Source organism: Lactuca serriola, chromosome 5 (assembly GCF_051521515.1).
Source record: "Lactuca serriola cultivar US96UC23 chromosome 5, Lser_US96UC23_V15, whole genome shotgun sequence".
NCBI classification, from domain to species: Eukaryota; Viridiplantae; Streptophyta; class Magnoliopsida; order Asterales; family Asteraceae; genus Lactuca; species Lactuca serriola.
In genome coordinates, this window is record NC_136412.1 from 300,313,303 (window position 1) to 300,385,391 (window position 72,089).

The following is a 72,089-nucleotide window of genomic DNA, read 5'->3' on the forward strand; positions in this document are numbered from 1 at the left end:
TATGTGCTTCATATGTCATTGTATGGTATGTGGTAGATTGGGGGAGCTCACTAAGCTTTGTGCTTACGGTTTTTAAGTTTTGGTTTCAGGTACTCAGTTTTCAAAAGAGGAGCTCGGGAAGATTGCAGTGCATACACCATAGTTAGTTAGCCTGGGAATGTTTGACTCTGATAAGAAGATTATGTTTTGAATTAATACTCGAAAAATTATGTTATGACTTATGATAAAGTTTTTATAAATATGATTTTAGTAATGTTTTTAAAGAAATTTTTAGTCGTGATTTTTGGGTCGTTACAAGTTGGTATCAGAGCCCTGGTTTGAGGGATTCGGACATACTTGAGAGTGTGTCTGGACTCAAACTAAGGAAGAGGGAAAAAGGTTTTCAAAAGAAAAACATTTTCGAAAGGAATTTTTGGTAAAAAGGAGTTGAGAAAAGAAAAGAGTCTTAGAAGAAGCGAAAGGAATGTTTTAGAAAGAAAATAACTTGAAAAGAGAAAAAAGGTGTGGTGCATGCAATCAGCCGAGCTTAAGTAAGTACACCCAAATTACCCATACAAGTTTATGATTATCAGTTTCAGTTTTAGTTTCAGCTCCATTTTCAGTAGAACAGCATGCTAGTATAGGACTAAGGATCTAGGAGGATGCCTTATGTGCCTGCCTTATGTGTTTCAACTTAATAAAAAAAATTGCATGCTAGTATTGAGTAGATAGTAGTAGGATAGCTTGTGTAGGTTATGCCTGATAGTATGAGCTTAGCATTGTATGCTAGTATAGGTCCTTGTTATGAGGATAGAGTTGCTTGAGTAGTTTTTCTGCGTCTGAATGTTGCTTGCTTTGTGCTTTGTGGGACTCTGAGTGATCGGAGTTAGCCATTAGGTGAATACTTGTGAACAGGGTTGAATAATCTCAGAGTGCTAGATTTGGCCCTATTGCGCAACTCTGGTATGAGTCTAACCGTTGTAGGGACGAGTCTTTTATTCGAAGGATTATCCGAGCCTCATTGCATGTGATGGTATTCAGGTGGTGAATAATTGGCATTACAAGGAGGCCTTCAGCAGCTGAGGACTGGTTTAGGTGGAGTCAAAGGTTCCCTAGGGCAAGCCTAGGAAGGTAGTAGCAGAGATCAGTAACAGGAAAGTGACTTGGTGGAGTTGAGGTAACTCTTGAGGAAAGTACGGATAGATGTGGAAGGTAGTATGGGCCCATACTACTGAAAGCAAAGGATCTGTACTCGAATCAAGAGGGGCCGAGACAACACCAGGGAACTTTTAGAGTGTGTGAGAGATCCCTCAGCAGCGGTGTGTAAATTGATCAGGAATTGTTATATTTTCTGCATGATGACATTGCGCGAGTTACCAGTTAGCAGTTCAGGTATCGGGGAGGGATCTGGCTCGGGCTCTGGAGCCGGGCAGCTTGATCATCAGATAAGGGATTTCATTTCCATAGAGATCATGCGCAACATCATTGATCAGACTCCTATGATTTTCGGCTCGGTTAGAGAGGCGATTGTGGAGCTTATGGACAGTCATCTCGAGGCCTTTAAGGCCGGGATAGTTTCAGGACAGATTGGGGCTCATCTAGATCCCGATTCTTATGGAGTTCAGGGATCCATCAGGGAGGGAGATCCCATTGCTAGTTTTTGCCATCAGGGGATAGGAGTGAGTGGGGCATCCTGTCTCCAAGAGAGACCTCTGCATGATTAGATAGTTGAGGAGGTTTCGCGAGCCATTCGCGAGGATCTGCCCAACATGGTCGTGAGGATCACTGATAGGTTGATTGCGAAGCCCCAGGATCAGACAGCTGTTGTTCAGTCGACGGGCGGTGTCGACGAGGTAACGCAGGAGCGAGAAACGGGCAGGGAATCAGAAAGGAAGAGGAAAACAGATGAGACTCAGGTAGCCACAGGTTCGGGCAAGAGGCCTAAGGGGTCGGTTTTGAGATCGAGGGACTATCAGAGCCGCAGTTGATGCAGGAAGTGCGATAGAACGCACATGGGTGTGTGCAGGCGTAGAAGTGGTGGCGATGCTGGATGTTTCAAGTGCGGCCGGACGGGCCATTTTAGCAGAGATTGTGCTGTTACCATCGCCCAGGAACTTGACCCGATATGTTTCCATTGCAGTCGGAGGGGCCACAAGAAGGCCCACTGTCCGAGTTTGTATACAACAGAGCAGGCGATAGCTCCTGCCCTTGTGACTTCAAGTACCACCAGCGATTGCTGGGGCCGGGCAAGGGCGCCCACGGCTCGGAGCCGAGTTTTCCGGTTGATTTCAACAAGGATTCGAGCAGCGTTGAGTGATGGAGGTATGTATCTTTTACCTCCCTATCAATTATTATTCATGATATTATTGTTATGTTGCTGCATTGATGTCAATAAGCATATGTGTTGGGGTATTATATTACCTGCTTGTGACGGAGTTTTATGCCATTTGCATACCTTGGAATTAGAATGGTGAATTGGAGGTCGTCCCCTCTAGATCAGGTTACTTCAGATGCGGTGACTGTAGCATGTACGTGTAAGATTCAGTAGTGCCTCACTACTTTTGAAAGGTGTCATTCGAGATTGATTGGTTAAATCCTTAGTAGTGACAATTTAGAGCTTCTAGTGGGGTAGCCAGCGGATAGTAGGGAAGTGGGTTGGGGATGTGCACCCCAAACGCAGGTTCTCGGAATGTAGTCCCTAAATCAATTATAGTTAAGGATTGAAGGGTGCTCAGTTAGATAGCAAGAATGGTTCGGATCTGGTAAGAGTTAGTTGGAGCGCCGACAGAGGTAAACGTTGGCGGTCAGCAGATCGCCCTTTAATGGAAGGAAGGTTGGGGAATCCATTCGACCAGTGATCCGTAAGCAGTTAGCCGAACCCAAGTGGGGGAGAACCCTCCGAGTATACAAGGATAAGAGCACGTAAACCCAGAATGAGTACGTGGCCTCTGAGAAGAAAAGATAGTAGCACAGTGATTGATGGATTGAGGAGTTCGGGATTGGGAGTTTGAGGAACTTTACAACAGTTAGTTCATGTAATCGTGATGGTTAGTAGCTGGTTGGGAATCCAGGATTGGAGGACCGCCTGAAGGACTTTAGTGAGTCGGAATGAGGATCTTGAGAACGTGCTTTCGTGTTAGTAGCCAGTAGCAGAGACAGAATGCAGGGTTGTGTAGATTCAAGAGTTGGGAGTTTGGAAACTTCCCAACAATAGTTTCATGTAGCCGGATTAGTAGACGGTTGGTTTGGGAACCAAGCCGAAGAATTCCTCGACGACACGCTAAGTATATCAAGGATATAAGATGTCGAGGTTGATGCAGTATTCGATGACTAAGGGCTGGTTTTGAGAAATCAGGATAAGGAATCCCTAGCAGGACTAGGGATAGTCAGGATGTCCTCAGATAGTAGTAGTAGTGTTGTAAGTCTACGAGGGTAGCCGTAGCATTCACTAGCAGTCAGATAGTAGTAGTAGTGTTGTAAGTCTGCGGGGGTAGCCGTAGTATTCACTAGCAGTCAGATAGTAGTAGTAGTGTTGTAAGTCTGCGAGGGTAGCCGTAGCATTCACTAGCAATCAGATAGTAGTAGTAGTGTTGTAAGTCTGTGGGGGTAGCCATAGCATTCACTAGCAATCAGATAGTAGTAGTAGTGTTGTAAGTCAGCAGGGGTAGCCGTAGCATTCACTAGCAGTCAAATAGTAGTATAGTGTTGTAAGTCTGCGAGGGTAGCTGTAGCATCCACTAGCAGTCAGCTAGTAGTATAGTGTTATAAGTCTACGGATGTAGCCGTAGCATTCGTCAAGTTAGTAGATAGCATGAGCGCGTTGTTTAGGCGCGGGGGAAACAGTAGTACCCACCAGTTCGGGTGCAACAGTGAAGATATGGGAATCCAAGGGTTAGATTTCAGATTTCCCAGATGGTTCAGTTATGGTTAAGCCGGCGAATCGACAGTCGGATCATCACCACAATTATGAGATCAGGGTAGCAGTGGACCGTTTGGGTTTGTGTATGTTAAGGGCTACCGTTAGTCTGGAAGCCATCATGTTGTTAGTCGTGGAATTGATGATGTCAGGATATGACGTTTGGACTTGATCGGTGGATCGGGAGGTTGTTAGAGCCACAGTGACAGGATAACTAGTGGAAACTAGTTCCAGAGAAAGATTTCGTTCAGAAGTCGTGGGAGCGACTAACTGAGGAGTCCTTTGACTCCACAGTTGAGTCGGAACTCGGTGTTGCAGATAACCGACGAATGATTGGAGACCAGGAAGGTCTTAAGCTATTTTGGGAAACAGTCATATAGGCATGATCAGTGTTCATGCAGTTCAGTGTTTCAGGCAGTTCAGAGTTTCAGGCATGTTCAGTGTTTCATGCAGTTCAGTGTTTCAGACAGTTCAGTGTTTCAGGCAGTTCGGTGTATCAGGCAGTTCAGTGTTCAGATAATTTCAGAGTTATGGACAGAATTGGTATTTGTGTTAGGATTCAAGTGAGGACAGTATAATTGGTTGATTTGGAAATGGCAAGTCCCTCTCAGCAGGATCAATTGAGCCCTCTTCCAAGTATAAGTGATATGCAAGGGTGGTTAGGCAGGTAGCCTTTCTTTTAGGAAGGGAGACTTAAGTTTTTGGAAGTTGAGTAGTCAGATGAGAGATAAGCAGGCTGGTTCCAGCAGCATCGATTCAGTATGGGTGGTAGAACGGATAGAACAGTTATAGATAGTCGAAGTATCTTCAGAAGTCGCTAGAAGCGACTAGGAGATTGCGATGGAGTGTAGTGACCGGTGGGAGTCCGGTAACCCAGATATCGGCGGATTAGTTGGACCAGGGTAGTCTCAGTGCATCCGGTAGGCGGATGAGGGGCAATGGGATTTTCAATCGGAGGAAGTAACGCTAAGGGAATTATGGAAAAGAGAAGAATTTAGTATGTACCAGTAGTAACAACCAGCACTGTGAGTGGCTGGAGTGATGGATAAAAAGGGTTAAAGTCACTAGGGAGGGTGTTGAGGCGTATTGCAGGTCAGTTGACCATAGAGAACTTCGAGGACGAAGTTTAGTTCAAGTGGGGGAGAGTTGTAACATCCAAAATTAGAAAGGTCAAGAAAGGAAAGGAAAAACCCTAAGTTAAAGAGGGTTGACTCGGCGAGTCTAGGGAGGAACTCGGCGAGTCGGAGCGGGATCCGGGTGTAAAGTAAGTGACCGACTTGGCGAGTCAGCAAGTGGACTTGGCGAGTCTGGTATGGGTTGGGAAACCCTAATTTCAGCACTTGGTACCCTATTTAAGCATCTTATTCTCTTCCCTAGGGCTCATTTGCGGCCCCTATAGTCCAAAACCCGAAACCCTAAGCCTCCATTGTTGCTCATTCAAGCTTCCAAGCCATTTTTGGGTGATTTGAAGGAAGAAGAAAGAGGGAAATCAAGGAAGCTTCAAGGATTGGTCTTAGATCTGGAGTTTGTGGAACCTTTCTGAATTATTGAAGGTACTAAGTCGTTTCCTTCATTTAGATCTATTCTAGTTGTGAGATTTGGGACTTTTTGGACAAGTTTATGAACCATTTCGAGTTAGAAGCTCAGATCTGAAGTTGCTACTTCAGATCTAAGTGTATCTTGGCCTAGATAATCATAAAGCTTCAGTTAATGGGTCGATTGTTAAGCCCCTTTTGTCTTAAACCCTAGTTCAAGGTGTATTTAGCCTAGATCTCCTTAGCTACACATAAAGTTTGCCACTTTACGTAAGGAATAGGCTTTAGAAGAGTGGATCTACAGTTTGGAGTCCATGCATGACTCAAAAGCCTCTGAATATATGAAGGGCTGAATAGACTCGGCGAGTCCTTCGAGTGGACTCGGCGAGTCCTTTGAGTGGACTCGGCGAGTAGTATGAAGATGGAGATGAACTTGACGAGTTGGATGAACAACTCGGCGAGTCTGTTGAAGATTGCCTTGGACTCGACGAGTTTGTTCTTGAACTCGGCGAGTCAAGTCGCGAAACCCCAAACCCTTCGAATTAACACTCAGATCAGTGTGTTGGGTGGGGACTCAGTGAGTTGGTCAGGACAGGACTCGGAAATCGGTAGACTCGGCGAGTCAGGGGCTGACTCGGCGAGTCGAGCTGCGAATGAATGGATTCTGAGCGTATGAACTCGGCGAGTCAGTAGGCAGACTCGACGAGTAGGGTTGACCAGGACTTTGACTTGACTAGAGTTGACTCAGTTGACTTTTAGAGGACTATCAGACTAAGTGTCATATTGATATTGGTAGCTCGGAGAGCTAGAGGAGCAACGACTCAAAAGATTGTCGGTTAGCAGCCAAGGGGTTATCGGCAGAGCTCAGCAGTTCAGGTGAGTTTCCTTCTAGTAGGAACGGTTCTACAGCCACAATGCCGGCCTGTTTAGTTAGCAGTAGTTTTGGACTTCAGTCCGATGCAGTAGTTCAGTATGCTTGGTGTCTTTCTGATACAGACATGGTATGAGTTATGTGTACCGGGCTATGGTCCGATGCAGTATGCAGTATATGTGTTCATGTTATATGCTATGATTATGTTATGTTATGTTCAGTTAGTTCCGGACCTTGGTCCGATGCAGTAGTTAGGGTGCTTGATGTCTTTGTGATTCAAGCATGTTTTGTGTTATGTGTTTTGGACTCTGTCTCGATGCACTATGCAGTCTATGTGTGTTCATGCTAGTTGATATGTTTATGTTATGCTTTGTTTAGTTAGTCCGGACTTCGGTCCGATGTAGGGGACAAGGTCCCAGTCAGTTTCCGGACCTCGGTCCGATGCAGGGGGCAAGGCCCCAGTTAGTCCGGACTTCGGTCCGATGCAGGGGACAAGGTCCCAGTCAGTTCCCGGACATCAATCCGATGCAGGGGGCAAGGCCCCAGTTAGTCCGGACCTCGGTCCGATGCAGTGGGCAAGGCCCAGTATGTGCTTCATTTGTTATTGTATGGTATGTGGTAGATTGCAAGAGCTCAATGGATTTTAAGTTTTGGTTTCGGGTACTCAGTTTTCAAAAAAGGAGCTCGGGAAGATTGCAGTGCACACACCATAGTCAGTTAGCCTAGGAATGTTTGACTCTGATAAGAAAATTATGTTTTGAATTAATACTCAAAAAATTATGTTGTGGCTTATGATACAGTTTTTATAAATATGATTTTAGTAATGTTTTTAAAGAAATTTTTAGTCATGATTTTTGGGTCGTTACATCAAGTACTACAAAATCCACGGGGAATACAAATTTGTCCACTTTTATGAGAAGATCTTCACAAACACCTCTTGGACGAATGATTGTTTTGTCCGCTAGATGGATCTTCATATTAATCGGCTATGGCTCCGGTAAATTCAACTTCTTGAAGAAAGTAAAAGGCATTAGGTTAATACTTGCACCCGAATCGGTCAATGCTTGAGTAGCAAGTATATCTCCAAATTGACAAGGGATCGAGATGCTTCCCGGACCATCCTTCTTTTCTGGTAGTTCATTTAATACTAATTCCGCGACTTTAGCCATATCTTTTCTAGCAGCAAAGAGACCCTTAAGCAAGTTTAAATATTTAGGTGTTTGAAGCATTGTTTCAGCAAATGGGATGTTGAATTGAAGGGATTTAACATGTTCCATGAAAGTTCTGTACACTTTAACCCTTTCATCAGGCATGGCTCGAATTGGAAATGGCAAAGGCGCCCTGTACGGTTTGAAGGAAACAACAGTTTTGTCATCAGACCATGGACTCGTTGAGTCCATTAGAGGGACTCGGCGAGTCGTGTCAGGTTTAGCTGCACTCGACTCTTCTATCTTTTCTGCATGCACCTTAGTTGAGACTGAAACGACCCAAAAATACGACCCAAAAATTTTCATTTTTCAATATAATCAAAACCATAATATGAGTATCATAACATAAAACATACGCGATTGTATCCCAATCATAATAAAATACTATGCGGAAAACTGTATCATACTATATCAAATCCAAAACAACTAAAACTATCCCCAGGATAAAAGCTAAGCTGTGGTGTGTGCGATGATGTCACCCCGAGCTCTTCCCTTTGCTTGCGGAAGTACCTGAAACCAAAACTGAAACTGTAAGCACGAAGCTTAGTGAGCTCCCCCAAAATACCACATACCATACAATAACATATAACACATATTGGGCCTTGCCCACTGCATCGGGCCGAAGCCCGGAAACTGCATCGGACCGAAGTCCGGAACTGACTGGGACCTTGTCCCCTGCATCGGACCAAAGTCCGGAACTAACTGCATCGGACCGAAGTCCGGAACTAACTGGGACCTTGTCCCCTGCATCGGACCGAAGTCCGGAACTAACTGCATCGGACCGAAGTCCGGAACTAACTGCATCGGATCGAAGTCCGGAACTAACTGGGACCTTGTCCCCTGCATCGGACCGGAGTCCGGAACTAACTGACTGAACGTATCATAGCATATCAACTAGCACGAACACATATATTGCATACTGCATCGAGCCGTAGCCCGGAACACATAACACGTAACACATAAAACATAGCCCATAAATCCTGTCTGAGCCACGAAGGCATCAAACATACTAGCTGCTACATCGGACCGTAGTCCGGAAACTACTGCTAACTGGACGGGCCGACATTGTGGCCTTAGACCCGTCCCTACTTGAAGGAAACTCACCTCGTAAGCTGGCTGCTGAGTGTGTGGCTCGGGAAGCTAACGGCTACTGCTCCTGAATCTCCTCGGCTACAAGTCCATAAGCACACTCAATCAAATACTAAACACTGCACTTGGGGTAAAATGACTCTTTTACCCTTGGTCAAAGTCAACTCTCTTTGGGCTGACTCGCCGAGTTGGGCCACCCAACTCGCCGAGTCCTACTCTCACTTCTCAGTTCTACACGCTGCTACTCGTCGAGTGTGGCATCGACTCGACGAGTACCCTCTTGATCCAAGAACTCAGACAATCTTCATCCGACTCGCCGAGCCGTATGAACAAACTCGACGAGTTGTTCATGATCCTAAGAAGATTGCCTTGGACTCGCCGAGTTGTATGAACAACTCGCCGAGTCCCTCCATCACTGAGTCTACCCTCAACTCGCTGAGTCCACTCTCTAACTCACTGGATTCACTCGACACTGACCAAAATGAAGGACTCGGAAACTCGCGACCTAACTCGCCGAGTCGTTCTTCCCGACTCGCCGAGTTGCCGCCATGCAACTGATTTTTACTCGATTTTGTTTGAATCCAACACATACAATTGATAGATCTGAGCCCAATAAGCTGATTTACCACGTAAAGTTTCCAACTTTACGTGCACAACCTCATGAATAAGGGAAATAAGGCTAAAAGATGCATAAAATGGGTAGATCTATGATTAATATGCAAAGTAACTCCAAAAAGACAGTAGATCTGGGCTCTACAACACCCCATCATTCAGATCTAAAGATATCTCGACTTATTAAGGCATTCATGCAAACATAAGGCTTGGAACAAGCATCAACTAGCTCTTAGGAGAGCCCTAATGGAAGTTTAAAGCATATAACAAGAGGGAACTCCGAAAATACCTCAAATAACTCAGATTTGCCCTTGGATCTTTGCACTACAACTCTTCTCCTTGCTTCTTTCTTCTTCTCCTTCTTCACACCTTCACAAAATGGCACCAAAAACACTTATAAGCTCTCAAAGGAGGATCAGGGTTTTCTCACTGTGTTCTCAGGGTGAGGGAGGCGAGAAGGGGTTATAAGGTGGTTTAAATAGTGGGCAACCCGGGGATTTAGGGTTTCACCCAGACGGATGGACTCGCCGAGTCTAGGATATGGACTCGCCGAGTCCCCGGCTCACGCGTGCTCGCAGCCGCGACCCTACTCGGCGAGTCAGGCTATGAACTCGCCGATTCCCTCTTGCAAAACTTACAACAATTACCAATGAATTAACATACCGGGAACAGGTCGTTACAATTCTCCCCCACTTGTCTCAGACTTCGTCCTCGAAGTCTGCTACGGCTGGATCTGTAAATAACTCTGGGTAGTGCTCTCTCATCTCCTCCTCAGCCTCCCACGTCCACTCAGACCCCTTCCGGTTATGCCACTGCACCTTTACTAACTGAATCACCTTGTTCCTCAAGGTCTTGGTCTTCCGGTCCAGAATCGCGACCGGTCTCTCAATATAATTCAGGCTACTATCAACCTGAATATCCTCTAGGGGAACGACTACTGATTCATCCACCAAACACTTCCTCAACTGAGACACATGGAAAGTGTTGTGGATCTGACTAAGCTCTTCAGGAAGATCTAACCGATAAGCAACCCGACCCACCCGGGCCAAAACCCTGAAAGGACCAATAAATCTGGGGCCCAACTTGCCCCTCTTCCGGAACCTGATGACACCCTTCCAAGGTGAGACTTTCAGAAGGACCATATCCCCCACCTGGAACTCCAAGTCCGAACGCCTCCTATCGGCGTAGCTCTTCTGCCGACTCTGAGCAGTCTGCAGTCTACTACGGACCTGCTGGATCAACTCAGTCGTCTTGAGCACCACCTCCGTGCTCCCGGTGACCCGCTGACCGACCTCGCCCCAACAAATCGGGGTCCTACCCTTCCTCCCATACAGCATCTCAAAGGGAGGTCGGTCAATGCTCGCATGGTAACTGTTGTTATACGAGAATTCCGCTAACGGAAGATACGTATCCCAACTGCCACCGAAATCTAGGACACATGCCCTAAGCATATCCTCGAGAGTCTGAATCGTCCTCTCGCTCTGCCCGTCTGTCTGAGGGTGGAAAGCGGTGCTGAAATGGAGACGAGTACCCATCTCGTCGTGGAACCGCTTCCAGAACCTGGATGTGAAACGGACATCTCGGTCAGACACCACAGATACCGGCACTCCATGACGTGCCACAATCTCTCGCACATAGATATCGGCCAACTTCTCCGCTGATATACTCTCCTGGATCGGGATAAAATGGGCACTCTTCGTCAACCGATCCACTACTACCCATATCGAGTCCACTCCACGTGCGGTCCTGGGAAGTTTGGTGACAAAATCCATGGTGATATCCTCCCATTTCCACACGGGAATGTCTAACGGCTGCATCTTGCCGTGAGGTCTTTGGTGCTCCGCTTTGACCTTCCGGCAGGTCAAACATCTCTCAACATACCAAGCGACGTCTCGCTTCATGCAGGGCCACCAATAATCAGGTCGAAGATCTCGATACATCTTCGTCGCTCCTGGGTGGATAGAAAATCGAGACTTATGAGCCTCGTCCATCAATACCTGCCGTACCCCACCCCAGTACGGTACCCATACCCTACCATGAAGCGTCAACAAACCCCGACTGTCGTAATCAAATGAAGCTACTCGGCCCACTATCCTCTCACACTTCTGCCTCTCCTCCTTGAGGCCCTCCATCTGAGCCTCCTTGATCTGCTCCAACAGTGGAGTGATCACTGTCATCCTCATACACAGATCCCTGATAGGGGCCGCCGACACCTTGCGGCTTAGGGCGTCGGCCACCACGTTGGCCTTCCCTGGATGATAAAAGGATCTCACAGTCATAGTCCTTCAGCACGTCCAACCACCTCCTCTGCCTCATGTTCAAACTCGGCTGATCCATAAGATATCGCAAACTCTTGTGATCCGTGTATATAGTACAGCGGACCCCATAAAGGTAATGTCTCAAAATCTTGAGGGCAAATACAACTGCCCCCAGCTCCAAGTCATGGGTAGGATAATTAGCCTCGTGAGGCTTCAACTGTCTCGAGGCATAAGCTATCACATGGCCTCGCTGCATCAGAACTGCTCCCAAACCTGTGATCGAGGCATCACAATAGACTACAAAGTCCTCTACTCCCTCTGGCAAGGTCAGGATTGGAGCCTCGCACAATCTCTGCCTGAGGGTCTCGAATGCTGTCTGCTGCTCCGGACCCCAACGAAATACCACTGACTTCTTGGCCAGTCGGGTGAGCGGCACTGCTATCTTGGAGAAATCCTGAATAAATCTCCGATAATACCCTGCCAACCCTAGGAAGCTCCGAATCTCAGATGGAGACTTCGGGACCTCCCACTGCATCACGGCCTCTATCTTGGCCGAATCTACCAGAATACCCTTCTGGTTGACGAGGTGACCAAGGAACTGCACCTTGCGCAACCAGAACTCACATTTGGAGAACTTTGCGAAAAGTCTCTCCCTCCTCAAAACCTCCAGCACCTCCCGCAGGTGCTCCTCGTGCTGCTCCTGCGTCTTGGAATATACCAAGATGTCATCTATGAATACTATCACTGACCGATCCAGCATCGGCCTACACACGCGGTTCATGAGATCCATGAACGCGGCTGGAGCATTGGTGAGCCCAAATGGCATCACCACAAACTCGTAATGACCATACCTGGTCCTGAAAGCAGTCTTCTGTACATCCTCATCTCTAACCCGCATCTGATGATATCCGGAGCGTAGATCGATCTTGGAGAACCAAGACGCTCCCTGAAGCTGATCAAACAAATCATCTATCCTCGGGAGTGGGTAACGGTTCTTCACCGTTACCTTATTCAACTCCCGATAATCTATACACATACGATGCGACCCATCCTTCTTCCTCACAAACAGGATCGGCGCTCCCCAAGGCGAACTGCTCGGCCGAATGAAACCTTTGTCTAACAGCTCCTGCAGCTGTGTAGACAACTCCTGCATCTCAGGGGGAGCTAGTCGATACGGTGCCTTGGCTATCGGAGCCGCACCAGGAATGAGGTCGATCCTGAACTCAACCTGTCTCTCAGGAGGTATCCCCGGCAAATCCTCGGGAAACACGTCCGGGTAGTCTCGAACAATAGGAACCTCATCAACTGTCGACTTGCCCTTCTCCCGGGCATCCAAAACGTAAGCTACAAAACCGGCGCAACCCTGCTGAACATAGCGCCTCGCCCTTGCGGCGGAACAAAAGGTCGGTCCTCGCTGTGGCCTCTCGCCCTGAATCACCAACTCTCCCCCTCTGGGAGTGCGAACCCTCACTAGCTGAAGCTCACAATCAATCACCGCCCCATTGGGGCTTAGCCAATCCATACCCACAATAACCTTATTCCCTCGCAGGGGAATAGGTACCAGATCCACTGAAAACTGCTCATCAAATAACTGAAGAGAACACCCTCTGTGCACTCTGCCGACCCTCACGGTCCTATCATCTGCTATCTCAACCTCTAATGGACAATCCAGCTCCCCTGGAGCTCTACTGAATCTCTTGCTAAGCGCAAGTGATACGAATGATCGGGTAGCCCCCGAATCGAATAATACCAAAGCAGAAATGTCGCTCACAGAGAACGACCCCGTCACCACATCAGGAGTCGCTCGCGCCTCCTCTGCTGTCATCTGAAACGCCCTACTCTTCGCCACTGGCGCATCAGCTCGGCCCTGCCGGCCATCTGTAATCCTCAAGGTAGCAGGGGCAGGTGCAACCACCTTCCCTGCTGCAGCTACGCTCGGACACTGGGACTTTTTATGTCCCCTCTGATTGCACTGAAAGCAAATCAGATCTGATGCTGCGACGGCAGTAGCAGGGGCCGTGCAATCCCTACTCAAATGCCCAATCCGACCGCACTTGTAGTAGCCAGAACTCCCTGCCTTGCACGCTCCCTCGTGCAATCTCCCACACTTGCCACATCGACCGTGGCTCTGCTGACTCCTAGATCTGTGGTCTGAAACCTTGGGCTTTTTGCCCGAACCACCTGAACCCGAAACCGCCTCCGGTTTCCTCTTCTTCTCCATCTTGAGATCAATCTCCCTCTCCCGAGCCCTAGCAATCATATCTTCCAGCGTTTTACAGCTGGACCGGCTCACAAACTGGCGGATATCGCTCCGCAACATCTCATGATAACGGGCCTTCTTCATTTCCTCATCAGCTACATACTGAGGAACGAGAAGAGCCCTCTCCCTGAACTTGGCGGTGATCTCCGCCACTGTCTCTGTAGTCTGGGTGAGGTCCTGAAATTCCCTAGCTAGCTGTTGCACCTCAATGACCGGTGCAAACTCCGCCCTGAACCTGGTAGAGAAATCAGCCCAGGTCATGGCGTCCAATGCTGCATCATCCCCAATGGCATGTCCGACCTCCTCCCACCAATCTCGTGCCCTGTCCTTCAGAAGACAGGACGCCAATCTGACCTTGTCCCCCTCGGGACATCTGCTAGTGCGGAAAGCGTTGGCCACATCCGCCAACCATCTGCTGCTCGCTATGGGGTCTCGCGCCCCATGATAGTCCGGTGCTCCACATGCCCTAAACTCCCTGAAAGTAAGGGTGCGCGACCCCATCATGGCCGCCACCTCGGCACGGAAGGTGCCCAATCTCTCATCCATCAGCTCTAGAATCCCCTCCTTGATCGAACCGAAGATCACAGGAGTCTGCTCTATAATGATGCGCGTAATCTCCGAAGAAAGAAACTCTCGGGTCTGCTCATCCATGCGCTCATCCCCCGAACCTGAACCTGATCCCTCCCCGGCACCTCCGCTGCCGGCTGCTGGTCTCGAACGCAGAACCACCATTCTGAAACACATCACAACTACATCAGAAAACAGAAATATCTTGAGGGATCATTGATACTACAACTAGCTTCCTGGTCTTGTCTCAGCCTTTCTTGATTCGAGTACGGATCCTCTACTTCCAGTAGTACGGGCCCATACTACCTTCCACATCTATCCGTACTTTCTTCAAGAACTGCCCTGACTCCCCAGGTCACTTCTACTACTACTGATCTCTGCTACCCTCATCCTAGGCTTGCCCCAGGGAAACCTCAGACTCAACTCAACTAGTCCTCAGCTGCTGCAGGTCTCCTTATAATGCTAATTAACCATCACCTGAACACCATCACATGTGACGAAGATCAGATAATCCTTCAAGTAAAAGACCCGTCCCTATAACGGTTGGATTCAAACAAGAGCTGCGCAATAGGGCCAGTTCCAGCACTCTGGGATTATTCAACCCTGATCACATGTGGTGTAACGTGTTCACCTAATGGCTAACTTCCATCACTCAGAACTCCCACAAAGCACGAAGCAAGCAGCATTCGGAATAAGGAAACATACTCAGGCAAAACTATTCTCAAAACGAGGAACTGATCTAGCATACAGTGCTAAACTAATACTATCAGGCATAACCTAAACAGGCTATCCTACTGCTGTCTACTCAATACTAGCATGCAATACTCATAAAGATGTAACACATAAAGCAGGCACATAAGGCATCCTCCTAGATCCTTAGTCTTATACTAGCATGCTGTTCTACTGAAACTGAAACTGAACAAATAACTTGTATGGGTAATTTGGGAGTACTTACTTGAGCTCGGCTGATCGCATGCACCACACCCTTATCTTGTTTAAAAATTCCTTTCTTCCTAAGTGCTTTCAAAATTCTTTTAGAAAACATTTTCCTTTTAAAAAAAAATCTTTTTATTTCCCCTTAGTTTGAGTTCAGATACACCCGAAAGTGTATCCGAATCCCTCAAACCAGGGCTCTGATACCAACTTGAAACGACCCAAAAATACGACCCAAAAATTTTCATTTTTCAATATAATCAAAACCATAATATGAGTATCATAACATAAAACATACGCGATTGTATCCCAATCATAATAAAATACTGTGCGGAAAACTGTATCATACTATATCAAATCCAAAACAACTAAAACTATCCCCAGGATAAAAGCTAAGCTCTGGTGTGTGCGATGCTGTCACCCCGAGCTCTTCCCTTTGCTTGCGGAAGTACCTGAAACCAAAACTGAAACTGTAAGCACGAAGCTTAGTGAGCTCCCCCAAAATACCACATACATATAACACATATTGGGCCTTGCCCACTGCATCGGGCCGAAGCCCGGAAACTGCATCGGACCGAAGTCCGGAACTGACTGGGACCTTGTCCCCTGCATCGGACCAAAGTCCAGAACTAACTGCATCGGACCGAAGTCCGGAACTAACTGGGACCTTGTCCCCTGCATCGGACCGAAGTCCGGAACTAACTGCATCGGACCGAAGTCCGGAACTAACTGCATCGGATCGAAGTCCGGAACTAACTGGGACCTTGTCCCCTGCATCGGACCGGAGTCCGGAACTAACTGACTGAACGTATCATAGCATATCAACTAACATGAACACATATACTGCATACTGCATCGAGCCGTAGCCCGGAACACATAACACGTAACACATAAAACATAGCCCATAAATCCTGTCTGAGCCACGAAGGCATCAAACATACTAGCTGCTACATCGGACCGTAGTCCGGAAACTACTGCTAACTGGACGGGCCGACATTGTGGCCTTAGACCCGTCCCTACTTGAAGGAAACTCACCTCGTAAGCTGGCTGCTGAGTGTGTGGCTCGGGAAGCTAACGGCTACTGCTCCTGAATCTCCTCGGCTACAAGTCCATAAGCACACTCAATCAAATACTAAACACTGCACTTGGGGTAAAATGACTCTTTTACCCTTGGTCAAAGTCAACTCTCTTTGGGCTGACTCGCCGAGTTGGGCCACCCAACTCGCCGAGTCCTACTCTCACTTCTCAGTTCTACACGCTGCTACTCGTCGAGTGTGGCATCGACTCGACGAGTACCCTCTTGATCCAAGAACTCAGACAATCTTCATCCGACTCGCCGAGCCGTATGAACAAACTCGACGAGTTGTTCATGATCCTAAGAAGATTGCCTTGGACTCACCGAGTTGTATGAACAACTCGCCGAGTCCCTCCATCACTGAGTCTACCCTCAACTCGTTGAGTCCACTCTCTAACTCACTGGATTCACTCGACACTGACCAAAATGAAGGACTCGGAAACTCGCGACCCAACTCGCCGAGTCGTTCTTCCCGACTCGCCGAGTTGCCGCCATGCAACTGATTTTTACTCGATTTTGTTTGAATCCAACACATACAATTGATAGATCTGAGCCCAATAAGCTGATTTACCACGTAAAGTTTCCAACTTTACGTGCACAACCTCATGAATAAGGGAAATAAGGCTAAAAGATGCATAAAATGGGTAGATCTATGATTAATATGCAAAGTAACTCCAAAAAGACAGTAGATCTGGGCTCTACAACACCCCATCATTCAGATCTAAAGATATCTCGACTTATTAAGGCATTCATGCAAACATAAGGCTTGGAACAAGCATCAACTAGCTCTTAGGAGAGCCCTAATGGAAGTTTAAAGCATATAACAAGAGGGAACTCCGAAAATACCTCAAATAACTCAGATTTGCCCTTGGATCTTTGCACTACAACTCTTCTCCTTGCTTCTTTCTTCTTCTCCTTCTTCACACCTTCACAAAATGGCACCAAAACACTTATAAGCTCTCAAAGGAGGATCAGGGTTTTCTCATTGTGTTCTCAGGGTGAGGGAGGCGAGAATGGGGTTATAAGGTGGTTTAAATAGTGGGCAACCCGGGGATTTAGGGTTTCACCCAGACGGATGGACTCGCCGAGTCCAGGATATGGACTCGCCGAGTCCCCGGCTCACGCGTGCTCGCAGCCGCGACCCTACTCGGCGAGTCAGGCTATGAACTCGCCGAGTCCCTCTTGCAAAACTTACAACAATTACCAATGAATTAACATACCAGGAACGGGTCGTTACAGAGACCTTCTATGCAGGGGTCAGAGGAGTGAAAATTTCCCCCTAACTAGATGTTATAACATTCACATTCTCCATTCTCGGATTATTCTCGGTTTTACTTGGAAGTTCACCCGGTCTTCTCTCCTTCACTTGGTGTGCCAGTTGCCCAAGCTGTTTTCAATGTTGAGAATAGATGCTTGCTGATTCCTAAGTATTGTTCTGGTCTCTTATGTTGCAGCATCATGATCATTGTGTCTTTTCTCGGACGCGGCTATAAATCTCGTGAACATCTCTTCTAAATCAGCTCTTTTTTCCACAACCGGTTCTTCCTTTTGATAGAAGCCCCTCTCTTTTTGCTTGTATTTCTCTTCATTTGCCTTTTTGTATTCTTCATACGGGAGCCATTCCTTCTTGGGTTTCCGCCAAGTTTCATCGTATCTGTCACCACTTGAATAGAAAACTTGCGCCTTTTTGTTTCCATTCTCATCCAAGTCAAACTCTTTAGTTAGGTGAGGTCCCCTACAATTTTCACATCCCACCTGGATAGCATGGATTGTTTGATCCATCTTCGTCATTCTTCTATCTAAACTGTCTAGTTTAGCCATCATTGCCGCCATGCCATCGTTGACCGTGTTCACTACCCCCTACTTACTTCATTTCGTGGGTTGTGGTATTCTCTAGAATGTTTAGAGACCTCTTCAATTAATTCTTTTATCATCAGGGGTGGCTTCTTTGTGAGCGGGCCTTGCGAGTCAAGTAATTGCCTTGTTGTGACATTGACTCCGTCATAGAAGATTGAGACTTCTTGTTGGCTGTTAAGGTCATGGTGTGGGCAATTTCTTAACAAACTTTTGTACCTCTCCCACACCTCATAAAGGGACTCTCCGGGTTATTGTTCAAAGTTAGCAATGGCCTTCTTCAACTTGGCTATTTTAGAAGGTGGGCAAAAGTGGTCAATAAATTCTTCTTTCATCTTAGCCCATGTGGTGATGGACCCGGGAGGGACTGACTTGAGTTAATCTTTTGCAAAACCCTTGAATGTGACTGGAAGCATACGAAGCAGCTGGGTCTCGTGAGGCACATTTGGAACATTGAAGTAATCAGCTACGTCATTGACTTCATCCAAGTGTTTATAGGCGTCTTCGTGATCTTTTCTATAGAAGGGAATCTCCTTTAGTTGAGCGAGTATGTGGCCCTTTAGTTCGAAAGTAGCAGTAGCGGGAATTGCGGGTTGCACAAGTCTCGGCCCGGTATCGTCACGCATCTTCTTCTTCCATTCCCCCATGGGGACTTCATCGATGTTAGCCATGATAATGGCTAATTCGTCGTCGAAGTCGGATTCGTGCCCGAAAATGGGGTCTTCTTCTCCTTCGGTTTCGTACTCGGTGTCCTCTTTGATCGAGTCTTCTATTGCTATAGAGGCGCTGGAAGTTCCTGATTTGCTGCTCTTCTTCTTGTTGAAAACAGACTTTAGATTCTTCAACAGTGAGTTCTTTGAAGAAATAGATTCTCCAACGGATTTTCCTTTATTCTTCCTTAGGGCAGACTTTGGGTCTTCTAGTGGAGGGACCAAAGGTGTATCAGATCCTCGAGTCATGAAACAACTGCAAATAAAACAAGAAAACGCATAAAAAGAACAAAAATAAAATAAAAACTAAAACTGTGAACAACAATGGACTCGCCGAGTTGCTCCGAGTGCACTCAGCGAGTTCAAGGCAAAAACAAAAAAGTTCCTAATTAAAACAAAAATTTATCAAAACCTATCCTAATTACTAAATTACCTAAGAATTAACTTTGTGTAAGATAAATCTCACACAAAGGATCGATATAAATAGAATTTAGTGCTAATTTAAAACCGTTCCCCGACAACGGCGCCAAAAACTTGATGTATGTAAAACCAACTAGTTTTAATCATACTTTTAATTATAAAATAAACACACAAAGGCAGTGGACCTATCAATTGTGGTAAAGCTAAATAAGTAGGGTATCGAACACAGGGAACAGATAATTAAAACTAAAAACTAATTTTATCTAAAATTAATTAATAAAAAGGGGTTTTCTCTAGTTTTACAAGACTAGAAACTTACTAATTAATACTTAGACTAATTAGCTAAAAACTAGATAAGCAAAGATTCAACTAAATTCAATTACGAAGGGAACTTCTGTTTAGTTCAACTCAATTGATCCTATGGTTGATATTATGGCAATAGTGCAATGGATTGATTTTTCTATTGGCTACCGATTCAAGTGATTAGATTCACGTTTGCTGCACTAATCCTTAGAGAACAAACTAACTCAAACAGTGGCCAGTTGTCTAATTTAATTCAATTCACTAGGTTATTTATTCGAGTTAATTTAGACTTGTAATGGTTAACTAATTTGGTCCTTTAATTAACCTCTTGTTGATGGTCATCACACAAGCTCACACATGAATTTACCTATTTTTCTATTAATTCTAGTTTCACAGTCGCTAATCCTAGTCATATAATAAAGTGGTCACATAAATTATATGAGGTAACAATTAAGAGATGTTCATGCAACTTAATTATCTTCCTATTAATAGAAAAATAGTTATCATTCACACATAAGGTTCTTTAACAAGCTAGAATTAACAAAATCACCAATTTAAATCAATCCTACCATAGATCAAACCATAGTCTCAATATTGTCTCCCCAAACAGAAGTTAAAAGGTTTTAGTTCATGATTGAGGTAATTGACTGCACAAAAACGAATTCTAAAAGTCTAAACATGATGAAAAAAATAGATTGAAGTAAGAATGATGTGAATTTGCCTCAAATCTCCTTCGGAATTGGGTTTAGGGTTGTATCTTTGTTCTCCAGATCTCTCTTGACTCTCGCAACTTGCTTCTCCCCAAGGGTTCCAGAATTATTTGTGTCGATCTGAAAAGTTGTTTTTATAGATTCGCTCCGACTCGCCGAGTCCATGACTGACTCGTCGAGTCTATCACTTAATTCCTGTGCACGGTAAGTCAGAGAGTCCTTATCTTCTCGATTCTTCGATGCGACTCACCAAGTACCTTGTGTTTTTAGCATTTTTCTTCTTTGTTCAACTCCCGAGCTCCCAACCGCTTCTCCTGCTTCCTTTTGCTTCCGAGCTTCGCTTTTGGACTGAAAACATAATTCAAACACTTTTAAGTATCTTTTGTCCATGATATGCAATAAATTAGCTAATAAATAATAAAAATCTATACTTAATATAAGGCTAAATATGCAAATATCACATGCTGCTCTGGACCCCAACTAAAAGTCACACCCTTCTGAGTCAACCTGGTGAGAGGAACGACAATCTTGGAGAAGTCCATGATAAATCTCCGATAGTAGCCGGCCAATCCCAGAAAACTCATGATGTCGATGGGGGATCTCGACACCTCCCATCTCATCATAGCCTCAATCTTGGCTAGATCGACCAATATCCCATTCTGGTTGACGAGATGTCCTAAGAACTTGACCTCTCGTAACCAGAAATTGCACTTGGAGAATTTGGCGTAAAGCCTCTCCGATCTCAATACTATGAGAATCTCTCTCAGGTGCTCCTCATGCTGCTCTCTAGATCTCGAATACACCAGAATGTCATCGATGAGCACAATCACCGATCTATCCAACATCGGTCTGCATACTCTGTTCATGAGATCCATGAACGCTGTCGGTGCATTGGTGAGCCCAAAAGGCATCACCACGAACTCGTAATGCCTATAACGAGTCCTAAACGCCGTCTTCGGGATATCCTCATCCCGCACCCTCATCTGATGATATCCTGACGTCAAGTCAATCTTGGAGAACCAAGATACACCTTGCAACTGATCGAACAGATCATCAATCCTCGGAAGCGGATAACGGTTCTTGACCGTCAACTTGTTCAACTCCCGGTAATCAATGCACATACGGTGTGAACCATCCTTTTTCCTGACAAACAGGATCGGTGCTCCCCACGGTGAGCTACTCGGCCTGATAAACCCTTTCCCCAACAGCTCCTGAAGCTGTGAGGATAACTCCTACATCTCCGGTAGCGCAAGGCGATAGGGTGCCTTGGCAATAGGTGCTGATCCCGGAACCAAATCAATATGGAACTCCACCTGCCTCTCCGGAGGCACACCCGACAACTCCTCAGGGAAAACATCCGAGAACTCGTGCACTATCGGGACCTCCTCGACAGAACTTGGTCTCACCGAAACATCTCGCGTATCCGCCACATACGCCAGATAACCCATGCAACCCTGCTGTAAGCTCTGCCTCGCGCGAGCTGCCAGACAGAATGCTGACCCAGATCGGGTACCCTCACCAAACACCATAAGTACTCCCCCACTAGGGTCTCGTATGGTCATCATTTGGCACTCGCAGTCGATAACGGCTCCGAATTGGCTCAACCAGTCCATGCCCACGATGATACAGACATCCCCCATCACATTTGGTACCAGATCTATCGGAAACTCAACACCGAAAATTTTGAGTACACATCCTCGAATCACATCAGTAGCATATACCGCTCGCTCGTCGGCTATAGAAACTCGCAGAGGTCGACTCAACGCCTCTCGTCGGATACCAATGTGTTGACTAAACGCTAATGACACGAAAGATCGACTTGCACCCGAGTCAAATAACACCAAAGTAGGTACATAATTCATAAGAAAGGTACCTAAGCATACCAAAATATAAGCACAAAATCTCAAACTCAGCAAAAAAGGAATAAAGAATACATACCAGCCATGACATCGGGTGTTGCACGGACCTCCCCCGCTGTCAACTGGAAGGCTATACCGCAAGCCTTTGGCCCCTCGGCCTTCACTGGCCGACTCTTGGTAGCTCGTACGGCAGCAGGGGCAGATCCCTGAGGTGCTCCCTGTGCCAACCCCCGCAGCTGGGGACACTCGGCCTTCCGATGGCCGGTCTTGTTGTAGTAAAAGCAGACTGCAAATCCCTTGGGGCAATCCTTAGCCATGTGCCCATCCTTGCCACACTTGTAGCAAGACCCTGCTCGACAAGTCCCCTCATGACTCTTGCCGCACTTACCACAAGTATGGCCCCTTTGGTTCCATGGTCTTAAATCGGCGGGCTTTGCCCGCTTGGCTGCCGGTTGGGACTGTGCCGGTCGCCGATCCCTCCCCTGAGACTCCGCCTCCTCCCTGACCTGAGTCTCGAGCTCAATCTCTCTCTTCCGAGCATTTGCCTGGGGCTCGACAAATGTCCGGTACGTCAAGTTCGCCACGAACTCATGAATGTCTCTCCTCAGTATACTCAGATGTCGACTCATTCGTGCCTGCTCAATAGACACATGCTCAGGGCAAAAGATCGCCCTCTCGTGAAACATCCTGGTGATCATAGTAACAGACTCTGTTCCCTGCTTGAGGGACAAGAACTCCTGAGCCAACTGTTCCCTTTCCACCGGGGGAACATACTCATCACGAAACATGGAGGTGAACCTCTCCCAGGTCACCGCGGTAAGCTTTGCAGAAGTGAAATGCGCCGTCGCAAACTTCCACCAATCCTTCGCTCCTAAGCGAAGCTGGTTCAGTGCGAACCGTACCCTCAGATGCTCCGGACATGAACACGTATAGAAGCATCCCTCAATGTCAGAAATCCACCTCATCGCGGCTATCGGATCCTGTGTCCCATCAAACTTTGGTGGCTTCGTGTTGCTGAACTCTCGGTACAACAACGAGTCACCTACTTGTGGCCTCGTGGTAGCGAAAGCTGCAGTGGCTACAGCAACGACAACCTCCGACAGAGCAGCATATCGCTCATCAAACGTCTCAATAAAGGTGGTCTTGATAGACCCAAACATCTCCGGAATCTCCGTCCGGATGGCTGCGGCCACCTCCTCATGAATCAATCGGCGAATCTTCTAATCGCTAACACCACTGCTCTCTGGAGTGTTGCGTGTCCCAACCATGATGCCTCTAAAACGCAACATAAAGAAATCAGAGACTCGCTCGAGTATACTCGCACTCGATAACTCAATCCTACTTGTTCCTTAGTACCCTGCGGATTCTTACTTAGAATGCTCACTGACTCAGTGTTTCCGATAGTATGGGCTCTATACTACCTTCCACACCACATCAATATTCACCCAAAGTCCTCCTCCTAGGATCCTAACTCACAAGTACTCTATATTATTCTGAATCCAGCCTACTCTTTAGCAAGCCTCTCGTAAGCTACTCTCTGCTACTTAAATGCATACCAAGAAACTCACAACGGTAGAACTTCTAGGCTAAGGCATCAGAAATTAGGCCACTCTAGTCCTAAAATATGAATTACTTAGCCTACTCTAGCATGCACAACTCATTTCATAATATCATAACACATAACCTAAGGGTATTTTGGGAAATCACCGTTTGGGCGCTGGCTGATTGTACACACTACTCCTTTCTGCCTTTCTCAAAAATCTTTTACTCTTTTAGAAAGAATTTGTTTCTTTTGTGAAAAATTTCCTCAAATCCTTAGTTTGAGTTCAGATATGCCCGACGGTGCATCTGAATCTCTCAAACCAAGGCTCTGATACCAACTTGTAACACCGTGAAAATTTAAAACAATTTTTCATTTTTCAAACAACATAAAACTTATATAATATTCTTAAATCTCATGTTCATCAAATGTGATCATAATAAAACATTTCCCAAGATCACAAAATACAATCCTCTGTCAGTGTGTACGGATCATGCCGACGCCTTCCCACGATCCTCGCTAGTACCTGAAACACAAAACACATAACACTGTAAGCATAAATGCTTAGTGAGTTCCCCAAAATACCACATACAACACATATTAGCCACTCTAGTCAATGTGTCTCAGTGGGACCCTCTAGTCCCATATTTTTGTGGACCCTCTCATCCTAACTCTGTGGACTTGTAAACTCTGAGTCATACATATCACAAACCACATCGAAATCACATCATACAAAAAGCATACAAGATACTTTGTCACATAACTCTAATTACCACTCTTTGGTAAAGTATAGTAAGAAGACTCACCTCGGGTAACTCGGATGATCTCGAACCCGAAATACTGATCTAGCCTCCACCTAATCACATAAAATAAATTCTCGTAATGAATACAATTCTCAAAGGCGCGTACCAGCTCTTGTACACGGGGCGTACTCCGGCGATCCAGAATCGGGGTCTCAAACCCTTACGCGACGCGTTTTGAGATTTACGCCCAACGTAAGTCTCAGTTTCATGCTCTTATTGATTTTTGGTCTTAAACGGTTAAGACATAAGCTCAAATTCCAGATCTGACTATTCTAAGGCCACTTAATCCATAAAGTCGAAACCTTTAAGCCTTGCATGGCTGTAAAGGCCTCCAATAACTCTAAACACCTTTCCTCTTTCCTCATTAAGCCTATATCTCATGCATGACTTAATATTCACGTCCAAGTCTGGATTTTTATGGGCCTACAACACATATTACATTAGAATAGGGCAGATCTAAGCTTATGGAGACTCTTTGCTCATAAAGTCTCCACCTTGGAACCAAAAACCCTAAAAATGGGTCCATAAAGCACAAAACAAAGATGACAAGGAAAGCTTTGAGCTTTTTACCTCTAAGTGAAGCTCCAACCTCCGTAGAACTCAAATCTAAGCTTGTCCTCCAACTTCTAGCTTCCACAATGGCCTCCTCTTCTCCTTTACCACCATAAAATGGCACTTTCAAGCTTAAGAACACACACACAAGCTTATCACAGGTTTTTACTCTCTTAGTGTTTCACTCTCTGCAATATGGTGGCTAGGGTAAGGGCCTTATCATTCTTTTTATAGCCCTCAAGTCTCATTTAGAGTTTTGCATCTAAGCCAATTATGCCCGGGGTAACTTTGGTACGTCCAACGTACCTAATAGAGTCCGCGTCCAAATTAAGCGCATGAGTACGCGCAGCGTACTCTTGAGTATGCCCAGCGTACTCATTTGCAACATTTTCCTCTCAAGGGCTAAACTTGACAACTTAGTAAATAATAAGGGTTAAATAGATGTACCTGAATTTCGGGATGTTACAACAGTCCCCCAAAGTTGAGATATCAAAGGTGGAAGTTTTTAGTTTTTCATCTTTTTTGTATTCTGTGAAAGTTTTAAAACATGCATATCTGATTTTTTTGAAGTCGGATTGACATGAAGTTTTTTTTGTCCAAATTTTAGTTTAGAGTTTGTGCATGATTTTAGACTATAATTTTGTCATTTTTGGTTTAATATTCAATGACTTATAGTCCCCCGAAGTCGGGATATCAAAGCTGAAAATTTTAACTTTTCAGTTATTTGTTTTTATACTTTGTATTATATGAAAACGTTAACACATGAATATCTCATTCGTTTAAAGTTGGATTGACATTTGGTTTTTTCCGGAGTGTAGTTTAGAGTTTGTACATGATTTAGACTATATTTTTCTCAATTTTGGTTTCATATTCAATGACTTATAGTCCCCCGAAGTCGGAATATCAATATGAAAATTTCAAAGTTCAACCCACTAAGTAGTAAGTAATTGCCAACAAATTCCGGTTTTTTTCAGGTTTTACGGTTCTAAACCCACTTTATTCGGTTCCAATCTACCCACTTTGATTTTTTGGGGTTTTCCGGCTTTAGACCCATTACCCGGTACCGTACCCAGAACTGAACCGGAATCGGTTCCTATATACCGATCATCTTTCCGATTTTACAAAATTCCGTTAACTGGTTCCGGGTCCACCTCGCCTAGGTTTGGACCCACTTTCATCCCTAGGTACAATCATCACCACAACACTTAACCAAAAGTCTTTTATTGTCACTTTTTTGATAACACAATTAGTAGCAATTGGCTACAAAATAATTACACAACATGTGTTTCAATTGTTTAGGGTCGGTAAATCTCATATCTAGTACAAGCAATTGCTTGTTCTAGGGTACAACTTCATTGAACCTTGTTTTAACATCAACATCTGGGACATTATCATTTTATTCAACACTTGTGTCATCCTCATTTTGATTCTTTTGAGTTACTCCTACCCCTTTATGTGTTACTCATTTTATGTTGTTACTCAATAGAGTGGTAAAGTCAGTTAGGTCAATAACATCCTCCATTTCCTTTGACATATTTGATACCCATGAATGGTTGTCCTCATAACAAGCAAATTCATCAGACAATACATGGAGATTAGTACCAAAATGGTCCATATACATCGATAGTTGGTATCCATACCGATAAACAATGTCAATGAACTCAACATATTGAAGTTCATTAGAAATCAATCTTAAACCTTTAGGGAATTCAATATCTGGCTATGTAAATCTTTCAAGAAAACCTACACATTCTTTAAAATCAATACCTACAAAATCGACATTGTCGAACACATGATGTAAGAATAATAAAATAGTTTGTTGATGAGAACTTTTTGAAAATGAAGATCGATCTTTATATATTTTGTCACCGTTAGGAAGAGGTTTTGAAAGGCAAGGGTTTTTGTTCGAAAGGAACATAAAGAGAAGAAGTTGTCTATGTTAAATAAATTATAATCACTCAGATAACAAATGACAATTTAATTTTTCGACGTGGCACCAATTTGCTTATTTGGAAGAGGATTTTCGTGACTAGACAAAAATTCACTGGTTTGCCCCTTTATTTTCTTGAAAATGATCTTCTAAACTCTCATAATTTTCTTAAAGTGAAAAAAAAAATCTTTTAAAACGAGCAAAAAAAAATTCGTAAGGTTAAAATGAGATGCTATTAGACACTTTCTTACGACAAAACGGGCTTTAGATATCTGAAATTTATCGGTCAAGAAATTAACCGCTGATTTCACACGGTCACCACTAACGGCGTCAAAATCCAGAAAATCAAAATAAAAGATAAAAGTATAGAAGATGATGAGATAAGGGTTTAAAGACCCACCTTTCATTTCCCTCTTTTCGTTCTGGTCGGAGAGATAGACACCCATAGCAATAGCAATAGCAATAGCACAATCACAAACCCAAAACCTCCATTACAGGAGCTCAGCTCTTCTCTTTAGGGTAACTTTTTTTTTTCTTTTCCGCTAGGGTATCTTTACTTTGTTGATTTAACGTGTTAACAATCGTTTATGAATACTAGGCTAGTCTCAATTTGCGAAATTTTGTTCTTGTTTTGATTCTACATAGTCTTTCAATGCAGAACTGAAGTCAATCTTGTGTTAGGTTTATAATCCCCAATTCACGATGTTATGTTATTCAAATAAACGCACCATAATTAGTTATTATTTTCGCTAATTCGATTTCCAATCTTCAAAATTGTGATGTAATTGAAGGCATGGTTATCCGAGAAACTAATTCTCTAATCTTAAATGTAGTTCTTCACCACCATTGATAAATGAAATCCACTAGTATACACTTTGTAACATAATCCACGATTACATTAACGACCTGTAGTTTACAATCCCCAATTGCGTCTTAATTGATAGTTTATTCGCTGTATTTCCTCCACAGGTGAAGAAGCTGATGAACAATTAGTATAGTTACTTACAGAACCAAACCAAATCGAACCCAATTCACCATTGGAGTAACAACATGACGCCTGTTATCCCTTCAAGCAGCATCTCACTTATCCCAGGGTGCACTTTCAATACAAGAAACACCAACAGTTCAATAAGATGCTATAATCTTAAAAGATCCACCCGAAGAACCCTATACGCTCAAGATTGTGTATTACCTCTCTCAACATCACTTAAATTATTCCCACACATTCACCATAAACCAAGATTCGGGATATCATCATCAGCCACCGAAGTCGATGTAGCAGTAGTACAAACCGATTCCGATTCCCCTGTTTCCAATTCCGATTCCATCCAAACCCCGGAAACACCAACACCCATTGACAAATCAAAACAACGATCACGACCCGCTAGAAAGAGCGAGATGCCACCCGTGAAAGATGAAGAATTAGTTCCGGGTGCAAGTTTCACGGGTAAAGTAAGATCGATTCAACCATTTGGAGCTTTTATCGACTTCGGTGCATTCACAGATGGACTTGTACACGTGTCAAGGTTAAGTGATGGGTATGTGAAAGATGTTGCAAACGTGGTGTCAGTAGGTCAAGAAGTGAAGGTGAAATTGGTGGAAGCAAACATTGAAACAGGTCGAATCGCTTTAACAATGCGGGAAAACGAGCCTGTGAGTGGTGGTGAATCGTCTCGACCTAAAAGAAGTCAAAGTCAAAATCAAAAGTCAAACCAGAGGAGTAACGAAGGAAGAAAGTCAACAAAGTTTTCGAAGGGTCAAGATCTTGAAGGAACAGTGAAGAATTTGACAAGATCGGGTGCTTTTATAAACCTTCCGGAAGGTGAAGAAGGGTTTTTGCCAGCTTCTGAAGAGGCTGATGAAGGGTTTGGGAGTATAATGGGTGGTGGGTCTTCGTTGGAAATTGGTCAAGAAGTCAAAGTTAGGGTTTTGAGGATTGCAAGAGGACAGGTGACTTTGACTATGAAGAGAGATGAAGATAATAAAGAATTGGATTCAAAGCTTCAAGGGAAGGTTTTCACTGCTACAAATCCGTTTCTTGTTGCTTTTCGTAAGAATCAAGATATTGCTTCTTTTTTGGATGAGAGAGAGAAAGTTGAGATTGAAAGCTCTTCTTCTTTAGTAGTTGAAGATGAAAAAGTTGAAAAAGAATCTGTTGAAGAGACTGTTACAAGTGAAGAGCAAGTTGATGTTCCAGTAATTGAGGAGAATGTGATTGAAGGTTTGAATTCTTGATATCTTTGACTACTTATAATCATATGGTTGATTGTGTTTTTTAAAAATGTAGTTGTTTTAGTTTGGTTTTTGATATTTGTTGTAATGAAAAGCATTAGGTGAAGAGAAAGTAGAGATACCAGAAGAGACAGGTGGCATCACTAGCTCGATTGAAGAAGTTGATGCTGTAATTGAAGGTTTGAACTCTTACTTTTTTTTATTTTATGTTTATGTATTAATTTAGAAGGAAACAAAACCTGAAATTTCTTTTCTTCTTATGAATCAGATGAGAAAGTAGAGATTCCAGAGGAGATAAGTAATGTCACAAGCTCAATTGAACAAGTAGATGCCCCTGTAGCTGAAGGTTTGACTTTGACTTTGACCTCTTGATTGAAATACATTCCAATGCTTATTTGTGTAACAATGTTTTACTTTTTCACCATTTAATGCAAACAATCTTTCATGTTTGTACCATTTTTTGGAACAATATTTCACTTTTTACCAATTTATGCAACAATGTTTCAGTTTTTAACAATTTAAAAAAGTAAATGAGGGCCAACTTTTAAGAAGTCGGGACTTGATGTGGAAAGCTTTCTGTTTCTGATTTATGTATTAAGTCGTTCTTTTATATCAAGTCCATTAAGTCTTTTTTTTTAATTAAAAAAATACCTGAAATTACTTATGAATCAGCTGAGCAAGTAGAGATACCAGAGGAGACAAGTAGTGTGAGCAGTTCAGTTGAACAAGTTGATGCCCCTGTAACTGAAGGTTTGAACTCTTGCTTTTTTGGGTATTTATACCCTTGATTGATGCGTATTTATACAAAAAAGTTTCACCTTTTTCCTAATTTATGCAACAATGTGTTTCTCTAGATGAAATATACAACCATGTGGTTTCATATTAGGTCCAAAATATGCAACATTGTAACTGGAAACCGGTTATTAAATCTGCTTAAAGTGACAATGTTTCACTTTTTTTTACCAATTTATGCAAACAATATCTCATCTTTTTACCAACTCAGAGAGTAAATGAGGTATTAAGTCTGCTTAAAGTGAAAAAGAAACACACATAAGTTAAGTATAAGAAAAGAAACATCACCTGAAATTACTTATTATGAATCAGATGAGCAAGTAGTAGAGATAATAGAGGAGGCATGTAGTATCACAAGCTCAATTGAACAAGTTGATACCCCTGTAACTGAAGGTTAGAACTCTAGCTCTTTATTATGCTATTTATACACTTGATTGATGTATGTTTCAAAATATAGTTACTTTAGTCTATTAGTGATCAGTGTTGTAAAACTCAGCCTAGGTGGTTTTTGGAGGTTTAAAAACAAAATCGGACATAAAAATCGGTTGATCTATATTTTTATAAAATACATATTTTATTTTTACTAAAGTATTTCATTGATTTTAACTTTGTAGGTACATTCAAAGAAAAGGAATAGGCTAGAGACAACGAGCACTTAGTTTTTTGAAAATGAGTTATTAGTTTTTGAATTTATTTAACTTAGTATGTTGATCAAGACTTTTGAAGTAGAGTTGAACACTTGAACATGTTTTATTTGAGTTTGTTCTTTAATCTTTATTCATTTTACCAATTCATGCAACAATTTTATTATCTAGATGAAATATGCAAATGGTTTTCATTTTAGTACAAATTCATGCAATATTGTAACCTAAACCAGTTAACTCATGACATGGCACCAACTAAATGCTTATTTATATTAACAATATTTCACTCTTCACCAGTTTATGCAACAATGTTTCACTTTTTAACCAATTTAAATAGTAAACATGGGTAAATTTGTAAAAAAAAAAAAGTTAGGACTTTTTTTTTTTTTTTTTTCCAGACTTTATATCTTCAGTTGTTCTTTCTGCATTAAGTCAAAAACAAACACTCAAATATAGCTTGCCAGATTAAGTCTTTTCTCCATTAAGTCAATTAAGTAAAAAAGAAACAACATGTGAAATTACTTCTTATGAATCAGATGAACAAGTAGTAGAGATTCCAGAGGAAACTAGTATCACAAGCTCAATTGAACAAGTTGATGCACCTGTAACTGAAGGTTTGAACTCTTGCTCTTTTTGACTATTTATACCCTTGATTGACTCATGTTCCATTTTTAAAAACTCAATGGGGAAAGCCTCTTTTTTCCATTAAGTCATTTTTTCTGCATTAAGCCAAAAGAAGAACAAATGAAATTACTTCTTATGAACAGATGAGGATGTAAAAATCGAACCTGTTTCTGAAGAAAATGATAGCATTACAAACCAAGTACAAGTAGAAATACCTCAAGATTCAGTCGAACAAATAGACACAGAGGTTCCAGCTGTCACACCAGTTGAGGACACAAATGACGTAAATGCCCCTCAACAAGTTGTGGAAAGCAGCACACCTCCCCCCTTGGAAACCACCACTAAAGGTTTATTATAACTTATTTTCTCTATTTTGCCCTTATATCAAAACTACTGTGAAAAATGATTTTTTTCGGAGTCTAAAAAAGCATAATGGTTTAATCACTTAAAATACAATTCATGAAAGAAAAGGTATTTTTCGATTGTCTTCCAATTTTTGTTTATTTTTGTGATTATCGAGCTCAAACTTGATATATTTTGATCATTGATTATATTCAGCATCACATAACCACTTTTAAAACACACATCAAAACACCCTCAAATTCTATTTATTTATTTATTTTTTATTTTTTAAATACAACAGCAAAAATATCACCAGCTCTCGTGAAGCAACTCCGAGACGAAACAGGAGCAGGAATGATGGATTGCAAAAAAGCCCTTTCAGAAACTGAGGGCGATTTAGTCAAAGCACAAGAATACCTCCGAAAAAAAGGCCTTTCAACCGCCGACAAGAAGTCAAACCGAGCCACCGCCGAGGGTCGAATCGGGTCCTACATCCACGATTCCCGAATCGGCGTCCTAATAGAAGTCAACTGTGAAACCGATTTCGTCTCACGTGGCGACATTTTCAAAGAATTAGTCAACGATTTAGCAATGCAAGTGGCTGCGTGTCCACAGGTACAATATCTCATCCCTGAAGACGTTCCCGAAGATTTGATTGAAAAAGAGAAAGCAATTGAAATGCAAAAGGAAGATTTGTTGGCGAAACCAGAGCAATTTAGGGGGAAAATTGTTGAAGGGAGGATTAAGAAGAGAGTTGAGGAGCTTGCTTTACTTGAACAAGCGTATATTAAAGATGATAAAGTTGTGGTCAAAGATTATGTAAAGTCAACCATTGCTACAATTGGTGAAAATATAAGAGTTAAGAGGTTTGTAAGGTTTAACCTTGGTGAAGGTTTGGAAAAAAGATCGAATGATTTTGCTGCAGAAGTTGCTGCCCAAACTACTGCCAAGAAGGCGGCGGACCCCACGGTGGTGGAGCCGCCAGCTGCGGTAACGGAGCCCGTTGTTGAGACTGCTAAAGAGTAAGGGCGTGTTTATTATAAAGTCAAAGACTTAACGGAAAAAAAATCTCATTTTGTGTTTTTCTTTTTGCATTTCATTTAGGGCGCCAAAAGTAACAATTTCAGCATCATTAGTGAAGCAACTACGCGAAGAAACAGGTGCAGGAATGATGGATTGCAAAAAAGCATTATCAGAAACGGAGGGCGATTTAGTCAAAGCACAAGAATACCTCCGAAAAAAAGGCCTTTCGACAGCTGATAAAAAATCAAGCCGTCTAGCAGCCGAAGGAAGAATCGGGTCCTACATTCACGATTCCCGAATCGGAGTCCTAATTGAAGTCAACTGTGAAACCGATTTTGTTGGAAGAAGTGAAAAATTCAAAGAATTAGTGGATGATTTAGCAATGCAAGTTGTCGCGTGTCCTAAAGTGGAGTATGTGTCTATTGAAGATATACCCGAGGGTATTGTGGGAAAAGAGAAAGAGATTGAGATGCAAAGAGAGGATATTTTGTCTAAACCGGAGGGTATAAGGGGAAAGATTGTGGAAGGGAGAGTAGCAAAGAGGCTTGGAGAGCTTGCGCTTCTTGAACAACCGTTTTTAAAAGACGATAGTGTCCTTGTGAAGGATGTGGTGAAACAAACGGTTGCGGCACTCGGTGAGAATATTAAGGTTAGGAGGTTTGTGAGGTTTACACTTGGTGAGTCGAAATCGGAGGAAGTTGAGTCTTGAGGGGTATTTTTGGTAATGTTGTTTTTAGGGAATTTTATCCGGGACAAGGGTTTTTATTCAAACACCGAGTAATGGTATATTGATATTTTGTATCGTGAAATTGTAACACTTTATTTTTTGGGTTTATGTTAAAATGACTTATTTCATTATGATCGTTATTAATAAAATGCTGTTATTTGGCGGGTATATAGAAGACATTTTAGATATTTAAGGTGTACTTTTAAACAAATGTACATGTGTTCATATCATGCTAACAAGAAACCTTAGTGGAACAATGTCATGTAAAATAGTAGGGAGGTTTGTTAGCTGCTTGTTACAGCGGCGATAAATTCACTTATCAAATAAAACCATTATTTTGCAACTTAAAAAAAAGGATTTTCTAATATGGACCCTAAGACGCATATAAGAAGCATTAAATGTTACAAATATTATCATACTTAAATGCCAAATTCATTTATTATAAGGAATATTATCATAATTAAATGTGAAATACATTAATAGTTTCCATAATAAATGAATTTCATATTTAATTATGGTAATATTTATGATATTTAATGCTTTTATATGTGCCTCGATACATATTAGAAAATCTTTTTAAAAAACATATCGAACAAAGACCACTTAATATTAAAGACATCTATTTTTCAACTTAATCCACTAAGATAATTTGTTAACATTAGCCCAACCATCTCACATTTATTATATGCCGACGATGCATTATTTATTGGTGAATGGACGGAGCACAACGTAAAGAACTTGGCAAGAATTTTAAGATGCTTCCATGTATCATCAGGTTTAAAAGTCAATTTTAATAAATCGAGAGTTTTTGGGGTTGGGGCACACTTTGAAGAAGTTGCTCGTTGGGCGACTCCGCTTGGATGCGAACCAGCGAATCTCCCATTCAACTACCTGGGGTGCCTGTTGGCGCCAATATGCGGCTAAAGAAACATTGGCAACCGGTAATTGAAAGGTTTCAAAAAAAGCTTACCATTTGGAAATCCAAGACGCTATCTTTCAGAGGAAGGCTCACACTCATAAAATCGGTCCTGGGAAATTTGCCCACGTACTTCATGTCTCTTTTTGTCGCACCAGCAGGGATAATCGACAAGCTTGAAAAACTAAGACGGAATTTTTTGTGGGGTGGTTCAGAGGGTAATTCCAAGATACACTAACAAAAGTGACGGGGGGCTCGGTGTCGGTTCGATCAAAGCTTTCAATACGGCTTTGATCGTAAAATGGTGGTGGCGATTTCGCTCTGAGCCGGAATCAATATGGGCAAAAGCTATCTCCAGCATTCACAATCTTCAAGGAAAACTTGATCACATATTATCCTTGAAAACCTTACCTGGGGTTTGGAACAACATCGCTTGTTCCAAAAAAGATTTAGATAAATGCGGTATCACAATTAACATGGTAATGAAAAAACAATCAACAAACGAAGGTGATGATTTGAAATGGACTTGCCCTCTCAGTAGCAATGGAAATTATCAAGTCAACACATTAAGGAGAAAATTAGATAGTTGCAGTTCTGTTGATATCGGGAGGTTCGAATGGGTGAAGGAGATTCCAATCAAGATGTCGACTTTTATATGGCGAGCAAAACAGGAGCGCATTCCGACATCTGTCGCTTTATCAAAACGAGGTGTCAATGTAACCTCCACAATGTGTTATCACTGTGGAGAGGTAGAAGAAACATCAAATCATATGTTGATTCAATGCTCTTATGCAAAAACGATAATGAAATGGATCTTAAAATGGTGCAACATTCAGCCTGAAAATTTTTCCACGGTTCACGATACACTCGATTATGCATCAAATTGGGGGAATTGTCCAAAGAAAAAAAGGAGATTGCTGGGAATTTTCTATGGAACTATGTGGAGTATTTGGAAGTCACGGAATGATAGAGTGTTCAATAACAAAAGGCTGCAACCGACGAAATTGATGGATATCATTATGTCGACATTGTTCATTTGGGTCAAATATAAAGGAAAATGTGATTCGATTCGGTGGTCAGATTGGTGTCTAAACCCTTTTATCGGGTTGTAATCGTGCTTTTTATTTCTCCTGTTTTTGTTTTGCTTTCCTTCTTTGGTGTACTTTTCCTTAGCAACTTGCTGGGGCTCTATTTTTTATATATAATTTTTCATTTGCCGGTTCAAAAAAAAAAGATGAAAAAGAAAATTTTTTATATAGTTGAATTTTTTAAGTTTTTTAAACGTTAAATTCACTAAGTAAAAAAGAAACGTCCCTAAAACTTATTTTATACCGTAAAAATCATTTGAAAATATTTTATTGTGTAAATATATCAATGTTAGGGATGTTTACTAAGATAACCATATATGAAATCACTCTATTATATGAAAGTCAAATATATCAAGATAACCATCCTTTCAACTTTTAGCACAAAATAAATAACCATGTAACTTGTGATTTCTCGAACAACTTGACAATCACAACACGTAATTGTTCACTTGTTTATTCATTTTTTTTTTTTTTCAAAATTTGTAACCTCCACGGTCTTATACGCCACTCTTAAAGAATGGCATGAACGTTTGATAGAGAATGCCATGAACTTAATGGAAAGTCGTCTTAAATTTCTTGTGCTTCGTGATGTGAAACATAGGTTAATTTATTAATCAATTTCAAATCAAGCTTTTAATGTTTTTTCAAATTTTATTTGCAAGTGCGGATAAATGTCCTAAAAAATAAAACTTTAACATTTGAAAGTATTTAAATATCAAGTCATACGAGTGGATGTAACATGATAAACAAGAAACAACTCAAGTAAATAATATTTGATACATCAAGGTATTGTCTTCTAAATTTCCTTAAGCTTCTCAACCTTCAATGCCAATAGGAAAACCAACCACTAGCATGAACACATATAAAAGTAGTGGGTTAGGTTTGGAAAACTAAACCTTAGGGTTAGACATTAGGTGGATGACTTAAGTAATGGAAGAAACACAAGGTTGTCGTAATGGAGAAAGTGCATGTGACCTTAATCATAAAGTGACAAAAGTGTTAGTGTATATAGCTTAGACCATGTATTGTATACGGTATAGGCCATGTATTTTGTAGTGTATAGGCCCTTATACCGTGTTTGTATATTGTTTTTATTCCATCTTTTGAACGACAACGAGAATAATTTACTATATCTCTCAATATGGTATCAGCCTAATTATCATATTTTCCCTCGTATTCTCAACCCTTTCCATAAACACTACCGGAGACTCTTTTTGTGTCTCATTGAAATCCTACTATCACCACCTATGTTCTCCATGTTTTCATCATCATAGGCGACATTAATACACTTTTTCCTCATAAAGCCTTCACCTTCGTTAACATCAAGTCACATATTCCATTAGTGCTTACATAGAACGACTCAATTACGACTATTGGAGGGCTCTCTTCCTAACCCACTGTCAAGCATACGATGCTATTGACCATGTCAGTGCCACTTACAACTTACAATGCACCAACAACAAAAGATGTTGATGAATGGAAAAAGGTCGACGTCAAAGTAAAGATGTGGGTCTTCTCCACCGTCTTTCATTCTCTTCTACAAATGGTTCTCAAGGAATATTCTTATGCTCGTAATGTATATCTACACATGGAGAAGCTTTTTCGTGACAATAATAAAGCAAGATTGATGCAACTTGATACCGAACTTCGCAATATCTCAATTGATGACATATCCATGGCAGTTTATTGTTACAAAATTCAACACATATCCAATCTATTGGAAAATCTTGATGCTTCATCTAAGGTACAAGACAAGCATTTGGTAATTTATGTGATTAATGGTTTATCTACCAAGTACGAACACCTTGCAACTCTTATTCTTCACCGCTCTCCCTTTCCGAACTTTTCCGAATTTAGTGAATCTTGATGTCACATTCTATATGATGAACTTCATAAGTGAAATGGATGTTAAGGGGTTGTGGAATCTTTGTGAGAAGTACGGTAGAGTTGCTGATGTCTAATAAAATTTAAGTTCTCCAAGACGGGGAACTTTTTTCTTTCGTTCGTTTCTTGAAGGTGCGGAATGCCAAGGTTCTGGAAAAGGATTTATGTTCGATCCAGGTTGGATTTTTTTCACTTTTTTGAAATCTATAGCAAAATTCAACCAACAACAGAAAGTACATGGTATGCAAAATGTTGTTCCAAACACCCAAAGAAATGTAATCATGTAAAAGACGAGGCTACGTAGGACACAAGAGGGTTATAAAACTTACCAATGCAAACTGTGTTGTTCATGGTCGAGTCTGATAAGTTTATTCAATAATCGCCATTAAAAAGATGTGTTTATTTGAGGGGTTCTTGAATGTTAATGACAGCTAGGCTATAGGGAGTGGTCACACTCAAGCTACTTAAAAAGTGTTGTGATATAACCTGATTTGCGATGGTTAGTCTCCCAAGAAGCAATAGTAAGAATCACGATTGGAGCAATTTTCTGAATAATCCTTAATAACAAAATTACAATCCTATAAATACTAATGCAACAATACTTCAATCCTAATTCTACTGAATATGGAAAGGTGCAAGTTATTCAGGGAACATGGGTAGTTCCTTGTAGCATGTAGAAATGCATGCAGACTTAAAAGGGAAATGGCGCTAGTGTTCACAGATTGACCAGTTCTTCAATCTTGGAATCGGCTGGGTCTTCTGATAAATCTCTTGGGTCGGTTTTGTTCGTGGGCTGCTGTTGGTTGGACTTCCTGAGTGGATTGGATCGCATCAATACTCCCTTCCTCGAAATCGGACTTGTCCTCAAGTCCGGTAATGAAATCTAGAAATCAGAGTTTGAATTCTCTTAAATCTTCCCAGGTTGCTTCAGATGGATCTTGGTGTTTCCATTTGATGATCACTTGGTTGGTTCGTGGATCAATTTGGCGGTGTTGGAGGACCTGCTCTGGAACTGGAATGTCATCAGTTAAATCATATAGCCATTCACTAGGAAATTTTGTCGCTATTGGTTGATCATGGCTCTGTTTGAGGAGAGATATGTGAAAGACGAGGTGGACTCGTGACATGGGTGGTAGCTGTAGTCGATAGGCTATTGGTCTAATTCGTTCAAGAATTTTGTAGGGTCCGAAGAACCTTTTAGGGAGCTTTTGACTTTCTCTTACTGCTACTGGATATTGTCGGTAATTACAAAGTCGAGGATAAACCAGATCACACACTTGAAATTGTTTGTCCATTTGTTTCTTGTTGGCTTGTTTAGTCATCTGGTCTTGTGCTTGTGAAAGGGTTGTTTTGAGAACCTTAATGAGACGTTGGTGTTCCAGGAGAGAGGCATTAATGGATGATGTAGTGTTAGAGCGCGAGGTATAGTCGTGAATGGTAGTCGCTTTACGTCTGTACATAACTTTTTATGGAGTCATATGGGTAGATGAATGGAAGCTAGTGTTGTACCAAAATTATGCTAAATATAAGTAACTCTTCCAGGAGAGGGGTTCATCATGAACAAAGACTCGAAGGTATGAATCGAGGCAACGGTTGACAACCTCAGATTGGCCATCCATTTGAGGGTGGTAGGCACTCAAATGTCGGAGCTTTGTGCCTAACTGTTTGAACAGTTGGGTCCAAAAATGGCTGAAGAACATGGGTCTCTATAGGATGTAATGGATTTGGGTAGTCCGTGGAGGCGATAGATATCTCGTAGGAAGATTGTGGCTAAGGATTGAGCCGTGAAGTGGTTAGGGAGGTCTAGGAAATGGGCGAATTTTGTGAGTCGGTCAACAATGACCCATATGGTCGTGTTTCCATTGGAGGGTGGGAGATGGGTAATGAAGTCCATTGTGAGATCGTTACAAGGTTTTGTTGGTATGGGAAGGGGTTGGAGGAGGCCATAAGGCTTGTGGGTGGGGTATTTGGTGGTTTGACAAGTGGAGCATTGGTTAATGAATGTGGTAACCTCTTGTTTGAGTTATGGCCAATAAAATGAAGATGGTATGCGACAAACAGTAGCTTGTATTCCGACATGGCCTCCTAGTGTTGTTGTGAAATTCCTGCAAAAGTAAAGAACGTACATGTGGAATGATAGGAATAAGGAGGCGGTTATGGACATATACCAAGCCGTTGTGAAGTGTATGATTTAGGAGTCAAGGTGAATCATGCTCTAATTTTGTAATCAAACTCTTGCCCTTGGGGTGGTTAGTGTAATAGGAATGCAGCTCATTCAACCAAGTGGTTGTGGGTCCAGTGAGTGCCATGAGTTGTGATGGCTCGGTTCAACTAAGGGCATCAGCTACTTAGTTTTCTTTAACCGAATTGTAGTGGAGTTTGAAATTGTATCCCAACAATTTCGTGAGCCATTTGTGTTGTTCGGGTGTTTGGATTGTTTATGTGAGGAGGTGTTTGAGGCTATGATGATTTATGTAGACACAAAATTTGCGACCTAAGAGATATTGTCGCCACTTTTTGATGGCTTTGGTGACGACGTATAATTCTCTTATATAGGTGGAGTTTTCCTGCATTCTATCACACAATTTCTAGCTGAAAAAAAGTGATAGGCTTATCATGTTGGGATAGAACCGCACCTATTGCCACTCCAGAGGCATCCGTGGTGATGCTGAAGGGTTCTGAGAAGTCAGGAAGGGCGGGGGTAAGCAGTTGGGTCATCGTCGTTTTGAGGGAAGCGAAGGCAGTGGTGGTGTTCTTGTTCCAGGAAAAGGTGGGATTTTTTAGGAGGCCCGTTAACGGGGCAACGAGTTGGGCGTAAGCTTTGACAAATCGTTGGTAATAGCATGCAAGGCCCAGAAAGGCGCGCAAGGTAGTGAAGGAGGTTGGGGAGGGCCAGGCTTAAATCTCGGATAGTTTCTCTAGGTCGGCATCGACACCTTTGGTGGATATAATATGCCCTAGGAATGGATAGATGTAGTAGCAAATTGACACTTGGAAGCCTCGGCATGATAATTGTTGTCCAGGAGTGTCTGAAAAACAAATTGTAAGTGTTCATAATGGTTGTTGATGGTAGGGATGTAGAAAAGGATGTCATCGAAGAAAACTAGAACGAATTTGTGCAACACTGATTGGAAGAGATCGTTCATGGCAGCCTGGAAGGTCGAAGGGGCGTTGATAAGGCTAAATGGCGTTACTTTGAATTCATAATGCCCACCTATTATGCAAAACATTTTTTTGTGAATATCGGCTGGTGAAACCCGTATTTAGTGGTAGCCAGCACGAAGATCAATTTTCAAGAAAACGGTAGCACCATGGAGTTCATCGTGTAGCTCGTCGATAGTGGGTATAGGAAAACGGTCGCATACTGTGACTGCATTGAGGGCCCGGTAATCGATGCAAAAGCGCCAAGTGTCATCCTTCTTTTGTACTAGAAGTACTGGGGAAGAGTATGGGCTATGGCTTGGTTGGATAATGCCATTTGTGAGCATTTCGGTGATTAGGGAGGTCATAATCTCATTTTGATAATGTGGATAACGGTATGGTTTTACATTGATGGGTTGAGTATTAGGATGAAGAGCGATGTGACGATCATGTTGGCGAGATGATGGTAGGTTGTGAGGTGGGTCGAATAGGGGTTTGTATTTTGTGAGAAAGGATTCAATATGGGGTTCCAGATGGGGTTGGTAGCTCTGTTGGTTAGTGGTGGTGGTAAATCATAGTGTGTAGGAAGGCCACAAAGTTTTTTTTTGAGCAGTGTGTGGATGGAACTGGGTGAAGCTGAAGATGCCAACGGTTCTCCTTTTAGGACATAGGTTAGCCCATTAAAAGTGAACGAGATTTGGGTAATGGAAAAAGCTGTCAGGATTGGTCCAAGTGAATGAAGCCATGCAAGGCCTAGGATAACATCAACTCGTACTGGTAACACAAAGAGGGCACTTGAAAGGTATTTTTATTAAGATCGAGTGGTGTGTTGGGAAGGAGGCTGTTACACTCAATAAATTGTCCATTGCCGACCATGAATGTGAATGGGAGAATTGGTGTAGATGTAGTGTTAAGGAGGGAAACTGATATGTGCATATTTAGCTATATATTTAGTGTGGATTTTTCTTATTTATTAACTAATTATTTGCACATTATGGACAAAATGTACTTAATAGTGTTTGAATTGTATTTTCAGTCCAAAAGATATGCTCGGAAGCAAAAGGAAGCAGGAGAAGCAGTTGGAAGTTCGGGAGTTGAAACAAAGAAGAAAAAATGCCAAAAATAAGAAGCACTCGGCGAGTCAACTCCTGAATCGAAGAGTTGGATCGAAGATTCGCGAATCTCTAGAAGTCCTTGCCGTACACGGATTTTTGATGAGGGACTCGGCGAGTTGGGACCTTGACTCGACGAGTCACCTCTGTTTCCAGAAAAATATAAATAGGGACTTTGAGATCGAGATGGGGACTTCTCTGGAACCCTAAGAGGCTAAAATTGCGAATAAAGGTGCTACTAGACCGTGAGAAGCTGAGGAATCAACCCTAAGTTCGATTTTGAAGAGGATTAAGGCAAATTCTAGTTTATTCTTAGTTAATCTTTTGATTGAATCATGTTTGAACTAATTGAATTCGTTTTTGAATTTATTTTTACTGCAATTATGAACTAAACCCTTTATCTTCTGTTTAGGGTAGATGATTTTGTGAATATGGATTGATTTTATGGTTAGGATTAGTTTTCATTGGTGATATTGTTTTGTTAAGCTTGTTAAAGAACCTCATATGTTAATAAAAACTATTCTCTGTTAATAAATTAGTAATTAAGTTAATTGTATGAACATCTCTTAATTATTAATTTCATATGATTTATGTGACCACGTAGTTATATGTCTAGGAATAACGAATGTGAAACTAGAATTAACTAGAAGATATGTAAGTTAATGTGTGAGCTTATGTGACGAACCATCAACAAGGAGTTAATTGAATTAGCATATTTGATTAGCTTATTACAAGTCTTACTTAAACCGAAGCAATAAACTAGGAAATTCATTGATTTAGACAACTGGCCATTGCTTGAATTAATCTGTTTTCTAAGGATTAGCAATAGCGAATGTGAACCTAATCACCGTAATCGGTAACCAATGAAGAATTACTTCGATGCATTTACCATAAAATCATCCATGGGAACAAATGATTCGAACCTAAACAGAAGTCCTCTTAACTATTAAATTTAGTGGTATTTACTTGCTTTAGTTACTAGTTAGTTAAATTGCATGTTAGTTAGTCTATTTAAGTTTCTAGTCTTGTAAAACTAGAAAAAACCTTTCTTTTTATTACCTGTTTAAGATAATTCTATTAGTTAGCTTAATTTGTCGTTCCCTGTGTTCGATACCCTGCTTGCTTAATTATACCACCAATTGATAGGTACACTGTCTTTTGTGTGTTAAATTTATATTTGAAAAGTAGGATTAAAATTATTTGGTTTCACACACATCAAGTTTTTACCAGAGGTGTGTTGGATACTCGGGTCATGTAATGCCTGCAATCAAAACAAGGAAAACGCGTAAAAAGAACAAAAATAAAATAAAACACGAAACTAGGAATCAGCTATGGACTCGCTGAGTAGCTTCAACCGCACTCGGCGAGTTCACGGCTTAAACATAAAATTTTTAATAAAAATCCTAAAAACAGAAAACTATTAAAACTCAAAGTAATGACTAATTTACTAAAAAAAATAACTTTGTGCAAGATAATTCTCACACAAAGGATCAATAAAACTAGAAATTAGTGTTAATTTTTGGCGCCGTTGTCGGGGAACGGTTCAAAAATTAACACTAATTTCTAGTTTTATCGATCCTTTGTGTGAGAATTATCTTGCACAAAGTTATTTTTTTTAGTAAATTAGTCATTACAACAATGTGAGGTTGGATGATTCTGCGAGTGCTTCCACAATCCACAAGGGTAGTTATCGGCTAGCCATGGATGTAAGCAGTGACACGAACGACTCGAGGTGATTGTAACCCATAAAATGCAACATATAAGAGAGACATGAATTGAGGTTGTAAGTTGTCAATGTCTGGGCCGGTAGTAGGGTGGTTTTGGGAAGATTAAAGTCGGTGGAGATGAGGGAATTGGCATCGAATTGTGGTTCAGTGGGATGTATATCATTGTTATCTGCAATCAGAAGGAATTGTGGGGGATTTCACACGCTGGGTGAAATTTTTTTGGGCAGTGGAAGCAAAGACCTTAGGCTCTCTGTAATGCATCCGGTGGTAGGCAAGTGAATGGGAGGGAATTACAGTGTTTAGGCAGTGATAGCAGACCAGTGGTGGTGGTTTGAGGGGTAGGGAGGGTGATGACTGTTTTGGGAGGTGTTGGCGGGGTGGATGGGTTGGGACTGTAGTTGCATGGGGAGGGTGTGTAACGGGGCCGGTTGGTGGTGAGTTTATCCTCGATGAGTTTGGCTAATCCGTAAGTTTGGTGAAGTGTGGTGGGGTTGTTAAGGGCGATCTTGGATCGCAAGCCCGATGAAACAGTTGCGAAGGGCTTCAGGGGGGGACCTTCAACATAGTTGCTAATCTTTTCAAATTCTGATTGATAAGTAGATACGGTGGTGGATTGGTGGAGTTTAAAAAGTGTGGCTTGATGGTTTTCATAGGTAGAGGGTCCAAAACGGGTTTCTAGGGCTCGGGTAAAATCAGTCCAAGTACCAAGAAGATGGTTATTGGGCAAATGTTTGTACCAGCTGAGGGCGTCTCCTGTGAAGTAGAACATGGCAAGGGCAACACGTTGTGTGTGTGGAATGGAATAATATGTGAATTAGTTGTCAGCTTGGAAGAGCCCATCTAATGGGTTGGTTCCATCAAACAAGGGGAGCGAGATCTTAGGTGGTCGGTGGTTGTTCTGTGGCGGTGGAGGTAGTGGTGGGGGTGGGTGTGGTTGGTTTTCTGGTTTGGTGAGGAGTATGGTGAGTTTGGTAATGGCTTCCGTTTGGTGGAACATGGTGGCGGATTGAGCGATGATGTGGCTGATGAGGTTGGTGGTTAACTGGATGAGGGTTTGCATGTTGCTAGGAGGTGGTGGGTTGTCGGAAATGGAGTCTTTCCGAGGAGGCATAGTAACGTCGATGAAAGCACCAAAATATATAACCTAATTTGAGATGGTTTGTCTCCCAAGAAGCAAGAGTAATAAGCACAATTGGAGCAATTTTCTGAATAATCCTTAATAACAAAATTACAATCCTATAAATACTAATGCAATAATACTTCAATCCTAATTCTACTGAATATGGAAATGTGCAAGTTATTCAGGGAACATGGGTAGTTCCTTGTATCATGGAGAAATACATGCAAACTTAAAAGGGAAATGGAGCTAGTGGTCACAGATTGACCAGTTCTTCAATCTTGGAATCAGTTGTGTCTTCTAATAATTCTCTTGGTTCGGTTCTGTTCTTGGGCTGCTGTTGGTTGGACTTCCTTAGTGGACTGGATCGCATCATGTTGTCAACTCAGCGTCACGTCAGCTCCACTACAAACTCAACACCAAACCACTAGAATTGGAAATGGTTACCACTCTACAATACTTATCTTTTTTTAACATTAAATTAAATAAAAAAAACATATTTTAAAACATAAATAAGTATTTTACATTAATTAAAACTACATTACATTAATTAAAAAACATAGAACTTTAAAACCTAAATTACTAAAAAAACATAGAAAATTAAACCTAAATTACTAAAAAAAAATATAAAAAACATAGAATTTAGTTGTTATATTTTTCAAGAACTTGTTGTTGAATTTAAAAAAACGCCGCTAGATTTTCTGGGTCGAGATCCGGTTGCGGCTTTGTGTTTAAAGTTTAAAGATCGGTAAGTGCTATTTTTTGATGACGAGCTTCCTCCGTTATTACAAAAAAAAAATCTAAAAAAACTTAGAGTTTTGTCTATTTTTTTTCCACTAGTACGTCCTCGGTGGTCGCTTTTCCACTTGAAGACGCCGCCTTTCTCACTTTGTCCCTTCCCAGTGGTCGACGAAGTTGGACGTTTGGTAGACCTTCCCGCTCGATGGTGTCGAAGTCATCATTGAGGTCGAGACCAACACCCACGTCCAACTTGAAAGTTCTAGGTCTTTTGTTGGAGTCGGTGATTGATCTTGGATGCGCCGTTTCCGGATAGAGGACCCATTTTGGACAATTACAACAAACTTCCCACGCTTTTTGGTTGCCGAATGGTTTACCATTATTGATAATTTTGTATTGGTAGCATGCGGTTGTTAAAATGTTGAAATCTTTGCTACCACTTCTATGCATATTTTTAAGATTTTCAAATATGTCATTAAATTTGGTGCAAGCAGCTCAAAGGTCATGCCATTTTCATTTGACCGTGTCGTACATCTTATCCATTTTTCTTCCTAATAACGCGTGATATTGGTCTAAAATATGATTCCAAAAACTTTAACCCGATTGCGCATTGCTGACATCCCCGTCTTGTGATATGAAAATACAAAGCTAAAGCTTCCTCCTCGTCTTCGGTCTAGTGCGTAGTTCTTTTTTTTGGATCTTTTCATTTTTTTTCCTTCAACGATTTGGTTGTGTTTCTTGGATGCCGTTCATCATCGTCGTCATTGTTGAGGTTTATAGGTTGGGATTGAAATAATAGGACTTGATATGGTTGTGAAGGTTGTGCATGAAATTGTTGAGGTTGAGAAGATTGGGGTTGAAATTGTGGAGAAGGTTGTTGTTGGAAGGCTTGAAATTGGGGTTGATTGAATTGTGGTGGTCGTTGTTGTTGGTAGTAGTTTGGATGGTATGAAAGATTGTTAAATAGAGGTTGTTGTTGGATTGAAGATATTATCAATTGCATGTAACTAAGATTGCAAATTGATCATTTGGAGTGTTTGGGGTGTTTGGAGTGGGTGGTGTATTTTAATTTGGATTCATATGCTGAAGAAAATAAAGAATATGGGAAGAGATTGTGTGTTTTTGTAGTGTAAAATGTATGTAAAAAAAATGTGTAAAGTGGGTGTATATATAGAGAGATTAATTTTAAAATTGATTTTTTTTAATAAGCCAATAGTCAGCAAAACGGTAAAGGAAAAAGGCCAATCATCATCCTTGTGAGCATCCGTCTTCATGAAGCCATCACACCCATAGGCAGATCTACTATGTATCTCGGGGTAGCCCGGGATACCCCACAAAAAAAATTTAGTAGTGTAATTTTTTCGGAATTTTTTTTCCTTATTGTGTATTACACGATTTTTTTTTGTCGGGATACCCCTTTACTTATTAGGGATACCCCTTTGCATTGATCCTGGATCCGCCACTGATCACACCCAAGCCAATGGCCACTGGGGCGGTGTTCACACGTCCCTTGGCCGGACATGTCAGCTTCGCACGTCTTCTTCTATGTCCACTCCGGTTAGCATTATGTTAAGGGTTATTGGCTTTGGCTTCGATTCAATTCAAGTCACACATACATGAAATTTAAGAAAAATGAACGGATTAGGTGGTGTTCCAAAAAACTATGCCCGATATCTAAAAGTTTTACGGTCAAAGAGACGTTAGCATATTAAACTTGATTTCCTTTCCTACCAATAATTTTGAATTTATTTAAAATATTGTACATAATCAATTTCAGATCCTATTTTTTTGTAGTTTCCTATTCTCATGACATTATTTATGTATTTATATGTATTTCCCTTGTAAATTAGAAAATATTTTTTTTCATTTGATAGGTTTATATGGTATTAGAGCGGGTTTACCCTAATCTTCTTGCCACCTACCTCTCTTCTGATGCAACACCTCCTTCTAAGTGACATCTGACAGTACCACCAACAGCGCCACCTTTCCTACCATCCCCACCACAACACCATCTTTAACAATGGTTACTTTCCCTTCCTCTCTAAAACTAACCCCTACTAATTAATTAAGTTGGATAACTCATATTAAAGCTTCTCCTTAAGGCTTAGATATATACGAATTCATCAATGTCACACATCTCCCAATGTCGCCAACCCAAAATGCATATGGTACCACCACTCCTCATGCAGATTACAGTAGTTGGTTTCTCCAGGACCGACTTCCTTTTAGCGCTATCGTTGGTAGTTTGTTGGCTCATATCATTTCGTTGATCACAAATGATACATCCTCTTTGGGTGCTTGGAAGATTATGTCTAATACATATGCTTATCCTTCTTGTGGCCATATCAAACAGTTACAACATAGGCTGAAACAGTCCTCCAAGACTCATGAACAGACTGTTACCAACTATATGCAATTTATCAAAGAAATTGCCGATGAACTTATCATTCTAGGCGAAAAGATGGATCTGGAGGACATTACTGACATTATCCTCCATGGTCTAAATCATAAGAATTACAAACCTATACATGATTGTGACACTCCTAGTTTATTCCATGAATTACATGAAAGGAAGTTATTCAGGATTACTTTTGAGATGCAAGATGACAATCGTGATGGTGTAAACGATGAACAGAATAACAACTTTTGTGGAGCATTAGTAGAAGAGGTTTCAAGTGAATTAGATTACACAACTAAATGTGATAAAGGTTGTGTGTCTTAAGTATGAAAATAAGTGAGTGAGGATAATCAAGCTCTCGTTGGTGTCAGGGATATTGATATAACACCATATGTGTGTGATGAGCCCATTTCTGCAATAGCTAAGGAATGAAAAGTTCATGTTTTGATGGGTTCGAATTGGATTCTGGTGGCAGCTTCGGTCACTCAAGTTAATGTTTAAGTTGATGAAATGGGGTTCAGAAGCTCACAGACACCTTCAAAACCTCCTATATTCAATGGTGAAAGATTTTTTTCATCGAGTTATAATCAGGGAAACAAATGTTCTTAATCTCGACTAGTAAGATATAAGAACTGTGTTTCTTTTTTAGAAGAAATGGGTCGTTACATGAATCTTGGAAATATGTTGGGGTATGATATGGATGGAGACTCTAAACCTTTGGTTATAAATTTATGCATAAGATGGACAATGTTGTCCTTAAGAAAATAAATAAACATGAAAAGCAACGAGTCTAAAGAATCTATAATACAGTGTTAAGCATGTTGGAATAGTTTCCACCGTCATACCTAAACTGGTAAGATTATCCACTAATAGCAGTGTCCTTTTTGGGTTTCCCTAAATGATGCAAATACTTTTAGAAATTTATAAGACAGAGATACATATAGTTTATCAATTAATCATGTGATGATAAATTAATTGGAAACTAGTTTAGAGTTGATAGAAATTAATTAAAATAATTTTGAATTAATTTGTGCTGGTTAAAAGATGGAGGGTCTAAATGTTTGTAAAACCCGTGGATTCGGATATACCTTTAAGATGAAATAAAAAATATTAGCTAAACATGTGGTACTCATAATGACTATCTTAGTGCACATAAATCTGACGTCGTATGAAGAAGTTACGCTTCTTTGAAGTTTCGCGATCAAACCGACACGACTATACGTGTCATAAAAAGTGAATCCAAGATAGTTTGCTTATTAGCCTAAGAAATCTAAACAAAAGTCATAGTAATCATAAAAGCGAACTCACGTACATAGATAACATCCAAATCTGACTTCATATGAGTAAGTTATGATTTTTCAAAGATTCAACGCAGCACTGTGCGAAACATAAAACCGAAACTAGAATTGGTCGATTGTTAGGCAAAACAATATAAACAAGAATCGAAGATCTCCTGAATAGGAGTCTGTTTATATAAAGATAGTCGAGAACGGATGTCATACGAAAGAGTTATGATTTTTATATGGACTTTAACAGTCTAAGCCTGTTAAATTCATAACTTTAAAAACTAAATGAGAGTTAGCTTATGGAGTGTAAATGAAACTTGTAGACCTAGTCGATAACTACACGTGGATATACAGAACGTCAAAAACGGAGTCTATATGAAAAGATATGAATTTTTGAAAATTTCCCATCAATGCAACGCGTGCATAGGCTCGAAACGCGCTTCTAGAAGGGGGCCACATCGATCCACTATGCAGCTGCCACATGTGACAAGGCTAGAGGAACGACATGTCTGGAGAGGCGGTGCGTACCTCTAAATACGCAACATGCCTTGACCGAAAACCCTGTATAAATAGTTTCCAATGCCTCATTGTTTCCTCATACCTTCACTTACTTTTGATGGGTTATTGGCATAGCATACAATCCTATGTGTGCATGCAACCCTAATTAAAGATCTACGCTTTCTCTAATTGAGCATACAATAATGAACAACAAAGTATAAACCCTAGATCCCTAGTGTATAATCGAAAATCACATAAAAGGTTTATGATACATACCTTTAAGATTATTATTGTAAACAATGTTGAATCCTTGGTTGAAATACCTTTGCTAGCAAGCATCACAAGTGTCGCGTCTCTAATGGTTCACAAACAAACTCAAGCAACCAAGAAATACTATAAAGAGAGAGTAACAGAAGAGAAATTTTGGCCCTTGGGCTCTTAGAGGAGTCATAACCGAAATTTAACCCTAAGGAGGGTTTATATAGGTGTTAGGAAGGTATTGGATAAGGCACGTGTATCCAAGATAACCCTAATCCCTTAACTTCCTTCCTAAGGTATCCAAGGCACCCTTGGAGCCCAAGTAGACCCTAGATATCATCTAGAGTCCCCAACCCCTCTTTAGGGAGGTTCTAGAATTGTCCAATGCTCAACTATTGAACATTGTCACCTTTAGTCCCTGCAGTTTTAATTAATTCCTTAAACCCCAAAATTAATTTCAAATTAATTTCTGATTAAATATTAATTAAACAATATGATTTCTAATTAATATATTATTTCCATAATGCATTAATAAATTATTTATTTTGATTTCTAATTAATTTATTAATCAAGTAATAAATTAATAAATCATTCTTCTCTTAAAAGTTATCCTATTCAATTGTCAAGTTTGAAGGTAACCCAAAACGACTGTGCTACTATCAATTCAAGTTTATACCAATAATAGTTACGGGCTTAGACACCTAATCCAAAAATCTTCTCTCTGACTTTCTAAGGTCAATATCCAAATTTTCTTTATATTTATGGTATTTAGCTTGGCTATGATTTACCGGAGATCTCGAAAATTAAAATCTCTCAGTTCGAAGTTCTACTAGTATAATTTCGCGGTTTTCGCTAAAGTCTCTATAAGTTAAACTACACTTATTTTATTTCAAGTGTAACTTATATTTATGTTCATAGTCATTATTATGAACATATAAATAAAATTTATCATTGATTTCAAGTCATTATACTGATTGATCTAGATATGTGAGTGATGTCTAGGTTGGATTTAGTGAGGTGTTTAAAGTGGGGTTTCCAAACAGTATACTCTGTATACCAAACAGACCCTACTTCCGATATGATCCTACCTGGTTATTCCTTACTTGATAGATTTTGATATAGAAATTGGGATTAGTTAGGAATCTAGACTGTCATTAGTCACTGGAAACATTAGACTAAGACTCAATATTAATCATACTTAGGTATCGCTAAATGAAAAGTTGGGGTGTTAGGTGAAGCTCTGCCCAAATCAACAGTCAATCTAAGTCAAGTGAGTGCATAACTACTTCCAACATACACATAAATACAAGTATTTTAAATTCTTAAATGTTATAGTGTGTTTTTTAATTGTGCTTAATATATCTATGTAACATGATATGTCTATTATTTGATTATGATGTATATTAATCATACTTGATATATGATTGGGTAGTAACGGAATGTGTCAAATAATAAATAGGAGGCTGTGATAGGTTAGTAAAAGGTTGTGAAAAATAATCACTTCTGACCTGATGCTCTTCCCAAAGTACTATCGTACTATTGTGCCTACCAAAATTACTATTGTACTGATGTGCCTAGTCAACTAGAAAAATATTAGTTAGTAAAAGGTTGTGTCAAAATAATAAGTTGTGACCTATTGTGCTGTGACAAAAGTACTATCATATTTTTGAGTTTACCCAAAGTACTATTATACTATTATGTTGTACCAAAAGTACTATTGTACTGTTGTGCCTAGATGTTTAAGGAAGAATAGATGACAACCGCTGCCGATAAAGATCCTTTAGGAGAGATCCCTCGAGATCATTATTTAAGGATTTAGGAAGTGAGGATAATGGGAATGGGTAACTATGATATTTCATTGTTGACAAATATATAATTAAAGAGTATAATATCGTGTGTTGAAAACCCTATGTACTCACCAGGTATCCCAACATAACCCACTCAGTTTATTTGCATAATAGGAAGCAATACTGTAAGTCCCAAATTTTGTCTGATGTATCAATCCGATCCACTTGATGGTGCGGAATCCCAATCAAGTAGATGATACAAGATAGAATGGAGAAGAAGAAGAATATGAATCTATGATGTATTGATGATAAGATTGATGCTCCAACACAAGATTTACACACACACACACACACACTCTCTCTTCTTCTCTCCAACTTTCTCTCTCTAGAACACCTTGATTTACACACACATGACTGTAAATCTCTTCTTTATCTGAAATCTACAGACACTATTTATAGGGAACAGTAGCCGTAAACATGTTTACAACCGTAAACGCGTTTACAACCGTAAACACAAGGCTGTTTTCGATCCTAGACCAAAAACTACAATTGCCTAGAAAAGTAAAGTATAAACCATATTTTTGACCCAACAATCTCCCTCTTGGTTTATAGCTTTCTATTCTTTGACCCAACAAACTCCCCTAAACATGTAGCTGACTTTTCTTGTTAATCTTCATTTGGAGCTTGGCTTCAGCTTTTTGTCTTCTATTTCTTCACAACTTCAAGATAAACAACTGAATCTTCTAGGTGAATGACTTCATCTTGAACAATTAGGTTTTTCTTCAAAATTTGACTTTGAACGCATGTTGGGTGTGGAGGCTTCTTGTATGGATTCTTGAAAATCTGCACTTTCAGCTTGAGAATCTTCAGAGAGAACAACAGAGAACGAATCTTCTAGATCACTTCAGCAGGTACAAGATAACAGCAAATTGATTGAGGAGGCTTCAATGTAATTTGTCACATATCTTCAAGTACAGCCTCACCTTGCTTCTGGGATTGAAAGATTGAATGTTGAAAGAATAATCTTCATTTCTTGTTCCTTCGAATGAGAATTCTTTGACAATCACGGATGAAACTTTGGCTTAGAAATCTCGATACAATCTCCATGAGTCTCATCTACATATGAATTCACTTTTCAAGACAAATAAATTTGAGATAAAAACAAAAATAAAAAACAAACTTAGCACACAATATTTTTGGATTTTTCATATTTTCTGAAAATAATAAAATAGAAACAAAAATATTTTTGGATTTTTGATTTTTCTAAAAAAAAAAATAAAAGAGAAATAACAATATTTTGGATTTTTAGTTTTTTGATTTTTGTTTGTTTGTTTTTTCAGTTTTTAATTCTCCCCCTAAATTTGTGCATAGAGGAAAACTATGAGCAAATTTAACAAAAACAAAAATAGTTGGGATCAAAGTTGTCAAACAATTCAATATCGTTTATCAGCACACGCCTGCTTGTCTAGATCTGGTCAATCACCGGTATTGTGGTCCACTTAAACACAAAGGATATGGACAAATTTGATAGATTATAAGTGTCCAGACATTGTGATCTTATTCTTAAATGGACCATTTAGCTGACGACGACCAAGGATATTGTTGTCTACTTAAATTCATCAGCGAGATCTACAGACAACCTTTTAAATTGTTCAATTTTAAATGCACTAGAACGTGTTTCCCACTTCTCGACGTACCCCTGTAATCAAAAACTTCAAAAGAACTCCTTACTTTAGATGAGTATTCAATCATTAAGAAAGAAGTCAGATATAGAACTGCATATGTTGTATCCCAGGTCGGATGTTTTCCAATCACACAGAGGGAACAACATATGACTAACATATATAGAGGGTAAGAGAGATAGTAGGGTGCATATGTTGTGTCCCAGGTTAGATCTTCCGATCACGTAGAGGGGACAACATATGGCTAACAGATAGAAAGAATTTCATAGATAAGGATATGCATAGAGATAGAGTTGCATATGTTACATTCTAGGTCGGATATGTTCCAATCACGTAGAGGATGCAACATATGACTGACAGATAGAAAGCAAGAAAGTAATTTCCCACATACCTACTTTATCAGAACCCCCAGTCGCCCTATCAGTATTGGAATTAAGGACACAAGTCCATACATCGAGGAAATGTTAAGCCACAGTTCTAGATACATGACTTTTAGTGTATCCTGCAAGTTCCCATGTTTATCTCACTGCTCAATCTACCCAAGCGTCGTATTGTCAGACCAAACGGAACTATCAAAGTCAATACTTGTCAAGTTCTTTTAAATGTCAATCTATGCCTAGTCTGGTCCATTTAAATTTTTCGTGCCTACCAGCGCATTGAACACAGAGCCTACACAGTTCAGTGTTGGTACCTTACACAAATTAAAATTGCCTGTTATCACTTGGTTAATATCCTTCCCAACTAATTACCTACAGACAACCTCCATTAGAACATATTTTTGGATTTTAGTATTATGATTTTTGTTTTGTTTTTATTTATCCCCCTAAATTTGTGCATAGGAGAGAAAGGAAATTAAATGCACAAATTTAAACTAACCTAAAACAAAAAATTAGTCTTCAAAATGTATCATTTTAAGAAAACCCACAAGCACATCGAATCGAGCTTTGTTGAACGGTTTGGTGAATAGATCCACCACATTATTTTCGAAGGACAAAGGACATGGTTCTAGTCATTGGTGGCAATGATACATTAAGAGTGACTGGGTATAGTGACGCCAACTTTCAAACAAATAGAGACAACTTTCGTTCTCAATCTGGTTGGGTATTTACATTAAATGAAGGAGCAGTTACTTAGAAAAGTTCCAAGTCAAACACAGTGGCTGATTCTACCTGTGAATCAGAGTACATAGAGACAAGTGAAGAATCAAATGAAGCAACATGTTTGAAGAACTTCATTGGAGATCTTGGAGTAGTTCCAATCATTCAGGAAATAATGGAACTTTTCTGCGATAATGAAAGGGTGGTTGATTTAACCAAAGAACTGAGAGATCAAAGCAAATCAATACATATCGAAAGAAAGTACCATTATATCATACATAGAGTTGAAGAAGGTCATCTCATAGTGAAGAGAGTCTCATCAGAAGATAATCCTGCAGATCCTCTCACAAAGGCTCTGAGTAGGATTAGACTCATACAACATTCTAGGAGCATTGTATTGAAAGATGACATTAGTTTTAATAGTTAGATGATTAGTTTGAAACTTATAACCAAATAAATGTACTTGACTTTTGGTGATTAAATAATAGAGATTTTTATGAGTTTGGTTACTGCCTTTGTCAATTATTTATTCTTGTGTTTCATTTTGCATGTTTTACTTCCCGAATAATTTAATTATTAAAATTCCATGGTCGCTCATACTTTGGGAAGTAAGTAGTGAATTAAGACTGTCATGAATTGGATTTTAGATTGTTTAAGGGAGTTAGACATAACAATTGTATTGCTACAACATTCATGAGTACTTACAAAATGGAGATTTAAGTATTAGATAAACTCATGCTCAGAGAATTACTTCATGGATTACATCACGAGTAATTCTGAGATGATAATATCTTATATTCTTGAAATTGGGATATATGAGTTGTAATTTACAAATCGGTTTTGTGCATTGGTGTTGCATACAAGCATTAGTAACATGATGTTCTAAAATGTTGTGTCATGTATGATTTGGTGAGTAAAAGATACAAATATATAAGTCAAAGTTTATTTGTTCCTTTTGGTCTAATGGGAAAAAGGATATATTTGGGCCCCTCGGTGATTTAGTGTTGGCTTATAATGTTGGGCCCAATCAAGACTCAATTGATGTGTTCAATTTTATTTAAAGTCTCATGTCGTCATCACAAATCGGGAAATCGAGAAACAAAAATTTTGGACAATGAGATTGACTCTAATCCATGTCTCATGTCTGTATGATATCTAGTAGAATGGAGGAATATTTGATCACTTATCTTAGGACCAATGTCTGTTTAGTTTAGAGTTCGACAGTTGTTATGTAAGCGCTCTTTGTTGTTTAATTTAGAAGTGATACTAGTAATTGCAGTTATAGACTTATCCAGTGAGAGACTGTTGGATTAGGTTTCTAAGTCAATAACTGAATTAGTATAATCTTGAATTATTAGCAAAGTCCTTTTGAGTTGCCCTTAAACCTAGTAATTGAATATGATGACTTTTAGAGAGAGAGAGACTGGTTTATTGATTTATTATATGATTAATAAATAGAAATAAATGAATTTATTAATATGTTATGAAAAAATATATTAATTAGAAATAATATTATTTAATTAATAATTAATCAAGAAATTAATTAGATTGATTTTGGGATTAACTATATTAATTTAAATTACAAGGGTTTAAGTGCAATTGTTCAATAGTTGAACAAGAAAGAGTCTAAAACCTTCCTTGAAAGTAGGTGGACGGAATTAGGGTGTTCCAGGGTATCTGTAGTATTCATTGCAGATAAATAGGAAGGTGGATAATTACCAAATTGTATAAATATTATTTTATTCATTTAGGGTTATCAAGGGTTTCCAAGTTGCACTATATAATGACCTATAGCCTTCAATTTCAGGCAAACCACTCGTCCTACTCTAAAGAAGGTCGAAGATCATCACATATCTCCTCTCTCAAAAGTTTCTTGTTGCTTGTGTTGGGTATGAACCATCAGAGGCACGACACTTGTGGTGCTAGCTTCCAAGTTATTGAAGAAAAGATTCTTTATTGTATACTACAACAATCAAAAGGTATGTTGTTCCTTCTATAATTTTTGAAATTACCTAGGGTTAGTGTGTTCTTGTTGTTCAATAGAATGTTACATCAATAGTGTTATGACTTAGATGTTTAGGTTGCATGTATCCTTAACTGTTAAGGATTTATCCACGTTAATACATGTAAAACCCATCAGTCTTCGACTTCAGTTTCGTCTATCTCCATACCAAATAATGAGATTCTTTATGATTGCTTCCTTCCAACTCAAATTTACACTTCCAAGACAAAAGAACATCCTAGCAAAAAGTTTAAAGTCTTTAGTAATTCCTTGATATGTCAATTTTGACATTTTTTTGTGTGTTAATTTTTTTGTTCTTTTTAAATTGACCTTCTTTCTAGCATGCTTAAATTTGTTTTTTGTTACTAAAGAATCCATGTAAAAGTGAATTTTGGCATTGTGTTGATGAAGACGAGTTACACACGATCCAACTACCAAACCAAAACCAAGTCAAGTGACACATGTTTTCACTGACCACACGAGTCAGGTATGAGAACACATCATTAATGATTGTCTCATATTGGATGTAACGTGAGCAAAACCTGAAGAAATCGATCATAATGACTAAATATTACAAAAACAAAGACTTATTTTGCAAAAAAAAAAAGTTAACGACTAAATGTGTACAAACTGTGAACTTAACCTTAATTAATCGGTTATAAAAACTGAATATGTACAAAAACTTATTTTACAAATAATAATAATAATAATAATAACTAAATATATAAATACGAAATAAATCATTTTACCTTTTAACTTTTTAACTTTTTTTTTCCAAAACTACTTGAGAATGTGGTGGCTATGTAGATTTGATATGGATTGATGTGATACCAAATGGGTGGGCCGGTGTTGGATTCCCACCTCAAACATCCCCCTTCCAACCTCCTTAAGACCATTTTATTTAGGAAAAACTGCAATAAAGTCCCTACATATTAGTCTCATAATCGATTTAGTCCCTATATATATTTTTTATTCAATTAAGTCATAAATACCGGTAATCGTATTCAATTTAACCCTTTGACAAGGTCAACAGGTAATCCAACTTTCAAAAATTACATTTTTGGCCCATATTTTAAAATTTATAACAAATTTGGTCAAAAATTTACACTTTTGGCCCAGAATTTAAATTTTGTTACAAATTTGGTCTGAACCTTACCCTTTTTGCACAAATTTTAGAATTTTATTATGAATTCATCCTAACTATACTTTTTATACAACTTTTTTTCTCAAAAAATTGTTTCTAATATGTATTTTTTATAAAATCATATTTATACAAAAAAAATGTATTTTCACATAAAAATCTTATATTTTCTATATAAAAAGTAAATTAATTTTTTTTTTGTATATGAAATATCTAGTTATAAAAATATATATTTATTAAGTATATAACTATATATAAATCTGGTTTTATAAAAAAAATATATACAAAAATGTATTTTATAAAAAAAAATGTATACAAACACCTATCACCTACACACACACACACACACACACACATATATATATATATATATATATATATATATATATATATATATATATATATATATATATGTGCACACAAATAGGTGTGTATCTATATTTTTTTATAAAATCATGTTTGTTTATATTTTTTTTTATCAAAACGCGTTTGAGTAATTCTTTATATAATACATGTTTTATACATTTTATAAAATTGTGTTTGTATCCATTTTATAAAAACGTGTTTGAATAATTTTGTATATAATAAGTGTTTGTATATATTTTATAAAATCGTGTTTGTATACCTTTTATATAATGTATACAAACATGTATTATATAAAAATTATTCAAACACGTTTTTATAAAGAAAATGTAAATAAACATGATTTTATAAAATAATATAGGTAAAATAGGTGTTTGTATACATTTTTTTTTTTGTAAAATACGTTTTTGTATACATTTTTTTTTATAAAAATGGATTTGTGTACTTAATAAATACTTATCTTGATAACTAGATATTTCATATATAAAAAAGTTTTTATATAAAAAAGACAAAATTACAAAAATGGTCCCTATGGTTTGCCAAAAGTCATAAAGTCAGTCCTTATTAATTTTTTTGATGTAAATGGTCCTTGTGGTTTGAGAAACTTGCACGGATGACCCTTTTTACTAATGTCGTTAGTATTCAGCCGTTAGGGACTAAAATTAACCTAAGCCTTATACCAATAAGCTGCATCCAAACTTGGTTTATACTTCTGAAAAATAAATTATATTACTTAAAATCGCAAAAAAGGATAAATAACAAAATAAATTACAATTTTTTTTCACATAATTTTTTTTAATAAAACAAATTGTAATTTTACTATATTGAAGAAAAATAAATTTTTACAATTAGTATATGTTTTTTTTTAGGTTTTTATTTTACGTAAAATAATTTTTTTTTATGTATTTAAAAAATATGTTTTTGTACAATACGCTATTATGTTGTTATCATCTTATACTATACTTTTACGCTATGTTAACGTCTTTAATTGGTTTAAAACAAAACTACAAGTATTTTTTTTTACGTAAAAACATTAAGAAACATGATAACATAACGTAAAAAAAAATACTTGAATATTGGCTTTAAATCAACTAAAGATGTTAAGATAACGTAAAAGTATATTTTATAATTTTAACAACGTAATAATGTATTATCTAAAAATTTATTTTTTAAATACATAAAAAACATAATTCACATAAAATAAATATATACAAAAGAAAATTATGCATTTTTAAGATTAAGTTTTTGTATAATATGTTATTACGTTTTTTTTATGTATTTAAAAGTATATTTTCATATAAACATAAAAACGTTTTTTTATGTATTTAAAAGTATATTTTCATATAAAAGTATATTTTCATAAAAAACGTAATAACATATTTAAATACATAAAAAAACGTAATAATATATTATAAAAAAAATGTAATCCTAAAAAATGTGTAACTTTTTTTGTATATATTTATTTTACGTGAAGTATGTTTTTTATGTATTTAAAAAATACATTTTCATATAATACGTTATTACGTCGTTAAAATCATAAAATATACTTTTACATTATCTTAACATTTTTAGTTGATTTAAAGCGAATATTCAAGTTTTTGTTTTACGTTATGTTTTCATGTTCTTAATGTTTTTACGTAAAAAAATACTTGTAGTTTTGCTTTAAACCAATTAAAGACGTTAACATAACGTAAAAGTATACTATAAGATTATAACAACATAATAACGTACTGTACAAAAATGTATTTTTTAAATACATAAAAAAATTATTTTACGTAAAATAAAAACGTAAAAAAACATATAAACTAATTGTAAAAAATTATTTTTTCTTCAATACATAACAGTCCAATTTGTTTTATTTAAAAAAAATTATGTAAAAAAATTGTATTTTACTTTGTTATTTATCTTTTTTTTTTTTTTTTTTTTTTGTGATTTTACGTAGTATAATTTATTTTTCGGAACTACAAACCAAGTTTGAATGCAGTTTAGTGGTATAAGGCTTAGATTGATTTGTGATTAAGGGAGGAGGTCCTAAGTTCGAATCCTCCTCCACTCATTTAAATTATTTTTAGACGAATTACAAAAATGGTCCTTATGGTTTACCAAGTGTCACAAATTCAGTCCCTTTATACTTGAAAAGACGAAAATGTCCTTACGAATTCAGTCCCTAACGGCTGAATACTAACGGCATTAGTAAAAAGGGTCATTCGTGAGAGTTTTTCAAACCACAAGGACCATTACATCAAAAAAAATTAATAGGGACTGAATTTGTGACTTTTGACAAACCACATGAGAAATTTTTGTAATTTTGTCTATAGAAAATATACGATTTTTAAGTGAAAATACATTTTTTTTTATAAATATTATTTTATAAAGACAAAACACATTAGAAACAATTCTTTGAGAAAAAAAGTTGTAAAAAGCTAAAATTATGATGAATTCATATTAAAATTTGGGCAAAAAGGGTAAAGCTTGGACCAAATTTGTAACAATATTTAAAATCGGTGCCAAAAGTGTAAATTTTGGACCAAAATTGTAATAAATTTTGAAATCTTGGCCAAAAATGTATTTTTTGAAAGTTGGATGACCTGTTAGCCGGGTCAAATGGTTAAACTGAATACGATTACTGGTATTTGGGACTTAATTGAATAAAAAATATATATACGTAGTAAATCGATTATGAGACCAATATGTAGGGACTTTATTGCAGTTTTCCTTTTTATTTATCATATTAAATATTATAAACTATCACTAATAAATATAATAAATTATTTTACTCATTAATAATCATAAATATAAAGTGAAGTGCATATACGACGAAATACTCGGAACTAGACGTACGCAAACTATATTTATAAACAGTGAAATTAAGGTGTTGTTTATTTTTTCGAAACGAAAATATCTGATGGTTGCGGATCACCTCTGCAACCTTCTGTAGCAGCAGAAGAGGGAGACCAAACGGCTGCAATATGTAATAAAAAATCTATTTGTTTTTTAACTTCTGCAGACTACTGCAATAAGTTAAAGTAATGTGTGAAGATGTTTGAATCAGATGGTCAAGTGTTGCGCCACACAGCACACACACACACACACACACACACACACACACACACACACACACACACACATATATATATATATATATATATATATATATATATATATATATATATATAAGTTTTTAAGTCATAATTCTTCTGAAAAACAACAGTTGTGAAGTGCCAAGTGATACCGTGTGCTGCGCGACACAACAATAAATGGTCAGGAGTGATTTTTTAGAAAAAACACACAACCCCTAAATATCCTTCTACAAATTTTATTAAAACTTAGGTCCCGTTTGATAGTTTCTGTTTTGGAAAGTGTTGTATGGTAAAATGATGTCTGAAAAAGTTTTCTGACTGAGAAATAAACCATGCTGTTTGATTGTATATCTGATTGATTGTGCTGAATGATGAAAAAAAAATTAGAAAAAAAGTTATTTAAAAAAAATAATAATCCAAGAAATAAAGAAAGAGACGGACTTTGGTGCATAATTGTCTTTCCAGCCCATTCAGCCAGAAAGATATGATTTTGAGGCTTTCTGAGAAATACATGTTTTACCGGGAAAGACTCTTTTTTTGTGTAAATCAAACAGCCTTTTCGGCCCATTCAACCAGAAAAATCTATTTAAATCTGAAAAGATAAGTATCAAACGGGATTTTAATCTTAAATGAAATATTCAAAAACCATAGTAATAGATATTAATAAATTATTACTAACTGTTACTTATGCTATATTTATGCTAAAGTGAAGTACATAAACCGCAAAAAGATACTCGGAACTAGAATAGACGACTCGTATATCAAACATAAACCACAATGTACTTAAACTATATTAATAAATAATTAAATATTAATGTATAATCTTAAATTGAGTTGTATTTTATTTTTTATTTTTTTAACCTTTAATCTAATATATTTCTAAGCTACTTTTAATTGAAATCTTGACGTCGGAAATAAATGACAACACTAGTACTATGGGTTAGAAAACCTTTGGTTTTGTTATTTTATTGAGTATCTATATTTTAAGAATATAAAATGGTAGTTGGTTGAATTTTCTATTATTACGATATTAGAAGAAAGCAGTCCTAAATTCCTAATGATAATCCAACGTATAAAAACTAAAAAAAATTAAGTTTTGACGTACTACACTTAAACAACACCAGGTCCGGTTCAAACTTATTAATTCGGAATGGTTTTTGGTTATGAAGATGGATACCGTGTTCGATGAACGATGATCACCTCTAGTTGATACATCACCATCTAATTAAAAGTTTTAACAATTTTAACAAGTTTGAGTTAAATAATTATTTTTAGCCTACCAAGTTGAATAAAGATAATTGTCACGATTTATGCTGCACATGGTTTTCTACAAATCATAAATACAGCATGTTGAATCAAGACCCGTGATCAATTCTAAGATATTTATATTGCAATAGGTGTAACATATTATGCGTTTTAAAAACAAACAAAAGTCATGACTTATATTGAAATTTTAAATTATGTTTATTAATCATAGAGATTTTTAGGAGGGTAACGCAACTAGCAGCTTCTCTTCGTTTCATCATTGCACGTAAGTATGCTGTATACATACAATGACATACATATACATATATACACATGTAGGTAAGTATGTTGTATACATACAATGACATACATATACATATACACATGTATATATCTATAAATGTTGGCTTGTATAATCTATGCACTGACGAACGCACATAGTTTCAATAGTGGAGACATCAAAAAAATTCTGAACAAATCTAAAATAATATTGACACTCGTATTCGAAGAGGTTGCACCTAATAGAAAAAAAATTACACTTACGGACCGAATCAGAGTGGTGGATCAAGACCCCCCGGGCACCACATGCATCGACCCCCTGATTCTATATATGTATATATTACATGTGTATATGGATGTATGTAAATAATCTTAATGATATAATAAATAGCTCGGTCTTGGTATGAAAAAATATAAGTTTATTAATTTAGGTTGTGTTTGATGCACTATAACTAGCTGAAAAACTAATTTATTTTTACTTTATTGTATATATATTTTTTAAAATTGTTATGTTTAACAAACCAAAAAATAGCTATAGATTAGCTTTTTAGAAAATTATATAGACTATTTTTTTTTTTTTAGTTTTCAAATATTCTCTTCATTATTTATACAAAAAATATTCTTCTATAAATTTTTTTTTATATCATTTTATATCTTTCAGCCAGCTTATCAAATAGTTTTTACAAGAATTCATTTTTATCAGCTAATCTATAAACTATCAGCTAGTTTTTCAGCTATTATGTCAAATATAGTTTTAGTCGTAATTCACGATTTCAAATATTAGATCAAACCAAATTAAACTTAATAATTTTAGATTATTATAATTTTTAAGATATTTTTTATTTACTAGAATGTAACAAAGAACTCTTAAATATTTTATGTTCTGATAGAACTCTAATTAATATATATATATATATATATATATATATATATATATATATATATATATATATATATATATATATAAAAAGACAAAACTGCATTTTTATGAGATTTGGTATAAATCATAACGTTTAGGATATTTGGTCATTTTGAACATATTTGTATGTAGAAAGATCTCTCTCCAAATTAAAAAAACTGTTATACCCTTCTTTTTTAATAATTAATAAATATTAAAAATAAATAGGCCCACATCTCTCTGTTTCTCTCTCTCTCTCTCCTGCTCTTTCTCTTTCTTTCTCTCTATCTATCTATCTATCTATCTATCTATCTATCTATCTATTTATCTATCTATCTATCCATATTTCTTTTCCTTTTATCTTTTCACAGGTATCATCAGCTTGCCATAAACTAGAGAACTTGATCCTTCCATTTTGCTCCTCAATCAAAGCATTGAACATATGAACTTGATTCTTTCAAATATAGATTTTTCCTATTTCTTTCTTAACTTTTCTTTAATGACTTCAGTAGATTTGCTTTCCTACATCTTGTTTTTTTCTAGACTTTGTTTGATTTATGTTGTATCGGGTTAGCTTTACCACCATGAGAAGTTGTTGATCACGATTATCACCATGATAGCCTCAAAAACTCGTGCTGGCCACCATCTTTAGATCAAATCACCACAAAACATATACCTGGTGATGATTTGGAAGCTAAACTAGCTTCCAAGATATTGAGTACTCAATCAAAAACTGCAAAGGTCTCGAATGTTTCCATGGATGAAGAAAAGAAAGTAATAGTCGGTTTTTGCTAGGCCCTTGGAGCAGTAACTATGATAGTAAGAGCAATCACTAGAGATGGAGGAGAAGAGATCAAAGAATTGACAAGGTTCTGCAACAGGAATGGATCTGCAACAAGAACGACAACAGTTGGTAGATCTGTATAGGGCTTGTTGGTGAAGCTGGTGTAGGGCTGTATGTTCAATTACTTGGGTTTTGATGAACAAGATGAAGATCAAACCTATGTTTTAATGAACACGATTAAGATCAAATATGGGTTTGTTCTTGAAATCTTGAAATTGAGTATGGGTTCTTCTTGATTTTTTAAGAACATGTAACATCCATAAAATCACGATAAATTTTTTCATTTTGAAATCAATCCAAAACCTTAAGCGTTTATAAACATATTCTCCAAAATGTCAATAGTCACAAATCATAGTATCCTAAAATCAATTCTCGTAAAAAGTGAAGGATGTGTACGATCAAGCCTTCGCCTTGCCCCGATCATTTGAAGTACCTGAAACATAAAACTGAAACTGTAAGCATGAAGCTTAGTGAGTTCTCCCAAAGTACCACACATAACCATACAAATAACAACATGCATACATCTTCAACCTGACTGGATTGCCACACCGGGCCTGCAGACTATCCATACCACTCTAAGAGCCTTCAACATGACTAGACCGCCACACCGGGCCTACAACCTATCTAGACCACTCTTCGGGCCTTCGGCCTGAATAGATCACCTCACATGCCTTCATTCTATTCGGACCGCCCTGGGTATCTTGGCCTTCAACATAAAGCAGGATTGCATCAACCCAAGTCGACTATAACACATAAAACATACATCGTAACAATCAATAGCCAGCAAATACAAGTAGTCCTACAAATCTACCGGTCTAACACATATCCAACAATACATGTAATCATACATATCTACCAATCTAACGTGTATCAGTAATCATATGGATCTACCACATACTAAGCATAACATCAATCAATATACTAAGATATCAAATCCAGTGGGCCGACTTTAATGCCTTTGACTGACAAGTATAGTGAGGAAAACTTACCTCAATCTAAGATAACTAAAACACATGCATTGTTGCAACCACAATCTTCACACCGGAGACAACCAAATTATTCGTAATCAATAAATTAGGTAATTTCCCAGAATCTAAGGTCCAAATCAGTTTCTATCACTCCGTTAGGTAAAAGACCATTTTACACTTCTCATTTTTGACCCAACAACTCATGACCCAACTCCCAAAAGACCCAAGGCCCAAAAGTCCCAAAAGGGTATTTCATGAGTACGCCCCGCGTACCAAACTCGTACGCCCCTACATACTACCAATTGAAGCTCAAGGTACAACCTGTCACAATGGGTAACGTAGAAATCCATGCATTACACTGAGCGTACACATACATACGCCTAGTGTATGCCCTAGGTGTCCAATTCTCATTTTAAGGATTTAATTTTAAGACAAAAACGCCCAAACACTAACCTCTAAGGGATGTCTTAATTCATAAAGTTATATATGACTCTGCATGGCTTAATGGGGTCCAAAAATCCAAGCTTCATAACTTCATCAAAAGGTCACTAGTTCATGCATGAAAGGATAACACTCCTCAAGATCCAAAATTTATGACTTAATGACCTCAACAAGGACCAAATATGAGGCTCAAAGGTTCTGGGGTAACTTCTACTCACAAGAACCATAATTATGGGACCAAAACATAACAAATCACAACCCCAAGATAGATTTACAAGAGAAAGCCATCAAGATTAAAACTTTATACCCCTATGAGCTAGATCAAGATGAACAAATCCTGGATCTCCAAGCTCCAAGACAACCAACACTTCTTCAAGGAGTTCTTCCAAAGGAACCAAACATCCACCAAAATCACTGCAATTAATGCTTAAAATCCTTCCAAATGGGGGGCTAGGGTTTTGAACTTAGGGTTAGAGGGGATGGAGGCTGAAGATAAGAAGGGTTGGAAATGAGTTAAGACCTTTAAATAGGATCCAAGACCCTAAATTAGGGTTTGCATATGACTGGAGTACGTCCAACATACTTTAGGTACACCCATCGTACTCCAAAGGTCTCCACGATAACTTAAGCCCAGTACACTCAGTGTACACCATGTACACCCATCGTATTAGACTAACCCAAAAATCCTCCTAACTTCCAAAGGCCATAACGTCTCCGTTCTAACTCCGATTTCGATGATACCTTATATCCACGGAAAGGTAATGAGTAGCCCTATACTCCTATCAACTCCCCTATTCTTTAAAACCTTCCGAAGTTAAATCCTAAATCATGAAAGGCCTGAACTATCGCCTTTTTACCATTATACCCTTGGGCTCCAAAGCAAAGCATAACTCTTGGATCACATTCTTCATACTACCCATATCCAAATGGGTGTAAACCTCTCAATCTCCAATGCCTGAATCCTTATGATAATTGATCTTTGGGCCATGACCCCGAATTATGAAATGACTCGAAACAGGGTGTTACAACTCTCTCTGTCACAACTAGGAATTTTGATGCCATGTAACTACAACAATTATGTCAACTATGCACCAACAATGTGAAAGCATGTATGATGCTTATTCAATAACAACAAAACTTCATCAAATACTTCATTCAAGCACTACAAATAGTCCACAAAGAATTGGAAACCCTTGAAATCCCGGTTTAAGTCCATTTTGGACTAGGATATCCTTATTGGGCCTAATGGACCAATAAGTTTCCAATTTAACTACCTTGAACCTAGAACTCTCAAATAGGCCCTAATTGGACCCATATACATGAAACTTAATATTTTGGGCCTTATAAGCCTAAAATGAACTAGGTTATCTTTAATGGGCCTTATTGGGCACAACCAACTTAATTTAGCCCTAATAGGTCATAAAAATCATTCTTTGATTTATTTTGGACCAAAAATCATCTAATTAAGTCATTATATGGGCTTAAGCATACATGGCCCAATTATTTTTCCTTCCCCTCTCCATTCTCGGCCCAAACCACAAAAGAAAGGATGGAGTTGACTTTAGGATAGCCACCTCACCATTATCTCTTGGATTTCCATGCATTCATCTCATATTTCCATGCAGCTATCCCATCAAAGATCTCTCTATTCCCCTCTCTTCTTCTCTCGGCCGAACACAACACAAACACACACACATTCCACTCAAAACTCTCTCAAGGAAACACCCTCCACTCTTCATCAAGTTCTCGAAATTTAGGAGGTTTTTCAAGAAGATATTTCCACAAATTCATCATCTAAGGTAAGTTCATTCTTGGATCTATGATCTAGATTCTTTGTTTTATCAAAAACCTCTTCCTAATCTATACAGAATCATGATCACTCTCTTAGAAATCATCTAAGTTCGAGATTTACCAAGAGGACTTGCTAGGATCGAAATTTCTTCATCTCTTCCTTCAAAACCGAAACCACAACTCAAGGTGAGATTCATACCCCTCTCTTTTCGGTTTTTAATTGTTTTATGGGGGAGAATACAAGAAAATGTGTAGATCTATGAGTATGTGTATGCTATGTGTGATTTTATGCATGTATGTATGATTTTATGTGTTTTCTTTTTATGATGAACATGTAACCAAAAAGGAGTGATATGTCAAGATCTATGACATAAGAAAGTAAAAAAACATGATCTAAGTTATTTCACACCAAAAAAATTCAAGAATAATAACTTATAAGGTTGTGTTAAACATACTTCAACATAAAAACCCATTTTTGGGTTTAAAATGTCAAATATACTTAACTTGGGTTAAAAGTTGCCAAGTCACGGTTTCATAAGGGTCAAAAGAGTCAAAACAGTTTCAATAATTGTTTTTCTGAATATTAAAATTTTCAAAGGACTAAAAATGTAAAATTTTAGCTTAATGGGCTAATTTTGGGCTTTTCGGCCCAATAAGCCCAAAATTGCAAAAAATGACAATTAAAGGGGCTGAAGTGAAACTTTCTTTAAAATAGGGGGTAAAAAGGGTAATTAAACTATTTAAAGGGTCAAAAATGCTTTCTATTTCCAAAAGGATAAAAAAATGTAATGTTTTTGGATTTCGGGCCAAAACTGTAAAAATTGTGAAAAGTTGGGTTTCAACCGAAGATAACTATTCTAAAAGGGCTAAAACAGTTAACAAAATAAATTTTGAGTTAAAATCATCGTTTCAACAAATTTATGATACAAATGTGTCAAGAAAATCTTTAAAGGGCTAAAAATGTCTTTTCTTTTATATAAAGGACTAAACTTGTATTTTTATAAAAGGGAAGGTGTTGAAAAGGTCAAACCACTGTTTAAACAAATTATTTCATTAAGTCAAATACAAAACCACGACTTACGAAAAGTTGAATGACGAATACACGTTTAACTCCAAATATCGTTATAAACAAATCGATCGGTCTCGAATCGATACAAACACAACAACCGTTAAATCGAACCCTCCAATTGACATGAGATACCTAAGACAAGTAAACATTCGACACTTGGGCTTGAAAGTCTCAAATCATGCTTGTTGGACCTTGCAAGTCCATTAACATGATCTTTAGGCCCAAGGGATAATGCTTATATGTTATTGGGCCTTTAGATGACCCAATTCCATGTAAAGGGACCTTAAATGGCTTCTTAAGTGCTATTGGGTCCTAGTGATCCAGTAGTATTGTCATAAGGTCAAAGTAATCAAATGCAAGATGGGCCAACGTGTCTTTCGCATCCCCGATAGCCTAAAATAACTCACGGAAGTAGCAGGATTTCGTACTCCTCTTCTTATCGTTTGTTAGGCTTATGAGTAATCAAAGTAAACAGATTCAGGTGGTTAATCATTAGCAATTAAGGTCGTTTGGATTAAGTGAGTGAAAACGGGTGACGCCTCTAAGGATCGTTCGTATACTGTAGTTATAACTAGTCATTATCATGCACGGTTATAACAACTCACAAACCTTAATTAATCCAACACCACCCGAGTAATCAAGGAAGAGTAATCAAAATCATTCATTGTGGCGGTATAACAATTTGAGAAATCACTGTATTTTATGTATTTGGAAAACATCGGGTTTTCCGAGGAAGTTCAACATTTTCACTTATACGATTAATACTAAAGTTCTTCGATTATACATGTTTTGAAATCATCATGCATATGGTACGGATCTTCACACTTTTTTTACAATGGTCTTTTCAGAAAATATCGGATTTTATGGGTTTTACAAACTACACAAACCATTTTATCACAACATTGCTTATGAACTCACCAACATTTCATATGTTGACGTTTTTCCAAAATAAGTTGTATTCTCAGGTAACATGTAAGCGGAAGGGTAATATCAAGTAATGTTAGGATGCTATGTTGTTGAAAACTCTCAAACTACTTATGTTATGAATGTGTAATATTTTAAAACAATGTACTTGATGTGAACACTTCCAGTTGTAATATATTGATGCATGGTGATGGTTACGTTACGATTCATGTATATTCATTGTGATGATATTCAATTTAAGTCACGCGAGCCCTCGGATGTTTCCGCCGTCTGGTTCGGGGGTGTGACACTCTCCCACTTAAATTAGATTTCATCCTTGAAATCACTCCTTAATACCTTCTAGGAAACCAGACGATTCGACCAATTCCTCTAGAACCCAACTTTTTTTGAATAGGTTGATTCGTACTCTTGATGACCTTCCAACTCTACCATCAAAACCTAATTATAGAAGTACTCATATGTCCCAATGAAGAATTGATTATTGATCCATTAACTTATATAATAAGGAAAAACCATCACTTCACTGCTATAAGTCCAAACTCCCAAAACTTTACCTGACCTCTACACAGGTAGAACCATTCCTAAACACAATCAATATGGCCTCTCTCTATAATCTAGACTGAATGCCATCCTTCCGATCCTACATTATCCAACTGACACCCTTGGTAGGCAGAATCCTTGACCATACCTTACTGATGAAAATATCTTCCATGTAAACAAAGGTGACTCCCAATGCAAGTCTCAACCTTGTGTGTCAACCCGGAACATAACTCACGTCCCACAATCCAAAAACTCAAACTTGAAACTATCCGAAATCTTCTTATTCCATGGTGACCTCCCATTAAAATGATATATAAAATATCGAATCGACTTTCAAGAATAACGGTCTCGCACCTGGTCACTCTACAAGGCTCCGACTAAGAGTATAATTGATAAGGGATGCCCTAGCCTAGCCACTAATAACCAGATACCTGGGAGGCTCTAAATTCACACAACATTCACAAACTCCATCATGTATGCAACTGAGAGCAAATATAATTAATCGATTCAACTGATCATCCAATATTACAAATGAATTTTAATACATAAATCGACCCACTACTCCAATGAGTATAATGAGACTCCATCCAAGAATTCGCACGTTGCATCAAAATCTCTCATCAACTCAGGTGTACATCCACCTGAAAAATCACTCGAGACATCTACAATGAATTTCATGACTCGAGACTTCAGAACCAACACTCACACTGGAAACCAAACACCTAATAGACAGCCCACAAGAAAATAAGGTCCACCGGAGAAAACATTCATTAAGCGACTTATGGGCCTCACCCACAAGAATCATACAACCATTGGTTCACGATACATTGTGACACCTTCTAACCAATAAAATGATAAGCTCACGATGCCACACTGATCTTGCTGTCGTTCCCTTTTCCTCACAACTTTACCCAAAGGGTGAAGTACTAGTAGATCTATTGAAATGACGACCCTCAATCATTAATAGAAACATCCTCCTAAATGACTGAAACATATCCCATCAATATGCGACTAGCTCGATAAAACTTTTAAAGTCAATCAGAAATTTTGCTAAAACCATGGTCGTATCCATCCAATTATCAACCCTACCAACACGACATGCCAAAAGATTAGATTCTACGCAGATCTAATGTCCCGTTTGAAAAGCTGAACAACACTGTTCCAAATTCTAGACTCCCAAAACCAAGGAAATATTCAAATCATGAGTCGAACTTGATGATATGTTGATGAATCCATTGAACTTCAATTGATATGGCTCAAAACTTCTGAAGAATCTTCGCTTTGATGATGAACGAAATGACCAATGATCAAGAATGCATTGAGACCTAATCCTATGACCCAATACAATACATAAACCAAAACCCATGCAGAGCTAAACATACTCATCTCTAAAACTGATTTACTGATCAACAACTGACCAATCTAGACTATAAATAGCAATCCATACAACTAGCTGAAAAATCCCTCAACAGCTGATTCTCAACCTGAGAGACCCAAACTCCTCGGGGGGGGGGGGGGTAGGGTTTCAAGTTTAGGGTTTGAAGGGATGGAGGTTGAAGATAAGAAGGGTTGGAAATGGGTTAACACCTTTAAATAGGGTCCAAGACACTAAATTAGGGTTTACATCTGACTGGATTACGCCTAATGTACTCCAGGTACGTGCAACATACTCTAAAACTCTCCATGATCACCTAAGCCCAGTAAGCTCAGTGTACACCATGTATGCCCATCGTACTAGACTAACCCAAAAATCCTCCTAACTTCCAAAGGCATTCGTTCTTACTCCAATTTTGATGATACTTATATCCCTAGAGAGGTAATGAGAGGTTCAACACCCCTAAAAACTCCCTTCGCCTTTAAACCTTCCGATCTTAAATCCTAAGTTCATCAAAGGCCCGAATTATCACCTTTTTACCGTTATACCCTTGGGCTCCAAATGACAACCAAACTCTTGGATCACATAGTCTATATTACCCACATCCAAATGGGTCTAAACCTCTCAATCTTCAAGGCCCAAAGCCTTATGATAATTGACCTTCAGGTCACGACCCCGAATTATGAAACGACTCGAAACAGGGTGTTATTGAACATAAAAATGAACCGAAGATCTTAATCATTTTCTATGGAATTGCAAAGGATGTTTCAAGTTTTGGGTTTCAAGGTCTGAGTTTTTTTGTTATCGTCAAAAATGGTAGGTTTCAAGTATAGCATTAGTGTGTGTGTAAATGTGTTTTATTTACATTGTGTAGGTATGTGTGAAATGTGTCTGTGTTTTAATTTTGGCAAGGCAAATAATTGTTACACCCTGTTCCGAATCATTTCCTATTTCAGGGTGGTGACCAAATATCAAGAATTATCAGGCTTAGACCATTGAGTAAATGAGATTTGGACCTATTTGGATATGGGT

General features: G+C 38.7%; 3 protein-coding genes and 1 non-coding gene across 6 annotated transcripts; all 4 read left to right on the forward strand.

Moving 5' to 3' along the window:
• The first annotated feature begins 18,337 nt into the window (after positions 1 to 18,337).
• On the forward strand, positions 18,338 to 18,444 carry LOC145056108 (small nucleolar RNA R71). Its single transcript, XR_013685644.1, has one exon. It is a non-coding gene; the product is annotated as a small nucleolar RNA R71 (small nucleolar RNA).
• An 8,921-nt stretch (positions 18,445 to 27,365) lies between these two features.
• EMB2726 (elongation factor Ts family protein) lies at positions 27,366 to 33,499 on the forward strand. Of its 3 annotated transcripts, none has more exons than XM_079003004.1 (10): positions 27,366 to 27,503; positions 27,954 to 29,205; positions 29,312 to 29,395; positions 29,485 to 29,562; positions 29,889 to 29,966; positions 30,321 to 30,401; positions 31,189 to 31,266; positions 31,420 to 31,623; positions 31,920 to 32,640; positions 32,723 to 33,499. In XM_079003004.1, the coding sequence occupies exons 2-10, from the start codon at positions 28,035 to 28,037 to the stop codon at positions 33,348 to 33,350; spliced, it is 3,123 nt and encodes a 1,040-aa protein (XP_078859130.1). In that variant the 5' UTR covers positions 27,366 to 27,503; positions 27,954 to 28,034; the 3' UTR covers positions 33,351 to 33,499. The 3 variants fall into 3 exon arrangements, with proteins under 3 accessions (XP_078859130.1, XP_078859131.1, XP_078859132.1); XM_079003005.1 differs by having other exon boundaries at positions 29,318 to 29,395; XM_079003006.1 differs by lacking the exon at positions 30,321 to 30,401.
• Positions 33,500 to 34,760: 1,261 nt separating this feature from the next.
• Positions 34,761 to 35,396, forward strand: LOC145050678 (uncharacterized). The gene has a single exon (XM_078998887.1). It carries the CDS (start codon positions 34,761 to 34,763, stop codon positions 35,394 to 35,396), a length of 636 nt encoding a protein of 211 aa, XP_078855013.1.
• A 1,399-nt stretch (positions 35,397 to 36,795) lies between these two features.
• Positions 36,796 to 37,239, forward strand: LOC145050679 (uncharacterized). The gene has a single exon (XM_078998888.1). It carries the CDS (start codon positions 36,796 to 36,798, stop codon positions 37,237 to 37,239), a length of 444 nt encoding a protein of 147 aa, XP_078855014.1.
• The last annotated feature ends 34,850 nt before the right edge of the window (positions 37,240 to 72,089 follow it).

Excerpts from the sequence above, each read along its gene's own strand:
- EMB2726 (XM_079003004.1), top strand. The coding sequence starts at position 28,035 with ATGACGCCTGTTATCCCTTCAAGCAGCATCTCACTTATCCCAGGGTGC. Across the intron at positions 29,396-29,484 it reads AGTTGATGCTGTAATTGAAG|ATGAGAAAGTAGAGATTCCA; the intron begins GTTTGAACTCTT and ends CTTATGAATCAG. Across the intron at positions 29,967-30,320 it reads TGATGCCCCTGTAACTGAAG|ATGAGCAAGTAGTAGAGATA; the intron begins GTTTGAACTCTT and ends ATTATGAATCAG.
- LOC145050678 (XM_078998887.1), top strand. The coding sequence starts at position 34,761 with ATGGTAATGAAAAAACAATCAACAAACGAAGGTGATGATTTGAAATGG.
- LOC145050679 (XM_078998888.1), top strand. The coding sequence starts at position 36,796 with ATGTCAGTGCCACTTACAACTTACAATGCACCAACAACAAAAGATGTT.